The following is a 72089-nucleotide window of genomic DNA, read 5'->3' on the forward strand; positions in this document are numbered from 1 at the left end:
ATTAACTAAATTAACCAAATTAAAACTACATATAATTTATATTATTAATTATTAAGTTCGTTTAATTCGATTAATTACCCAATTTTGAACCGAATTAATCGATAATCGAACTTCTAAAAAATCATTAATCGACCTCCGGCTAAATTAGATCTGTTAACCAACTGGTTAATCGAATTAGATCGGTTGGGTCAGTTAAATTTGGTTTTAACCAAAATTTTAACACCCTTAGTTGGAACCACTCCCCGACAACAGTGCCAAAAATTGGTAGGCTATTGAGACCTCCAAAAATAAATCCTGCTAGAAACGAAAGAAAAAAAAACTTTTGTAGAGTGGTGAGCAAGGTCAAATCCACAGGAAGTGGGATTAGACTAATTCCTAGAAAATAAATGAGAAAATAAAATTGAGGGGGGTTTAATAGCTCAAACTAGAATAAAAACTAATAACAAATGATGTAGACAAAACAATAAGATTTAGGAAAATTTAAGGTTTGATAAATATTCAACCAAAGGGAAATCACTGTTTTTAATTCATGGATTGATCATTGACTTTGCAAATAATTTTCTAAATTTCTTGAGTAAATTGGTTATAGCTACTCGAGATGCTCTAATAGCCTACTATTTCCTTAGTTTCTCGGTAATTAAAGATACACTTGAATGATGACTTCTCTTGTTGATAAATAGTCCCACGAAGACGCTCTTAGGATTTAACATACTAACAGCTTTATGACTTAGAGGGACCCAATTCTAGCCAACCATTTCACACTAGCACAGATAATTTAAACTGGATTCTAACCTTTATAACCTAAGTTATTCACCACATAGGTTAAAACCTTCCCACAATTACGGATGAAAAGATTCTAACTGGTTGTATATTAAATTGAAAAATTAAAGAATGGCCAGTTTATACAATTCCCAAATCAATAACAGTATGAAGAACAAAAGATGTAAAAATATTCAAAAATCTAAAAGCATGAAGAACAGTAATCTCACAATTCAATGAACCAAAAACCTTGATAAAACCCTTGACTAGAATGAAGAAGTTAACAATCCATGAAGAGAAAAAAAAATTGCAGAAGAAAATGTGAAAGTCTTGTTCCTTATTTTTTCATGCCCAAAGCCTCTTTAAATACCCTCTAAGATCTTCTAGAAAAGAGTTCAAAATAAAGACTTAATTTATAATGTCCCATAAAATCCTAAGCAATCTCATAAAATCCCAAAAAATATTCTAATCAATCCCTGAAAATAGGACTTTGAAGAATCCCATCTTTTCTTCAAAAAGATAGAAGTTTATTAAAAACTGTAGAAAATTTGTATATCTTTGTTTCTCTAAGCATAAGCTGTGGGCACGCCTTATTCTCTAACTTTTTCTGCCCATCTTCTTAGTCCACAAAATACCTCAACTTCATTTTTTCCATAAAACCTCCATATGGTTTCCAAATGATTCCAACTCTCTTTTTATCTTACAAAATACAAATTTCAACCAAAAGATGAGTTAACAAGTGACCGGCTGCGTACGTACGCATTAAAACAACTAATTTATGAAACAATTTTTAAAGTCTAATTTTACTACAAGCATATAGGTCAGTTGTAATATTTATAGTGTTACAAAAACACCAAAGCATTCTAATGATCAAACCCAAAGGAAGAGAAAATTGAGCAGTAACTAGCATACACAGTAAATGCTAAGTGGCTACTAATACAATTTTATATTACAATGATTCATAAAAGATACGTTTGTAAGAAAATTAAATATTCTACTCTAGAGACTAAATTGCAAGAAATGTAAACTAGAGGGACTATCTAGCAAATGACTAATGGGGGTTGGTTGACTTTGATTTGGTTCACCAAATCTCAGACTACAGACATAAATCGTGTAAATTACTAAGTAGCTCCATTTTATCTTCCGGTCTCTATTTTATCGACTTAGACGGATTAGGTCTGGTTTATCTTCTAATATCGTCGGCTAATCTAGGACTAACAAATGGGTGCGCGATAAGATTACCTTCTGGTGTCACTTTATCTTAATATTCCCTTAGGGTTGTCACTACCTAAGTTCTTAATTCTATTAAAATTAGTCCAATTTGTTACAATTTAGTCTTTTGTCCAAATATTTTAGTTTATCCACATCTCCATCAACCAATCTCCTTAAGGATTTAGCTACACATGTTCAAAGTCAAGGAAATAAACGTAACAATAGAAAACAAAGCAACCATGAAAGTAAAGCTTTAAGAAAAATGTGAAAGTTGAGGTTTTTATGCAAGAAAACTTAAATAGAATGAAACCAAAAGCATTTAACAAAAAAATCTAAAGAAAGAAACATAAAAGGAATAAACTTTGACAAATTTAAAGTAATATAAATTGAAATGCATTAAACTAAAGGTTAGATAGTCTTGAAAGCAAAGTAAAAGGACTAGAAATGTAAATAAACCTTAGCTAGAGTGTTAACCAACTTAACTAACATAAAGAACAACAAGAATAAGAAGTAAATGTAGAAAAAAACTCTAATCTAAGGTAGAAGAAGAGAAAAATAAAAACCCTAGAAAAGTGTAAAGAAAAACTAAAGAAAACCAAGAAAAAACTAAACCTAAAACTAAGCTAAATGTGTTTCTCTCCTCTTCAACAATTTTTGGTTATTTTGAACGGTGTTCTGATGACTTTTTGATGTTAAAATTGCCCCTACATGGGCCTTGTGTGATTGGTGGGTCGGGTAGACAAAGGTTGCCCTTTTTGTCCAAGTTTGTCCCTATGTCGAAGGCAATATCATGTTACCCAGAAGAGGATATCGCGATATCTTGGGCAATATTGAACTTGGGGGTCTTTCTTGAGAGGTTGATATCGAGATACCTAAGGACGATGTCACAATATCATTGATGGATCTCCTTGGTCTTCTATGTTGCGAGAGGTATCGCGGTTCCAGGGGTTGGATATCGCAATACCCTTGCCCTAGATGCTATTTTTGCTCATTTTTTACTTTTGACACGTCCCTACATCACTCAAACACACGTTAGACCTCCCAATGGCACTATTGGGCAATTTGGGTAAAAAATAAACATAAATGAGAGATTTTCACTTCGTACCTGAAAAATATAAAAATAAAAAATAACGAAAAACTAAGCTAAAAACTCTATTTTTCCCGAGAAAAAGCTCCATAAGTGTGTCGAAAATGCCTAATTTGCCACACCGAACTATAGCAGATCAACAAGCACATTAGGTCATCAAAACGCATGGGAAACTTCTCATAATATAAGTAAAATTACACTCTAACAACCTTATACACAATCATGCATATGACCCTATTGGCATGCCAACTGCATTCTAACCTTTTACTAAGTTCACATCGACATCAACCATTCATATATCATAATCTTATTTCATTTCATCATCAAATCATATACATATATGTAAATATTCAATATCATATAGCATAATTCATATCACATATTATATGTCAATAATATCACACTTTTTTATACTATATACAATTCAACCCAAATTTTTTTATATTTAATATCATTCAATATTGTCAACATAAATCAAATCATATTGCTTATTATTATCAAAATCACATCATCACATATTCAGCACCATTGTTCCATACCATTTATATCATCAATTCATAGAGATTATCAATTTACATCTTACTTATTTCTATTTTATTCAATTCAATCCAATTTCACAATATTCAGTTTCACCAATCACGAATCAAGTCATAAGATAATTAATCATCTTACCTCAATAGCTAATATTCCACAATATGCATGTATGTATATTACTCAAATCACAAAAGTACAAACTGAATCCTCTCCTTACTCCTTTCCCTCTCGATAGTCTAGCGTCATCTTTGGATACTTCGATAATTTAATGAATAAAACCATATCAAATTTCATTCAATTTACATTAAAATACAAATTTAAACATATTTTTAATTTATTCAATTTATTCCCTATACTCAAGATAGACATATTTTTTGATATCTAGCTTCGGATCAAGATCCAATTTTACATTCATTTATTAGGGACCCTAATGCAATCTCGCCTCGGTGATGATTTGAGTCGTTTGTTACCTAATCGTTAAAATGGAGAAGTATCATTCCTGAATAGAGTAATGGTTGAATTCGGCTAAGTAAGACTTTAAACAAAGGTTGGCTAGATGGTTCAGAGGTTATGAATGTGTTGGGGATGGTTTGGTTAAGTAGAATGATGATGATGGAAAAATGGTTAAATGAATGAGTATTATAGGAATTCGGCTAATCAAAGAAACAAGATAAATAAGTTGATAGATGTGGATGGGAAAACGATCTTAAGGATAAGAAAGAACCAACACTATATCAAAGTGCTGACCCAAGACTTATACGTCACTGAAGGTGGACTTTAACCCGCTACCTTGGAAGTTAGGAACCAAAGGTATATTTTGGAGAATGCCACACTCAGAATGAGTGATAAGGTCGAAAGAAACAGAATGACGCCACTAGAAAGCTAGATAAGTCACGCTGAGTCTAAAACAAAATAAGAGAGTTGAAAACCTCACAAAATGTTATAAAAATTAATCAAAGGAGCAAAAAGTTCCTACAAAGTGATTTGAACTACATATTTATGGCCTTTTACATGGGATAGTCGAATAGGCTATTAAAGGTGCTGAATGGACAATAAATTACACATTAATTTGGCAGCTCAAGACACATTAAAATCAAGCTTAAACTAAGACATAATTATAACACATATTTAAGCTAAGTTACTAATTAATTTCAACTGTAGCTAGACATATTTAAAACATGTGATAAATTAAGGCACATTTAAATTCAGCTAAAACATATTAAAATTATGTATGAACTAACACTTAATTAAAACAACCAGAATTTAGACACATTTATTTAAACTAAACTATATTAACTAACTTAATTAAATAGCTAGCAGTTTTAGAACGCATGGACTAATTGAGCTAAACCAAATTAACTAATTTAGCTAAGCAAGTAATTATTCCAACAACTAAAACGAAATAAATTAAAATTAATCTCAAAAGAAGCAAACAAGCTTATTGAGCTGGAAATTAGCTGAATTGAGCTCAACGAGCTGAGATTAAGCTTTATTTTGCACTTGGGCCCCTCGAGCTTAGGCCACTCTCGATGACGTCGAGTTGTGTCGAAACATGATGCAACTAGGTTCGCATCATTCCCTCCCTCTTTAAGACGATTTGTCCTCAAATCGGGCCATTTGCTCGAAAAAAATTTTCAAGATCACAAACCTTTTTGCTCATGATCCAAACAAAATCATTTTCAACATTCTGAGAGTCACAAATGGCTCAGAAAGAAAGAAGTTTATTTGCATGCCCTCCCTATTTAGGAGGGTACCACCTCACATCTTCACCTACAAAAGAATAAAACAAATTAGTGACACAATGAAGGTTAAACACAAAGGAACTTTTCGAGATTTTATTCACAATTTGAAAAAATAAACTAATGCTGGGATCAAAAATAGAAATCAGTCTTACCTTTTTCTTCGATGGAAACAAACCAAATTCACAAAGTATTCGAAGGCTATATTCTCAGAAATTAAAATTCCATGGTCCAAATCCCTTGAACAATGATATGGAACAACATTCTCCAGGATCAAAGACAAAGTCTTTGATCTCCATTTCGATTTGACTAGAAAAATTCATGGCTAGAAACTTATGAAGAACATGAAGCACATTAAAGTTAAAATCATGCAACAATGTTTGAATCTGTTAAGCAACAATATAGAACAACCTCCAGAATCAAAGATTTGATTTTGACTTGGCAAGCCAACAAGATTCACAGGCTTTGTTTTCGAATAAAAAGATAAATCATCAATCAAGCAAAGATTGTTCACATAGAATTTACGATGCTCAATTTTTCCTAATAACAACCCAGAATATTGGACTCTAGGTTTGAACACACGAGTTTGATTACTCGATCCAAAAGGCAGAAATAGTCACTTTATCACCAATAATTTACACAAATTAAACAACGAGGGTTTTAGCATACTCATACTCAAACAAGCAAACCCTTTAAATTTCATTCGAACAGATTCACGCAAACATGGGAATTTCACACTACAAATTAGAGAATTCACATGATCAACACAAGCAAAAAGATGAGATGTCAACTTTTTATCATACAAGTCCAAATTTTGTTTGTGTTGTTTTAATCTTGCTTCATCATCGAACTTGCCAACACCATACAAATCATGAGAAAAATTTCATCCTAATAAAATTCATCATCAATTAGAAATTGATACTTAGACAAATCAAGATGGGAAGTTCTTTTACTAACTAAGTCTTTGGCAAACTCACCATTAACATGCACGTGAATTTGTTGAGACTCGACTAACATAGAACCCTTACCGTGCTTACCTTTAATCATTGGTGGACTAGGGTCATTTTCGTTCTTACCTTTCTTGATCAATCAAAATCGCCTCTCATCAGAAAGGTATTGAAGCTGGAACTTATCAATTGATTCCTTGGGAACCTAGAAAGAAAAAAATTTACACGGCAAACTTGCAAATGGAATAGTTAGGACATTCCTCGCTTTTGCTCGATTACTTTCTCCCTTTTCACTCATCTCTTTCTCAAACTCTTTTTCAAATCCTCTCTCTTTTTCCACAATACTCGTTTCTTTTGCACTCTCATTTTTAAACTCTCGTTCTTTTTCCACAGTGTCTTTTATTTTTGAAAACTCGATAACACTCACTTCTCGCTCATTTTCTTTTCTTTCTCCAAACTCACTTTCTTTTTCAATTTTCTTTTCTTTCTCACATTCTTTTTCGCTCTCAATCTCTTTTTTCTTTCTTTCGTTCTTTTTTTCTTTTTCAATTTCTTTTTCTTTTTCACATGCTTTTTTGATTTCATTACAATAGAAAGAATACAAGAAGGAACCAAAATCTGAAACTTTTCATTAAGAATAAGAGGAGGGGTCTTCATACAGACGACGATCATCTCTTCGAGATTGATTCTTCATGGATGAATAACTTGGTGTATACGAAGAACGACTTGTGCTTTCTTGTTTGCCACCATAATAAGCTTCAAACTCGAAACTTGTTTGATTTCATCTCAAATTCCTTGATGAATAAAAACCACGATATAAGTCTCTTCCCAAATAGTCATTGGACGATTATTTTCTTGATAGTCTTGACTCTGTCCCTCGACTTGGTGAAATTTGCTTCCGCCGGGCTCTTTCCTCCACTCGGTCCAATTGTTTTTTGTAATGGTTCTAGTTTTCTATCAAGCAATCGGTCTATCTCTTGCATCACATATTGAAATTTTGATTCTGAAAGCTCTTCTCGAAACATGATTTATTGCTGAAAAGAAAAGTGATTAAAACAAAATAGAAAGTAAATACCTTACCACAAAACCTCATGTTTCACTTACAAAGAAAATTGGATGGCACTCACACTTGTGTTTGCACTCGTTAAATGGCTTTTTCTACACTCAAATGCTCTCTCAACACTCGTGCCTTTTACCACTCGCTTTGTCTCTCGAACTTTATAATCGACTCATTTAGACTTACATGTGAATCTAAGGGTCAGCTTCAAGTGGGTTTGTACGATATTGATGAATAGGTGCAAGGTTGGCTGAAAGAAATAATTTGGTGATGGTGTGTGGCGTATTAGTGTTTCATGACGATAGAAAAGGATTTTGATGGATCGAGAATTCAAAGGAAATAAATACACATTTCAACACTTCTTCCTTTTTCAAGATGAGTATATTCAAAAACAATTGTACAATCACTTATACACGAAATAATAATATTTTTTTCGAATTTTTTTTCAAATACATACTTCAAAAGTTCATGAACGTCCATACTCCACGATTTTAGCTTGCTTTGATACCAAAATGATGCAATCTCGCCTCGGTGATGATTTTAGTCGTTTGTTACCCAATCGTTAAAATCGAGAAGTATCATTCCTGAATAGAGTAATGGTTGAATTCGGCTAAGTAAGACTTTAAACAAAGGTTGGCTAGATGGTTCAGAGGTTATGAATGTGTTGAGGATGGTTTGATTAAGTAGAATGATGATGATGGAAAAATGGTTAAATGAATGAGGATTATGGGAATTCGACTAATCCAAGAAACAAGATAAATAAGTTGATAGATGTGGATGGAAAAACGACCTTAAGGACAAGAAAGAACCAACGCTATATCAAAGTGCTGACCTGAGACTTATACGTCACTTAAGGTGGACCTTGACCCGCTAACTAGGAAGTTAGGAACCAAAGGTATATTTTGGAGAACGCCACACTCGAAATGAGTGATAAGTTCGAAAGAAACAGAATGACGCCACTAGCAAGCTAGATAAGTTAGTTGAGTCTAAAACAAAATAAGAGAGTTGAAAAACTCACAAAATGTTATAAACATTAATCAAAGGAGCAAAAAGTTCCTACAAAGTGATTTGAACTACATATTTATAGCCTTTTACATGGGATAGCCGAATAGGCTATTAAGGGTGTTGAATGGACAGCAAATTAAAGCTAAAATGGGTGGAAATTTCCTTGAAGCTTCTTGAACATCCTTGGTAGCTTCCTTGAAGTTTCCTAGAATTGGAGACACCAATGGACAACATCTAGGAGGTGATCATTCAGCTGTACATTAATGAAAATAAGTAGGGGCTGAAATGAGCTGAATTGAGTGGGTAGATTCGGCCTAGGTGCTTAAATGGCTTTAATTGAAACTCCCTTGTTCAGGTGAATGGTTTAGGAGCTTTAATTGGTAGCTCGAGTATTGTAATGGTCACCCAAGTATGAAATCGGATGCAAATAGCCTTGTGTGTGTGGAAGCAAAAATTCGGACAGCCTTGTAATGTGAACAGAATGTGCATCTAGTGTGAAAGCTTTCAAGGTAGCTTTGGGAAGCTAACCGGCCACTTTGGGAAGAATAACCATCAGCTGATATTTGGCCATTCAAGTCCAGGAAGAGGTGCTTTGAAGAGCTGAACCATCAACTCACTTATTGTCGTCCCAAGCAATGTACTTGCAGTAAATTAATTCAGCAAATTAACTCACCTTAAGAAACATTAATTTGACAGCTCAAGACACATTAAAATCAAGCTTAAACTAAGACATAATTATAACACATATTTAAGCTAAGTTACTAATTAATTTCAATTGTAGATAGACATATTTAAAACATGTAAGAGGTTGGACATATTAAAAACATGTGGTAAATTAAGGCACATTTAAATTCAGCTGAAACATATTAAAATTATTTATGAACTAACACTTAATTAAAACAACCAGAATTGAGACACATTTATTTAGACTAAACTATATTAACTAACTTAATTAAATAGCTAGTAGTTTTAGAACGCGTGGACTAATTGAGCTGAACCAAATTAACTAATTTAGCGAAGTAAGTAATTATTCCAGCAACTAAAACAAAATAAATTAAAATTAAACTCAAAATGAGGAAACAAGCTCATTGAGTTGGAAATGAGCTGAATTGAGCTCAACGAGCTGAGATTAAGCTTCATTTTACACTTGGGCCCCTCGAGCTTAGGCCACTCTCGATGACGTCGAGTTGTGTCGAAACATGATGCGACAAAGTTCGCATCAAATCCCATACTTCCTATTCATGGCATAGTTTGATGATAGATTTTCAATTTATTCAATTTAGTCCCTAATACTACAAAGTTAATGAACCAACTTATTTAACTTTACAATTTAGTCCATATCATGAACTAAGCTTAATATCTATCAAATTCAAGCTTAATTAATCAATTTCTCAACATTGGAAACTTGCTAAAAACTTAACAATTGAACAAATTGATACATGGGCTAGCTAAATCAAGCTCCCATGATCATCGAGTTTAAGTTACAAGGTGTTACATTTGTTGTCGGAGCAACTATGATCAATCATAGTCAATTCATATTGTCAAATGATTAATTTTCAACTCAATTATTCATACAATACAATATACAATAATTTTTGGGTCTTATACAAGCCTACGGAAGCTATAAAGTTAACCTAAGGTCGAAAAGGACCAATTTGTAACAATTTCAAAACATCAAGTTGATGTCACGATGCAACATGCTATCTAGCCTCATCGCAACGACCAAAGTCCAACGTCACATCGTGCCATGGCATTTAGATCTTATACCGAAGACGTTCGAACGATGTCACGACGTCACATATGTTTCTGCAATTTTTCCATTCAACCCACATACACAACTATCTTACCTAACAAATTAACATGTCTAGTCCTTAATCAACATTTGATGAGCTACAATACTAATACCTTAACATACCAAAGCCATATTACATAATAGTTAATTTCATAACATAATTCAGTTAATTCCTAAACACACATACAACTATTTATCAATACTATTCACATTTTCAGCATTAAACACATTTCAAACCATTGATTTACTTATGTACATGTAGCATTCAAGTAACCAACCCACACACATATCAACTTCTACTCAAAAGTTCACATTTACATAAGATTATACCAAGTGACTTAACTAGGTACATTCCATATAACTAACGAAAGAAATTCAAAAAAATTGTTGAGTCTAGGATCTTTCACTGGATGCTGAACTCGATGCTCAGGATCTCGAATTAGACCTAACTTGCGCATGAAAAACAAACCGTACGCTAAGCGATAAAGCTCAATGGTATTTCTATATTTCAAATCAATATAACATATGAAATAGTCAATAGCATACAATTTACGTGCTAATACTATCAATCAATACAAATGGACAATATAAACAATCTCACTCAATACATCTATATATGCAAATATCACCATTATGTCAATACTTAATATGAATTATCTAAACATTTCATGAACTAGTAATCTATATAAATATTTCATACCATTTTTACAATGCTAGTTAATTTTGTATACTTGCTCAACATGTACATATAATCATGCTTCATTACATTACCAAGTCAAATGATTCATTCCTTATCTTACCGAATCGGCTCTCTGGCTCATTAATTGGCTCGTGTGATCTTTTACATATTTTCGACATTTAATGTCATATATGAGTGTCTAATTCAAACTTTTTAATTTATTCAATTTCAATTATCATTCAACAAATTCATATATTATATCATCTATTAACACGACTCAAACTCGAACAGATACATAGATCCAACCAACACACCAGTTCGGCACCCGATGCCTCATCAGAACGTCTAAAATAAGTAAATTGCGCCTAGCGCTTATCGGTTTAACCGAAGTAGTAATTTTGCCCAGCATTCATTAGAATGTCCGAAGGAAAAATGCGCATGCGCTCATCGACATATTGTCAAATTAACCCACACTTGATTTATCCTATGGCATGTCAACTATATCCGACTCTGCCCGAATGGTTAATATGGTAACCAACACATTCTATCAATCTCAAATCATCAATTCATCAACTCATATATCATGTTTTAGCTCAATTTCATACATAATATCATAAATCATAAGTTATACTACTTTTCATTCTATTAAATTTAGTTCGATAATCCATCCAATTCATATAAATTCATTTCAATTAACTATTTTCAACACATCTCAGTATCATACCAAGAAAAACATCATGAATATGAAATAAATATATTTATTCGAATCATAGAAATACAAATCAAAATTTCGAACTATGCATTGTCGGCTCTTGCCTTTTCTTTCCCTCTCGACATTCTCGCGTCGTCTTTGGCTACAAATAATAATTCGAAAATACACAATATCAAATTCTATGTCAAATCACATTCAATTACCAGGTCACGCATATTTTGAAATTTATTCAATATAGTCCCTAAAATCGAGATTAGCATAACTTTCAATTTAAAGTCTTGGATTAAAATCTGATTTCACCAAAACTCATTAGAGACCTTTTATTTTCTATCCTAACCAATAATTCATGAAAATTTTTCATTTTATTCAATTTGGCCTTTAATATATGAAACTAAAAATTAGGCTTTACAATTTAGTCTTTTCATATATTAAGCTTAATTTCTAACAATTTCACATTGAATTCTTCAAGAAATCAACAATGACAACTTTATAAAACTTTAATAGTTTTAAAAATTGATACATGGTCTAGCTAAACCAAGCTTTCATGATCTCAAATCTATAAAAATTACAAGAAAAGAACCTAATTTCACTTACCTATATATGGTTGAATGTTATAAGGAAAAGGCTGAAGCTTTGCTAAATATTGACTATGAAGGACGAAACAATTGAAAGAAAAATGGTGAACATCCACTTTAACTTTTCCTATTTATAGTTTAAGTAACTTTTAATTAGTTTAATTTAATTAAGCTTTAGTATTAATAATTCTTTATGAATTAAACTAATGAAACTTAAGATCATAATCATCCTCTCCCTTTTAAAAATGGTCTAATAACCACTTTGGCCCTTTGGTTAATTGCTAATTAAATCCTCAAGCCATTTTCTAATTAAAAATCTATTGTGATTGGAATTTTACGATTTAGTACAGAGGAACAATTAGTCACTAATTCAACTAATTAACTTACTAAAAATTAAATTCATACATATACTAGCTCCATAAATATTCATATTTAATATTTGCAGGCTCGATTTACAGAAACAAGGTCCCAAAATTGTATTTCTCAATACCAATGAAAATTAGATCATTACAAGTTTAATGATTTTAAATAACATATATATACATAATTTAATTATAATTTAAACTAAGTGGGACAACCATCATCATCCATTATCTACAATTTAATATTGGTTTATTTACCATTTTGGTCCTTTGGATAATTATTATTTACCATATCGACCTTGGATAGATTGAAAATATTTCCAACCTATTCGAAAATAAAGTTATCACTATTATATCCCGATAACAGGGTAGGCACTGTTTGGGTACGTGTTCGTTTGGGAATTCTTGGTGGCATTTTAACCAAATTCTTTATCTTTCAATCACAACCAAGTAGTACTCTAACACTAACCAACTAACCCATAGTTACCAAGAATAACACACAAGCAACAAAAATTGAAACTAATCAAAAAAGTGTAAAGAAAATAAATTAGAAGAAAGTTTAAACCATATGGAATTATTATTGGTACCACGGAATGAATCGATAAAGCGTTGTTCTAAAGCAAGGAGTTGTAAACCAGAAAAACAAAGACAAAGAAAGAAAAATAATATAACAAAAGAAAGAAACAAATAGAAATAGATCGAAAGAAAGAAGAAAATTTTAGAGAAGAGATGAAGAGGTGGAAGATTAGGGGTGGCTAGGGCTTAGAATGATAGATTTGGAGATTTTTAGGGTGTTTTAAGGGTTAAAACCTTGAAAGACACATGAACCGTGATTCATGGACCCGTATTTGGCGAGACCCGACTTGGATATCATGGTACCCAAGGGTGGATATCACGATATCCTGAAAATTTTTCAATCCCCCCATTTTGAATCTATTGACGGTATCGTGATATCCAGTGGTGGATATCGTGATACCACTATGCTTCCCACAAAATATAATTTTTGAAATGTTAAGAGATATCGCGGTACCAAGGTTGGGTATCGCAATATCTATAAGGTTTTTGGCCCATTTGTAGAAACTGTTGGAGGTATCATGATATCCCCCTTTGGATGTTGCGATACCACTAAATGAAGCATAAAAAATTTTGAAGAACTTTATCTTTTACCCCTAAACATGCAAAATGAAATCTACAGGTCTAAAAATGAAAAACGCACGAATTTTAACCTAATCAAATGGAGAAAAATAAATGTAGTCCACGCTCAAATCGATTTAATTATTTACAAAGCAAGTTCGAATTTAAAGTCATTCTTTGACGATATATCATGTCCCCAAAGTGGAACTTTCACGAAGTTCTAGATAGTTTGGCCCTTCTCTTGTTCATCATCGTGTTGATCTGGGCCTCCTTCAAAAAATGAACATAACTAACTCGCCTTGACTTAGGCCATTTCGATATGTACGTTTTGAGCCAATTCTCATTGAAACCGAATCCACTCATTGCACCTTCCAAGGGATCGTTAATGTCAAGATCACAAACTCAAGTTGTTTTGAGCTCTCCACCTTTATTTGTATATACCTCTGTTGGAGACTTCCTCGAATAGTTTTTTTTTTTGTGAGGTTTCCTTTAAAACGTCTAAGAAGTGTGGCGGCTCCTCCACAATAACCTTACTAGGGTTAGAGATTTCCTTTTTACCACAAAAATCTTCATTTAATTCTCCGGATTCTATCTCTTGTCGACAATCAACCCTTGAGTCTTGTTGCTCAACTATTCCAAAGAGGGCCTCTTCCTCCACTTCAATAGTGTCTAACTCAACACACTCGTCCACTAGAGTAGTCTCCCTAACTTGGCATTTGATGACTTCTAACACGAGGTACAACTGATTCTGTATAGCTTTCATGTTTTCTTTGCATTCAGACATGCCATCCTTAAATGCGCTACCTCAAGTGGTTTGGTAGTAATCTTAATTAGGCTTTTCCCAATACGCACCCCCATCCTCGTAAGAACATGAGAAATATGGGTCGTACGGGTCGCATGTTGGGTGACTACCTTCCTATCCTTGGTTATCACTTTCCACCAGACATGCATAACTATACGAATCATAAAAAGGATCATATCCTTGCCTCTTATAAGGGCCGTAATCACCCCAGCCAAGTGTTGAAGTACCATACGCATCAAACACGATCGGACCTCCGGGCCACCTATAGTCATAATTAAACATAACTATCAATCAATTATTAGCAAGTCTAAATCAAGAAAATAATAAACATAAAAATAAAGTGCCATATCTATAAGCTTAACTTTCACTAATTATCTCCCTAACAAGCATGCAACAATAGATAAAAATCACTAAATCTAGCACTGACTCTTCAACAATGGCGCTAATAACTTGACCGCCTTTCTCTGTCCTCACAAACGAAGAGGGAAATCAACACTAAAATAAATATAACTATCACAGCTTACTACAAGTGTGACAAGTCAGTTGTAACATTTGTAGTGTTATAATGGAACACTAGAGTATTCCAAGGATCAAACCTAAGAGAGTCAATGATTTAGTGATTTCCATTCAAGAATGCATTTAAGAAAAATATAAGGAGAGTCTAGCTAGCTAGCTACTCACTAATTTCTATATTACAACAGAGCATAAACTGAAGTTGAATTAAACTAATTAATCACCTACAACAGAGAATGACTAAATTATAAATAGAGAAAAATATAAAACTACCAAATACTATAATGGGCAGTGGTTGTTTGATTTCCATGTTGTTAATTAACCTTCAAATTAGGGATCTAAATCGCTCACACTCCCAAATTGGCTCCATTTTACCTTTCGGTCTCAACTTTACTAACTTAGACAAATTAGTTTGGTTTATCTCTCGATCTCACCAGCTAAACCGAGACTAATGAATTGATGCTCAACAAGATCTCCTCTCAATCTCACTTACCTAGATGTTCCCTTAATGGCGCCAATCTTAATTTTTGAGGTTTATTCGATTTAGTCCAATCTATTTCAATTTGGTTCTTCATCCAAAAATTAACGAAACAAAATTTCCATCAACCACCCACCTAGGGTTTAGTTTCTTATTACCATATTAAAGCTAACAAACATGAAAGAAACAACTATGGAAGCCATTAACATAAAACTCAATAAAAAGATGAAAAATTGGATTTTTATTTGAGAAATGTAAATGCAAGTAAACTAAGAGCAATGTAAACAACAAAAAGTAACAAAGTTAAGATTTTTGGCAAATGGAAAGAAAGAAAACTAATGTAACATTAAACTAGAGATTAAATGGTGATTACAACTAAGTTTGAGGACCTTAACATGTATATAAAACTAAGCTACAATAAAAAACTAACTTAACTAACTATGAAAATAAAAGGAAAATAAAGAAACAAACAAAAAATTAAAGCCCTAAACTATGAAGAAGAAAACTACCCAAAATTTAAACTAAAAGATAGAGAAAAAACCTTAACTACAAAGCTTTCTAACCTAAAACTACAACTTTGCTTCTTTTCCTCATCCAAGACTGGCTCTTAATAGTTGATTTCTGACCCAAAAATGTTGCCTAAAGTGCCCTTAAACAATGGTTTTTAATTGGTGCTTTGGGTGGACAAACTCTGTCCCTGATGTCATTTTTTCCGCACACGACAGTGATATCGTGATACTTAGGGTAGGATATTGCGATGTCATCGACAGTCTCTAAAATGGGGTGCTTAGGTAGATGTCTTGATACTGAGGGTTGGGTATTGCGACATCAATGTAGATGGTCCTTTTTCTTCTTTAACTCGCGCCTGTCAGAGGTCTTGTGACTTTCATTCTTCGATGCCGCGATACACCTCTTCTAGGCGATGTTTTCTCTCATTTTTGGGCCTTTGATGGCTCCCTACAACACTCAATCAATTGTTAAGTTCTTGATGGCACATTTTGTCATCTTGGGTCTTAAAAGTAGCGTAAAACACGCCAAAACCATTTATTAATACAAAATTTGAAAATAACTAAAAAGTAAAGAAAAGACAGCTAAATTGATTACGAATAAACTCCCTAAGTGTAATTGTGAGCCTAATTTGACATATTAAATTACGATAGATCCGACAGTGATCCAAAAATAAATGTGGCAAATGTTTACTCAAAAACTCCTGAAACAGATTCCACCATCACGAATTTCCAACTACCCTATCAACTATTGTAACATATTCCAAGATAATGATTAATTCCTTCCATCTGGCGAGCCATAGAACCCAATAAAACGTCATTTAAATCCATCAACATCCTCCTCTACCAAAACATCAATGTCATTTGTTCAATAACCACAAATCCAAACAGAATAGTCCTCCTTCCAACCTATCGACAACCCACCTATAGACCCGAAAGGTGCTACATCAAACCCATGCTTATACCTACATCTCCTCTGAACACTAGCCATTCTTTTTTCATCAAGTTTTGTTTAAATAAAAACACCAACTGGGGATTGAAGTTTTTCAGTGCATGTTGAAGTCAACGAACAAACCACAAACTCCCCAACCCACAAATGTTCCAACTTAGTAGTTTGATTATGATCGGTGCCCCTGTATCAAAGGGTTCACCGAGAATGCATGTTGAACTTAAACCTATCATGTCATTGCTCTCGATGAATCATACGTAGAAAATTAAGGAACATGAGAAACCATTCGAGGGCACTTCTTACCAACTCTTGAACGAATAGGATTTTCTTTTGTATCAAAGCCCATTTCATCCAACCCAACATCCTGAGATTCAGCAATTTCATCATCAGAAGAAATACCCCTCAAATTAAACCCCAACTTAAGGGTTATATATTTCACAAAATTTGAATCCTGATAAATCCCCCATTACTCCCCTTTATCATGCATTATCTCCTCAAGTATAGGTGAAGAGACTTTATCTTCCTCACATAACCAGATACTTATGGGTGGGTTAGCCCACCGAGTTGTTACCCGTAGTGACACATCCTAGTCAAAGTCCACCTCTTTTCTCCCAATTGTGATTTGATAGGGATAGAAGCTCTCTCATTGGCCAAACTAGCCAAAAATGAACCAGAACAAGGTGAGTTTCTCGTAATAGAATCGGTCATAGACATGAACCCCCTTCAAAAGGGATATCTTCTTATTCCTCTTCAACGGAGAAAGAATATCAATATGAACCCTAAGTCGCATATAACCCTAAGCCCTTCTAGCAAAAGATTTCACATTATACTCTAGATAGTAATCAATAAAGTTCTCAAATTAAAGAGTTATGTATTTCGAAATTAGACCGTTGGGTAAATCATGGACTTGTACCCAAAAACCAGAAAAGAAAAGTGGCGTTCACAAAGGGTCCTCATTTCTCACCAGGCGATGAAAAACTAATTAATGGTTGTTAAGCGTCCATGGAGTCCCTACTATCACCCGGACAATATCCACTTCATACAAAAATTTGAACAGATATATATTTTCTCCCAAATCTGAAATTGCTACCCCCCAATAGATACCAAAGGTTTGCAAGTGTTTTTCACATCGTCTGGAATTGAACCACAATAGCAATAACAAACGAGCCCAACAAGTAAAGATCATTACTCTCACCCCCTACCCTCCTCAAAATTGACCTCTCAAGCCTCCTCCTTCCCATGAGCTATCTGCAAACCTGCCAAATATGCCTTTGTAATCTACCCCACACCAATCAAATCACTCGACAGAGAAACTAAAAAAATTAAAAAACACAAGTAAAGTACCAACCTAAACAACTAATAGCCAAAGACAAAGGAAAATTATACGGAACAAAACTAAATGTGCCACAAGAGCATATGAAAAACAACCTTAAATTTATAAGGCTTTTATACATACAAATATAACTTAATTACATACATATAAAGAAAATATAAAATATAAAATTATTAATTAAATTTATTAATTTAATGTAATAATTATATTATATTTTAAATTTCTTATTTATTATAATGTTTAAAGAAATATTCCCTTTTTTGTTTATTCTTGTTGGATTAGAAATGCTTTCTACATCATTCTTTATTGAACTAAAAAGATATTTCTAGTCCAAAAAAAATTTAATTTTCTTCTATTCTTGCATTATTAGTAATTGATGGGTACGCTGGTGAAATATTAGGTGAATTGTGGGGGCTTCCATTTGAGAGGAGTTTCCTCTTTGGTTCAGTCATGGCTCATGCCACTTCTAGGGATTGAGAGAGAGACCAAATACCTTTTTTTATTTGGGAATTGATTTCTTTTGGTTCTTATGCATCCTAGAGTGATGAATTATTGGAGGTTTTTTTTAGAATGATAACCCGTCATTTTCTTCTTGCAAGAAAATTTCATTCCATGATTTGATAGGTCTTGAAGACATTGTTGTTTTGGGGGAGGATTTAGTCTTTTTGGTTCTTTGTAAGCCATTTTGTTAATTTTTGTTCTTCTGATCTACTACAAATTGATGTGTCAAATTGGGCCCCGCTTGTTACTTAACAAGCTTGTTTTTAAGAGTTTTTAGTGATTTTTTAGTAGTTTTACGTGATTTTAGTTTTTACAAGTAGATTTGTGAAATCGTCTCTTTGTCTTCATTTTTTTATTCAAAATGGGAAATTGTGCCGTTGGGGACCCTAATGTGTGTTTGAGTGTTGTAGGGACATGTAGGCGACCCAAATGGAGTGGAATTCAAGCCTCAAGTAGTGGTATCGTGATACATGAGCTACAGTATCGCAAAACCAACAACAAATTCAAAATGGAAAAGATTTGGGACCAAGCTACAAGGGTATCGCGATACCCACCTCGTGACAACACCCCCTTCATATTTTGACTAGGGTATCACAATATCCTCACCTGGGTATCGTGATATCCCTACTGTGTGGGGAAAAAATGACATCAGAGGCAGAGTTTGTCCACCCGAAGCACCAATCAAAAGCCAATGTTCAAGTGCATTTTAAATAATATTTTTGGGATAGAAATCAACTATTAAAAGCCAGTCCTAACTGAGGAAAAATGGAGGTTGTAGTTTTAGGTTTAGAAAGCTCTTTACTTTAGGTTTTCTTTCACCATTTAGTTTATATTTAGAGTAGTTTTCTTTTCCATAGCTCAAGGTTTACTTTTCCTACACATTTTATTGTTTTTCTTAGTGTTAATAGTTAGTTAGGTTAGTTATTAATGTAGCCAGGTTTATTTGTAGCTTTAATCCTTTTCTCTTTCTTGTAATGATGTTTTCAGGTTTAATTTTGATGCATCTCAGTTTCTTTTATGTTTAATCAGTTAAAGGTTGTGCCTTTTATGTTCCTAGCATTAGATTTCACTTTTAGATGCTTCCATTTATCCTTCTTACAACTTTTAAAAAGTAAAAAATCCCAACTTTTATTTTTTCCTTAGGGCTTATTTTCATGGCTATTAAAGTTTTGATTTTTATGTTTGTTTACTCAGTTTTTAACATGGATAAATAAACTTCAAAGAGGATTGGTTAATAGGAATGTGGGTAAATTTATTTTTAGCTAAGGGACTAAATTGTAATAAATTGAATTAATTGATTGAACCTAAAAACTTAGGATTGACGACCCTAAGGGAACATTAGGCAAATGAAACCGATAAGAGATCTTTTTGGGCACCAATTCATTAGTCACAGGTTAACTGGTGAGATCGAGAGATAATCCGGATTAATTTGGCTAACTTGATAAAATTGAGAGCGAGAGGTAAAATCGAGCCATTTTGGGAGTTCAAGAAGTTTAGGACCTTAGTTCAAAGATTAATGAACCAACATCCGATTGTTAGTTATTTTTACAATTAGTACTTTTACAATATTTACAATTTAGTCCTTAGGATAGTTAATTTAGAAATTAGTTTTAAAATTCTCTGTTTATGCTTGTCGTACTGTAGAAATTAGTGAGTAGCTAGCTAGACTCCTTTCTTACATGCACTTTTGAATGGAAATCACTAAATCTTTATCTCCATTAGGTTCTATCCTTGGAATACTCTAGTATTCCATTGTAACATTACAAATATTACAACTGACCTATATGCTTACAGTAAAACCGCGCTTTAAAATTATTTTATAAAATCATTTATTTTATGCGCACGTGCAAACGTAGTCAAAGTTGTTGGTGCCACTACCAGGGAGTCGGGGTAAGATGTAGTGATTTTTTTTATTATTGCATACTTGTTAATGAGATAATTAGAAAAAAAATTAAATCTATAGATACGACATTTTTTATGGTTTTTTTTGTTTTTGTCTTGTTGATAGTCATGCTTAATGGCGATTATAGGCGGCCCGAAGGTCCGTTCATGTCTAATGCGAATGGTGTTTCAACACCTAGCTGGGATGATTACGACCCCTATGGGAGGTTAGGATATGTTCCTTCGTATGATTCGTATAGCTATGCATTCCTGGTGGATAGTGACAACCAAGGATGGGAAGGTGGTGACACAACTTATGACCCATATGACCCGTATTCATTGTATTCTTGCAAGGATGGGGGTGTCTATTGGGAAGAGCCTAATGAAGATCACTACCAAACCACTCGATGCAGGGCATTTGAGGATGGCATTTTTTAGTACCAAGAAAACACGAAAGCTCCTTATACCATTGTTGAACATGAAGGCTTGAAGGTTGATTTTCAACAAGAGATGGAGGACATAGAATTAAGTAAAAAGTTGAGCATTATTGAGGAAATCTCTGAACCTAGTGAGGAAAATGTGAAGGAGTTGCCACACTTCTTGGACATAGTAGAAGAAATCTTACACCACAAACCGACTGAGGATGTGCCCCAACAAAGGAATATTCAAATGGAGATGGAGAACTCAGAAGAAATTTAGTTTGTGATCCTGACATTGATGATCCCTCAGAAGATGTAATGGAGTGAATTTGGCTTCAGTAAGAATTGGCTCAAAATGTACATATCGACACGGCCTAAGTCAAGGTGTGCTCGATATGTTCATTTGCTAAAAAAGGCCCTTATTAGCCCGAAGATGAACAATAGAAGGGTCAAAGTCTCGAGGACTTCATGGAAGTTCCACTTCGAGGGCATGATGTATCACTAGAGAGAGAACTTATTTTGTAAATAATTAAACTTATTCGAGCTAAGACTCTATTTAGTTTTGCTTAGTTTAGATTTAAAATTTGTTGCATGTTAAACTTTAAGATTTTGTAGGTTTAATTTTTTTGTAGTTGGGAGTTTAGGCTGAAAAATTAAGAATTTTTTTTTGGATACATTATAGTGGTAACACGATACCCATAGGTTAATATTGCGATACCCAAGACAGTTTCAAAATTGGAGTTCTAAAAATTTTAGGGATATCGTAATACTAACTCTTGGTATCATGATACCTCTGTCAGGTTTCACAAAATACTTGTTTTTGGTATTGCAACCCATGTGCGTTCGCTTTATTTAACCCCAAAACTCAAATTATCTTAATCTTCAGTCCTAATCTCCCAAATACATTTTCTTTCGTGTGCTTATTTGTTTTCTATGTCAAGCCACCCATCCAAAGATTACACACCAACATTGAACTTAAATCTAACACCTTTAGCCCATCTCCATCGCCGAATTAGGGTTACAGAGCGTTACTGTACATAATAGAACCTTTAACATCAAACATAACAATAATACCATTAATTCCTAATACTCATTCCAATCATAACAAATATACATATTTGGGCCTTAAATCGAGCCTTTGGGCCCTAAAAACAATTTGGGAACAACTTGGGATCAATTTAAAACAAATCAGAAAGTTATGCAAAAACATGAAAAATTGGAAAACAGGGGCCACACAACTATGTCCCATGTGTCCGCTCGTGTATATATTCGAAATAAGGCCACACGACCGTGTCACAGGCCATGTGCCAGACTGTGCTTCAAACTGTTTTGGGAGACATGGTCGTGTCGTACATCGTGTCTCAGACCATGTGAATCCTGCACTTGAAGCAACAAAGATACACAGCCGTGTGATCAGGCCGTGTGTGACACACGAACGTGTGACAGCCCGTGTATACCAAAATGTGCCTTGGAAAACAAGTTTACCAAAAATGCTTTCTTGCATCGCTAACATACCATTTAGCAATCGTTTTATCTATTCAATACACACCTAAACAAGACCAAAACATGCCAAAATCACACATATACATCTCATTTACATCATTCAACCAATGTGCCCTCATTAGTATCACAAAGTACACATCTAAATGACTCAACTATATAACATGGTTTTATGCTTTCATCTTACACCAAACACTTTAAAACCATCCATATTAACCTCATATAATCATAGTTCAAAACATAAACTTATCATACACATTAAAGTGACTAAGTGATCCACACTTGATAAGCATTATAAGTCCAAACACTATGTACACAAAAGACATATCCAAGCCATGATCACCAAATGACATACACACTAACTTTCATTTATAAAAGCCCTATACATGCCATTTATAACCTTAACCAAAACAACCCAAAATCTACCAAAATGATTGTTGGATAGTGTGATAGGACTCCGAAAAAGTTCCAACCGATCGAGCTTTCGATGATCTACAAAACAAAGGAAAACAACCACATAAGCATTTAATGCTTAGTAAGTTCGTAAAAGGTAAACTTCAACTTACCGAACATCAATTAACAATCCATACAACCATGCCCAACAATAAACTTTCCTATGCACCATAATTCACATGGTTAGTAGAAATCATGAAAACATAACATCTATGCATCATCTCATATACTAAGAAATAAATTCCATGCCTTTCTTTTTCATCGGATAATAACTTCTCATTCATTACATTTCATAAATTCATACACATCTTACCTTTCCAAATAAACATTAGCAATAATAGGTTTTTATACATGTCTTTCCTTCATCCTTTACTTACCCATTGAATCGTACTGAATAACATTGGATACTCGGGAGCACCTTTTCATATAACCGTAACCTTTTTAATAGTGCTCACAAGAGCTGTAAAATGGGCCTGCTCACACGAGCTGTAGGTCAAAATGTTAGCTACACGATGTTGCTCACATGAGCTGTGAAAATCTGCTACAAATACAAGACCTCAGCCATTGGTAGGACATTCAGGAACAACACGTGAAACATATAATCCCTAATGACATGTCATTTGTATCCTAAGTATTCTCTAAGTTCAAACAGGACTTTTAAGTCATCAAGTACTCCATTATCATATTATTACTGAAATAAATATATCAAACATATCATTAATGAATAATCAAACAAAACAATACATAATAAGCATAAAGTTCATACGAACTTACCTCGATAACTATGGTCGCATAAATAGAGTTGAAGATTAATCCAAAGCTTTTGTTTTTCCTCGGTTTAAGTCCGGTTGTTGAGTATCTTTATCATGCACAAAAGTTGAGCTTGGCTGAATGCTTTAGGTGAAGAATTATGGAGAATCAGTTTCCAACATTCAAAATGAAGAAGATGATGACCTTTACTTACTAAATTTTATGTTTATTTACTATTTTACCAACTTACCCTTATTATTATTATTGAAAATTTCAACAAAACCTTACTTATAACTATCCACTAATATATAATATGGTTTAACTACCACTTAAGTCCATTATTTTTCCTTTCCATAGCCAATTAGCCCATTTAACTAATAGAATTCAACTTTTACACTTTTTCAATTTAGTCTTTTTCACCTATTTAACCTTTTAAACTTCAAAATTTATTAACAAAAATTTAATACGACCTTAAAATGACCTTATAAATATTAAATAAAAATTAAAATATTTACTTACTCGTCAGATTCGTGGTTCTGAATCCACTATTTCTAACACCACTAAAAACGGGTTATTACATTAAATGTAAAGGTGGACGACCCGAGCTAGCCGAATAACTCCTTCTAGGGAAGCCCAATAACCTCTTAATATTTTGTATTAGGCTACACATTGAATAGAATGTGTAATTTAAGTGTAGGGGATGCAAATTATTTTATTTTTCTTTATCTTTATGTGTGTTTTGCATGTTTTCAGTTTTTATGTCACTCTTCAAAAAAATTTCAAATTTTTTCAAAAAATATTTCTCTTTTATTTATTTGATTTTTTGTTATTGTGTGCATGGTGCTTGAACATGAAGTAATTGACATCGATGGATTGAGGCATGGTATTGTTTATTAAGTACTTTGGATGTATAGATTTTAATTGATGCTTGGTGGATTCTTTGTTTTGTGAATAAATTGTTTAGTTCAATTAATTACATTGTATAATAGGATAGAGGTAGTTGAAAATTTCTTTTTTTTAGCCAAATGATTAATAAGAATGAAGACAGGTGTATACATGCATGTTTTAGAAATTGTCATTATTTATGGAAATAAGTAGAAACTTGTTTTGGTTTTGTATTAGTTTAAATAATAAGGCATGACCTAAGGCATTGTTTATGTAGCCTAGAGACTAAAGGACCAACCTTAGATGCTACATTATCCCTAGTTCCTAAATTTGAGCCTTACATTGTCCTTCCTTGATGAGCTTTTATGTTTGAAACCTTGAGTGGAAATTGAGTTCGAAAATTAACCCTTCACAATCCCTAAACTTTGTATAGACTATTGAATGGATGTCATGCCATGAACATCGAGGCTTAAGTAAGAACATTACGGAGGTTTCTTACAAAATTTACTTGAGTGACTAGTGAAGAGAGGTTGATTTAGATCGTAATTAATTCTCACTAAAAATTGTGCATAAAAAGAAATAAAAATGTGAAAGAAAAAAATATACTAAGGATCAAAAGTATTACAAGAGAAAAGAACAAACGAATGAAAAATATGCTAAAAATAAGAAAAAGAAAAGAGCATAACATTAATGTCTTAAAATCATAGTGCACAGAACTGAGCTAAAATTGACCCATCTCTTCCACATTATTGGAGAGATAAGGAATGTGAGAATAGGAGAAATAAGGTGGTGAGATCATGTTGGAAAAAATCTGATTTGAAAACGGTTTTCTTGCCTTTGAAAACTAATCCGATTTGTGATATTTATAACAATAAACCTTAGACTGAAATCGTAATTGTGTTTTTGGATTTAGGAATCTTCGATGTTTTTAAGCTTTCAACCAAGTGATCTTCTCTGCTATTCTCATACCATGAACTGCTTCGAGTGTGGGCTCCAACCAATTAAATCAAAACATAAAATTAGAAAAAAAAATTCCTTTTAAGGTTAAAACACAAATTCTCTTCTATAATAGAAACCGGTGAAATTGTTATTCTGGAAAAATATATATAAAATTTAAGAATAAAATCTATCTATTCTTCGGCAGAATAACAATCTCTCAAAAGTTATGTCAATAGCTCTACCGATGCCATCTATTTATAAGAAGAGAAGGTAGAACACTTGTAGAGTTGTACAAGTTTATTTTAAATAGAAAAACAAGATCCTACTTAGAGTAGAAGAGATGTGAATGAATCACCCTTGTGGCCACCCCCTCATATTATATGAGAGGTTTTAGGCCTCTCTCCCATCGGGTCCTATTACAAGTACTTCCTAGGCCTTTTTAACCTAGTACTATGTAATATGATCCAACCCGATTCAATTTCTCTATTTTACAAAATAAAATTTGATATTTACATATTAAATAATTTTCTCATCCCAATTTTAACCAAGTAAAACTTTTGACAATTTTACCCACGATAAAATTTTGAGAAAATTCGTTCAATATTTCACAACTCAACATGTTCACTATGATCGAATGATTTATTTTCTTTTTTGGCATCAAAATAGTCCAAAAACATAAACTCATTCTTTCATCATTTTTTAAGTAATCCTATATAGGATTGCAAGTTTTCATTTCTATTTTTGGAAACCTACACTCATTTTTGAAATTATTTCATTTCTCCATTTCAGAGAAAACCGTAATAATTCCTGAATGTTTCGCATTTCTATTCAAACACACAGTTCATTACTAGTTTCAACAAGCTAGCGGAGGGATCGATTGGACATATGTAGTTGAAACTCAAATGGTTTATAATTAAGTTTCGGCTTTTCGCCTATTAATTATAAAATCATTTAGTCACGAAGTCATTCCACTACAGTACTATGACTGAGCTATCCCCAATGACATACCATTACGAAAGCAACTACTCAGTGCTTGTCCAATGACTTTATCATAAGTCTGTTACCCTTATAGCATACCCTTGATCTCTTTGGGATAATATCCGCTCTTCTAATATGATCCTATTTTATCTCATGGTAATCATTACATCTTTCTTCATGAAAAGTCAATCACTATCAAATAGTGATCAAGTCATCCATCACAAAGACGAACGACCCGTGGCCACAATTACTTTTCCTCAACCATGTAATGCCAATGAGAGGATATCATTTACCTATATTTTAGGCTATGAATTCCACTATTTTGAATGAAGTTACATACTATAGAAGTCGTACACCCAACGAACCAGCTTTCGGTTCCTTATCTATTTGAACTCAGTCTTTTACTTACATCAAAGTTTACGAGTCACGCATACATAATCCGTCATCCACTCAGGGTTTAGGTATGTCACACTATGAACTTCACAAATGAACAAATCCATAAACTTATTCAGGATCTATTATGCTTGGGTTTTTTCTGATGTACTGTCAGTTCAGTTAGTCACATTTGTGTCTTTATCTTCTGGGAGTCATCCACTTTGATGCCCAAGACAAGGCATCTCCCCAATTGGACTTGATCGACGACATATTAGTCTTTCAATTGGTTTTTTCATTTTCAATTAGACTAAGGACATGTTTAGGTTCGTCTACTAATACAAGATGTCTTTCCGTACTACGATAAGACCACGTAATACGCTTAGTATTAGTTAAAAATTAGACAACCAATGAGCAACATTTACTTCCATTTTTCTTTGTATGCACAAAACAAGTGAGGGTAATTATAAAAATTATATTAATGTAATCAATTAATTTTTTTATTAACAAATCTATTTGGAAAAATTACAAGCGTATATTGACAAAAATACTACACTTAGGGCACCAGATCCAACAATCTCCCATTTGCCCTAGTGAAGTAGATGAGTCATGTTTCGCATTTTTTTGCCCCTCTATATGTTTCCCAAAGATCTCTCTAGCTATATCTTGGCTAAGCAAATCCCCGAGGATTGTCTTCATATGCAATCTTTAACTATGTCTACCATTTCGTCAAACACTATTGTCTCCCTTATGTGTATTATATTCATGTTATTAATTCGATTTTAGTTATATTCATACTATTATAATGTCATAGTTTTTCCATACCTCATAGTCAGCCCTCCATAGTGAAGTTACTAGTGCAACCCTGCATGACACTTGTCCACACTATGGACCCACCATCTAGGAAAAAAAACATAGCTTGATGTCGATCTCCTCAAATCCCAACGATAGCAGTGAGATCTCCTCCAGAATACATAAGCATATAATCCATTATTCTCCATAAATACTTGAGTATATGCTTAACTGCTTGCCAATGTCTTAGACCTGGATTCGTCTGATATTGACTTTGTAACACCCCTTACCCGAGACCGTTTCCGGAGTCGAGCATCAGGCGTTACATGACTTAACTTAAAAGTTCGGGGGATAAAAATTTACTTTTAAAAGTTATTTCACTATTCATAATAAGGCTATCCACCTGCGCAGAAATTACTAAATTAATTATAACTCAAGCTACGACACTCAAAATTTAGATTTGTAAATTTTCCCTAAAACTAGACTCATATATCTTTTTACCATAAATTTTTCAGAATTTTTGGTTCAGCCAATTAGTACAGTTTATCAGTTAAAGTCTCCCCTATTTCACTAATCGACTATCCTGACCTCTCGTCACTAAAATTCAATTATCTCATTGTATAGACTTCATACAATGTTTAACTTATTTATAAAAAAAATAGACTCAATAAGGAATCTATAAATATAAATTAAAACTTAAAAATATTTTTTTACAATTTTTAATGATTTTCTGAATTCAGAATAGGGGATTCTGAAAACTACTTTGACCTTATCTAACTAAAATGCAAATATCTCAGAATACATAATTCCTTTCTCTACACCGTTATTTTTCTATGAACATAGACTCAATAAGATTTAATTCTATATCTCATCTACCCTCTAATTCATTTTCTATTATCCTTGGTGATTTTTCAAATTCACATCACTACTGCTGTCTCAAAACTAATTTGCTACCAATTTTTACTTTTTCATGATTTCTATGCATAATTTAGCACCTAGACTTTTATAACAACAAACACCTTCATACTTAGCCATTTTAATAACTATTCATCATCAAATATTTACATATCATCTTTTGGTCATAATTTAAGAATATAAAATTGAAATGACTAAGTCCCTATACATGCCATAGCTCGAAACATTTATCGTCTTAAAATACCGAGTTGTGGTGGTTGATAGTGTGAACGCACTCCGACATCTTCAAGATCCCGATTATGCTTGATAATACTATATGAAAGAAAAAGAAATAAAAGAAGTAAGCATAAAGCTTAGTAAGTTTACAAGTAAATAAATAACAACACTTATCATAAACCATCATACTCATAAATTTTCATCAAGCACTAGGATCTTTACTTTCTTCTTTACTTACTCACTTACTTGTTTACTTACTTGCTTGCTTAAATAACTCACGATTATAACTTACTCTTCACTTACTGAAATTCTTTTTCTCAACTGATAACTGAGATTTTTTCAATCATTTATAACTCACCTAAATCTAGATATCATGCTTTTGCTTGAACTTTCATGTAACTTAATTCATTTTCTAACCCGTTGAATCACTTGGAATACTAAGGATACTCGGGTCTCTTGTCTGAATATGACATGCCAAAGCTATGTCCCAGACATAGTCTTACATGGGATGTTTCCTATACTGCCAATTTCATATCCCAAATACGGTCTTACATGGGAGTTCTCATATCGGTGCCCATGCCATGTCCCTGACATGATCTTACGGGGGACCTCTCATCTCGGTGCCAATGCCATGCCCCAGACATGGTCTTACATGGGACCTCTTATCTCGATGCCAACGCCATGTCCCAGACACGGTCTTACATGGGACCTCTTATCTCGGTGCCAATGCCATATCCCAGACATGGTCTTACATGGGACCTCTTATCTCGGTGCCAACATGATGTCCCAGACATGGTCTTACATGGGACCTCTTTACCCAAATGTCATGACATTTGTATCCGATACATTCCTTATGTTTCAACGGGACTTTTTAACACTGATTCTCTGTCATCTCATACTTGAGTCAACATCAAATAAATTCATGAAATAAATATATAATTGCTGGAAAATAACAACATTAATAATAATTATTAAATTTTGTATTTATTTACCGTAAACTTATGTCAATACAAAAATGTGATCAAATCTAACACTTTAGTCCTCAATCTCTTTCTTTCCCCAGTCTAGCTCCGGATTTCGTTCTTCGTGATTTATAACTGCAAATTTAGCTTATTTAATACCCACATTCATCAAAACAGTCCTCGACTCTAACTTTGACAAAATTACAATTTTTCCCTTAAACTTTTACATAATTACACCTTTTCCCCAAAGCTCGAAAATTAAACTTTATCTCTTATTCTTATGTTTTATGACATGCTGAACATTTTATGACATGCTGAACATTTTTCCCTTCTATGACAACATCAAATTCCCACTCTAGCAAGTACTTATAAACATTAGGTATTTTTACTGATTATGTCGTTTTACTCATTTTCACATAAAATCGCTTAGCAAAAGTTGTTTAACATAATTTCAAGCTTCATATTCTACCATAAAACATCAAAATAAACACATTTCACCTATGGGTATTTTTCCAAATATAAACCCTAGGTTAAATTATTGCTAGAATAAGCTAAATCAAGTTACCGAGACTCTAAAAACGTAAAGAACATTAAAAACGGGGTTTGGAATCACTTACTATGGAGCTTGGAAGCTTGAAAACCCTAACTATGGCTTCCCCCTTGCTATTTTCATTCACCATGGAGAAGATGAGCACATTTTGCCATCTTTTTCCCTTTTTAATTCTTTTTATTACTAAATTACCAAATTGTCCCTAACTTAAAAATTTTCTATTTCACTTATCTCATGTCCATTTTGTCTACCAACTTAGCAAATGGTCTAATTACCATATAAGGACCTCCAATTTAAAGTTTCATAACAATTGGACACCTCAACATGTAGAACTCAACTTTTTCACTTTTTACAATTTAGTCCTTTTGACTAAATTGAGTGCCCAAACGTAGAAATTTTGGAATAAAATTTTCACGAAATCATTTTGTGAAATCGTAAACCATAAAAATATAATAAAATAATTTTTTTCCTCAACGGATTTATGGTCCTGAAACCACTGTTCCGACTAAGCCCAAAATCAGGAAGTTACAGACTTGCCAACCTCACTACAAAACAAATATTTGAGCATGTGCATAGCATAGCATACATGAGACTTCCTACTGCTAAATCATACGAAATATTTCTCATGTTTTCTCTTCCTTTCGCTATCTTAAGATAGTCCTCTGAATAGATATAAAATCCCGATACGGAAGGTTGATTTCCCTTCTTCGAATCGGTTATTGCATAACACTTCAATATCTTATATATATATGAAGTAAGAGACAGTAGTGCTATCACTTTGTTCTTTCGATCCCTTAGGATTCTAATACTTGGAACAAAATTAGCTTCTCCCAAGTCCTTCGTGCTAAATTGTTGTGTTAACCACAATTTAACTGATGACAATGTCCATACACCATTTCCAATTATAGAATATCATCGACATATAGAACAAGAAAAACCACATTTCCATCCCCTAAACGTTCATAAACACAAGCTTCATCTACGTTTTGATCAAATCTAAAAGTCTTGATCGCCTGATCAAATCTTTGATTCCATGAGCGGAATGCTTACTTAAGTCCATATATAGATCTAAGTAGTTTGCAAACTTTATGTTTGTTTCCTTAGCTATATATCCAGTGGGTTGCTTCATGTAGATACTCTCTTCAAGATAGTTGTTCAAAAATGTTCTCTTGACATCTATTTGTCAGATCTCGTAGTTGAGTGTCACCGCAATGGATAGTAATATGCAGATTGACTTGAGCATGACAACCACTGAGAAGGTTTCTTTGTAATCAATAGCTTCTTTCTGAGTAAAACTTTTCGCTACAAGTCTGGCCTTATAAGTTTCCACTTTTTCATTCGCATTTCTTTTCCTATTGTAGATCCACTTACACCCTATAGGTTTTATCCCTTCTGATAAGCTTACAAGTTCCCACACTACGTTAGAATACATAAAGTCTATCTCATCTTTCATAGCTATTTCCCAAAGCATGGAATCAGCACTCTGCATTACTTTATCATATGTAAGTGGGTCATTATCTTCTTTTTGGCAGGCTTAGTGTTAAGAACACTTTTGGTAGATTGGAAAAACTCAGGCCTACGAGAGACCCTCCCACTGCGACGAAGCTCCCTATGCTGCTGATTGTTTGCAAGTCTACTACTAGGATTTGGTTCTGGAACCATTTTTTTAGGGTTTTGTATATTTCCCGAAAGCTCCTCAAGTACATCTTTACTCCAAGGTTTAAAGTCATTCATGTAAGTTTCTTCAAGGAAAGTAGCATGATTTGAGACTATAATAGTTTGCTCTTTTGGGTTGTAAAACAAACCACCCTTTGGATATCCTACAAACACGCGCAATTATGTCTGTGAGTCCAACTTCCTCACATCTTTCTCCAATACGTTGGTTGGGCATCCCTAAATCCTAAAATGATTAAGATTTGGCCTCCTACCATGCTAAAATTTGTATCGAGTTTTTTATGCTACCTTAGTTGGAATATCATTCAGAATATAGAAAATCGTGTACAATGTATCCCCAAAAAGAGATTGGCAACTTCGAATAACTTAACATCGAACACACAATGTCTAACAATGTTTTATTTCTTTTATCTACTGGTGCGATTAACTGGGATAGAATCTCATTCATTATAAGGCACCCTAAGAACTCATCAAATAAATCTTCCTCACCTCAATCAGACCAAAGTGCCTTTATGGGTAAACCTAATTGTTTCTCCACTTCCGCATGAAACTATTTGAATTTATCAAAGATTTCACTCTTGTGGTGCATCAGATATACATACCCATATATGGAATAGTCACCAATAAAGATTACATAATACTCGTAACCACCTCTTGCACTAATGCTCATAGGGCCACATGCGTCAATTTGCACAAGTTTTAGGGGTTTTTCGACCCTCGTTCCTTTTGCATTAAAAGATCACTTAGCCATCTTACCTTCTAAGCAAGATTCACATTATGGAATATCAAATTTTTTAAGTGAACTTAAGATGTCATCTTTCACAAGTTTAGTGATTCTTTCTTGGTTAATATGACCAAGTATTAAATGCCAAAGGTACGCCGCATTAGAGTGAGAAGTTTTAAGTCTTTTATTCGATATTCTAGTCTCAAGCAATTTGTACATCTTTGTTTTGATAAAATAGAGATTATTTGATATTCATCAATTACAGATAAGATTGTGATTTCTAAATATTGCAATTCCATTATAAAAAGTCATGGTTAAGCTATCTTTACATAAATACACAACAAGAAATCTCCCACTGTTTCCACTGCTACACTTGTCTCGTTCCCAGTCTGCAACAATAAGCTCTCATCTCTAAGATATTTCATCTCCTCAAACCCGTGTAGAGAAACACAAACATGATTAGTGGCTCTCAAATCAATGACCTAGTGGTCTATTGGGTTTTCCACTAAACAAACTTTTATCATCAAGAGTTTCAAACATTTGCCTTTGGTAGCTAGGTGTTCCTTCCACTCTTTACAGTTTGCCTTTAAGTGCCCTTTCTTGCAGTAGAAAAAGCTTTTAGACTTAAATAAGTCTTTAGGCTTTCTGGTTCTCTTCATTTTCACTTGTGGCCTAGAGATCTTAGCCTTGCCTTTCTTAGTACATTTTCCCTTCCCTTTTGAGGAAGAAGCAACGACCATATTCCCTTCTACTTTTTTGACCGACTAACCGCCATTCAACATCAAATCATAAGATTGTAACTCCTTCATGAGTTGTGCAAGCGTCAGGTTTTTGTTACCAAGGTTATATGTGGCCCGAAAACCAGCAAAATCCTTTGACAAGCTTTTGAACACCATCTCAATTTGAGTGTTCTGGTCCAGATTTGCCTCTTTGTCTGCGGCCTCAGGAAATTAGTACACAAGAGTGATTATATGGTATTTGACTAAAGTGTCAGGCTTTTGCTAGGTATTCATCAAGCTAGTTATGGCAGATTATCGAGCCAAGGCAGATTGGCCTCCGAACATGTCTTCTAGCTTATCTAGAATCACTTTAGCAGTCTTACAGCACTCCAGTTGCTTATACAAAGTACTGGTGATGCTGGCCAGCATATAGCAATGAGCTATCTCATCAGACTCTTCCCAGTGTTTTCTAGCCTCAGCTTGAGTGGTCGAAAAACAGTTAGTATCAAGAACTATTTTCAATTTCTTACAACTCAGGACAATTATTAGGTTCCTTTTTCATTCCTTATAGTTACTTCAATTCAGTTTAGTTTCAATAAGTATGTTCAATAAGGGATTTGGTGTCATTTTCGAAGCGAAAATAAAACATTCATATATTAATATCTTTGTATTAAGCAAATGTTTGAAAACATTTTGCAACATTATGATATGCACTAAGATGATGCATGTGTCTTACATTAAACCTTGAAAACATTTCTAAGTCATTGCAAAGATAATTCCCACACCCATTAAATTAAGCCACCGTGGGCATTCTTTTCAAAGATTTCACTGTTAGATGCTTCCATTTATCTTTTTTTCAAGTTTTAAAAAGTAAAAATCCTAACTTTTATGTTTTCCTTAGGCTTTATGTTCATGGTTGTTAAAGTTTTGATTTTTATATTTGTTTACTCAGTTTTTAACATGGATAACTAAACTTCAAAGGGGGTTAGTTAATAAAGATGTGGGTAAGTTGATTTTTAGCTAAGGGACTAAATTGCAATAAATTGGATTAATTGAGTGAACCTAAAAACCTAGGATTGATTACCCTAAGGGAACATCTAGGCAAGTGAAACTGATAGGAGATCTTGTTGGCCACCGATTCATTAGTCCTAGGTTAACTAGTGAGATCAAGAGATAATCCGGATTAATTTGTCTAACTTGGTAAAATTGAGACTGAGAGGTAAAATGGAGCCATTTTGAGAGTTCAAGCAGTTTAGGACCTTAGTTCAAAAATTAATGAACCACATTGAAGTTAACCAACACCCAATTGTTAGTTATTTTTAAATTTTCAGTACTTTTACTATCTTTATAATTTAGCCCTTGGGATAGTTAACTTAGAAATTAGTTTTAAAATTCTCTTTTTATGCTTGTCCTACCATAGCAATTAGTGAGTAGCTAGTTAGAGCCCTTTCGTACATGCACTTCTAAATGGAAATCGCTAAATCGTCATCTCTTTTGGGTTCGATCTTTGGAATACTCTAATACTCTAGTATTCCATTGTAACACTACAAATATTACAATTGATCTGTACGCTTGCAGTAAAACAGTGCTTTAAAATTGTTTTATAAATTTATTTGTTTTATACGCACATGCCAACGTAGTCATCTTCTAACTGGCCAAAGGCATATTGAAAAGATTGATGTAATGTGTTTACTAAGTGTTGAGCTTGCATTGGGGTATTTAGGGCTACTAATTTGTACTTGTAACCTTCCAAACATCAAGTCTATTTTGGATTTCTTTTAAAAAAATCATTTTAGGATTTTTGGAAATATTTTGGTATTTCATATGGTGTAAATATTAGTTTTTTATAACTTTTTTTAGGTTTTTTTCCCTAATTCTTTCCTATTTGGTCAAATTTCTACCAAATTTTTAATATAATCTAATTGTTTTCCTATTATATGAAAGCTCAGATTTGTATAGTTCTGTGGCACTATCATTTTAATGTCTTTTGATGAGATTTTTTCGCCTACATCAAGAGCTCTCATTCATAAAAGGCTTGCTTTTATTCCAGTATTTTTATGAAGATATTGAACCTCCAGTATTTTTATTTGCTCTCATCTATTTGTTTGTCATTTAGTATTATTTTTAATCGTATACGACTCAAATATTATCTTGAGCAAAGTTTCTCCAAAAGTTTCTTAACTTTCAAAATTTTAAGTTTGTGTTTTCAAAAATTTAAAATTCAAAAAAAAAAATTAAGTTTTCAAAAATTTATATTTCAAATTTTTACTTACTTCCATCTCTCATTAGATTCTCGGGACTAATTTGGTATCAGAGCCAATGAAGAACAAGTAATTCTAAATTTTAAAAATTTTCAAATTTATTTTTAATATTTTCGAGTCCTGGTTTAACTATCTTTATTGATGGATTATTATTTTTACTAAGTAATGATACACAGTCCAGGTAACCATGGTTAGACGTGTTAAGGATAGAGTATTCTTGTAGGCAATATTAGTAATCCAAAAATTTGATAGTAGAACACTTGTAGGAAACGTGAACAAAAAATTGTTTCCTCTCTTTAGGAAACCAATTCTTTTGCAAGTTTTGCCTTCAATCAATCCTAATAACTTGACCAAACCTCCAACAACACTATCAATGAACAAGAAGAGAATTATGAAAATGTTACCCAAATATGTGTTAATTAGACTCTTTCGAAAGTTCCAACAAACCAAATTTATAAAACATTTGAAACTTTAAATGTGTTTTGTAGTTATGTTCTAAAAACAAAAGAAAAAAGTTTACCTATCCAAAAGGAATATGAAACTATTCAATTATTAGATAGAGTCGTCATCAATAAGCTTAAAGAACAAAATTATAAATACATCCAAAAATGCTTCAATTTTGATTATCTTAAGGGACTAAAGACACATAATGTTTAATGATTCCTTACTAGGAACAGTAGAAACAAGCTTATGCATAGGCCCAATACATTTTAATTTCTACCCATATTTTATGGTTTCATTAACTGATAAAAACATTTTAAAACCATTGACCCTTCAAATTCATACTTATAATTACAAAATGTACCATGGATTCGAAGTGCTAACATTAGTCTATTAGCTCCATTTCAAAGTCATGTATTCTGTAGTCAACACCAAAGCTTTACTCTAAATCCCAAAAAGAGAAACTCTTTTACTAGAAACAGACACCTCAAGATCTCATACCACAATTTCAAAAATAATACAATGGCATGAAATCAATCTACCTACCAAATGGAAGTTAGAAGTTGCTATAGATCTTGTTACACCAACCTTATTACAAACACTTCATTAAGTGAAATTTCCCAACACTAAGATTGCACAGTTGAATTAAATTCAATAGGCCACCCAGAATGCCCCAAGACATTCTTTTGAAATAGGAAGTACCAGTGCAACCTTTAGAAGGTTAAATATAAAGAAGAATCAAATCCCGAAACACAAAGAACAGATTTTAAGACTTTTAGAGCCTCTGTCTCTTCCATCCCAACAACATTTAGAATCAATTTACAAGAAATAGATAATTCCTCAAATATAGCCCAATCTATCTATACTAGATAGTAAAAGAGCCCCCAAAATTCACCTAATATGTCATCAACATACTCATTAATGGCTAGTAATGCAAGACTAGAAGAAAAATTTGTTTTCCAAAATAAATACAATGCTAACACTATTTATGAATGAAATATAGATGAAATGTCAGAATATAATATTCTTAGTTTATTACAACAAATGAAAATAGTTTTGAATGTTTATAAAACTCAAAACCAAAATGGATTGATTAGTGATCATGCTATAGTCAATCTTTTAGTTGTTGGATTTAGTAGCCAATTAAAAGGATGGTGCCACCATGCACTCACTAAAACCCAACAAGAAAATTTCTAAAAGCAATAAAAAAGGATAATCAAGGAAAAGTTATTTTAGATGAACAAGGAAGAGAAATCCAAGATGCGGTTGCAACTTTGATTTTCTCAATCTCTAAACACTTTATAGAAGATCCTTCTCATCTTAAAGATAGAAATTCAGAATTATTATCAAATTTAAAATGCAAAAAAATTAATAGATTTTAAATAGTATAAAGATGTCTTTATGATTAGGGTCCTGCAAAGATCTAATAACCAACAACCATTCTAGAAAGAAAATTTTCTAGTAGGACCTCCTACTTTATTAGAAAAAAAAGTTAAAAATCAAATTAGGGAGAATTACAAAGGTATGATTCCTTATATCCCCATGAAAAACTTACATATGGTGAACAAATTGCTTTCACCCAAAAGGAAGGACTAAAAATTTGTCAATATTTAAAATTACAAAAACCACTTAAGAAGGAAAGATATCAATATAAAAAAATTTAGGATAATTTTGCCGCCAATTTGACATTAGAAGTGAGCCTTCTTCCTTAAAAACATTTTGCCTTGTAAAACCAAAAAATAGGAAAAATAATATCTCAGAATATTATAAAAAAACCAAAATATAGGAAACATAAAAAAAAAGAAACAACAGAAATTAGAAAACAAAATAGATAAAAACAATAAAATGTTATAGATGTGAAAAACCATGACACATCTCAAAATACTGTAAGATCAAGAGAAAAACGAATAATTTGAATCTAGATGAAGAAATAGAACAAAAGATCAATGAAATTCTTCTAAAATCCACTACCTTTGAAAATGATACATCTATCAAATCAGATGAATTACATACAACATTCGAATCCTCTAATGAAAATGAACTTTCAATAAATATGTTAAGCAAATACCAAAATTCAAAATTCAAGACCTAGAACTTAAAAGATAATATCATTTAAAATTAAAATCCTCATTAAAAGAAAAATCAGAAAAAGAAAAAGAAATTATTCCTAATCAATCACAAATGTACAATATACAAGATATAATATTCAATAAATATGAAAAAATGAAACTAGACAAATCACAAATTCTGAATTACAATTGGAAATAAAACAAATTAAGTTAGAGCTTTCCTAGCTTAAAAATGAGCAACAAGAGATGAAGAAACAAATGCAAACTTTAAAACATGAAACCCTAGAAAATAGTTCTTCATAAATTGAAACTGAGCCAGAAATAATATATAAGAATATATTATGGTTTTTATTGAAGGAGCCATCCAAAGGTACTTGATAAATAAATAAATTATAAAAAATGAATTTCATTTGGAAACAATAGTTATTTTCGACACAAGAGTACATCAAAATTGTATTAAAGAAGACATAATTCTAACAAAATACTATGACAAAACATTATAATCTCTTAAAGCTGCAAAATGGTAAAAAAGAAAAAACTCAAAATTAACTAAAAAATTCCTAATGGTGAAATTTGTAATAAAGGTATCAAATATCAAACATGTTTTTTAATGGTAAAAGATATTACCCAAGATGTCATATTAAGAACCCCATTCGTATTTTTACTCAAACCTTATAAGGTAACAAATCATTCAATTTCCACCAAAGTTTTAAATATCAAGATAAAATTTCCTTTTGTGGAAAATCCCAAAATAAGAAATCTCAACCTATTAAAATCTTTGTCCATTCACAATGGACAAGTCATCAATTTGATTAATTATAAATAGAAGCAATTTTATTTTTTAAAAGAAGAAATAAATTTTAAAAAATTAATTTAACATTTAGGAAAAAGAGAAGTCCAAAAAAGAATAAACTAAATTATAGAAGAAATAGAATCAACAATATGTCCTAACATTCCTAATGCCTTTTGGAATAGGAAAAAACATGAAGTAACATTACCCTATGAAAATGATTTTGATGAAACAAAAATTTCAACAAAAGTAAAGCCAATACAGATGAACAAAGAAACGAAAGAATTTTATAGAAAAGAAATACAAGATCTTCTCAATAAAAAATTAATCAGAAAAAGTAACTCTCCTTAGAGTTCCTCTGCATTCTATGTGATAGAAAATGCAGAATTCGAAAGAGCAACGCCAAGATTAGTTATTAATTACAAACTTCTCAATCAAAATATAAAATGGATGAGATACTCAATCCCAAATAAAAATATTTATTTTAAAAACTTTGCAATGTCAATATTTTCTCAAAATTTGACATGAAATTAGGATTTTCGCAAATTCAAATAAAAGAAGAAGAAAGATACAAAACGATATTTACTATACCATTTGGGCCATACGAATGGAACATAATTGCCTTTTGGATTAAAAATACTCCATCTGAGTTCCAAAGAATTATGAATGATATTTTTTATCCATATTATCAATTTACAATAGTATACATTGATGATGTGTTAGTAATTTCCAAAAATCTAGAAAAAAAACTTCAAACACTAATCAATTTTTATCAAAGTTATAAACAATAATGGTTTAGTAGCATCTAAATCCAAGATTAGTTTATTCCAAACTTGAGTAAGGGTTTTAGGTCATTATGTTACTCAAGGGACCATTACTCCAATAGAAAGATTTATAGAATTTGCCAACAAATTTTCAAATCAAATCCTTCACAGAATCCAGTTACAAAGGTTCTTAGATAGCCTAAATTATATCATAGATTTTTATTCCGGTATTAGCAAATTATGTTAGCCCTTGTATGAAAGGCTCAAGAAGAATCCACAACCTTGGACAAACATTCACACCAATATAGTTACCCAAATCAAAAAGCAAATCACTAAACTTCCTTATTTACATTTAGCTGATCCAACCATCCGCTAAATAGTAGAAACAGATGCTTCTATGATAGGGTATGGTGGGATTTTGAAATAGATTAAGGGAGGAAAAGAGCAAATAGTTTAGTTTACATCTAGACACAAAATCCAACTCAGCAAAATTATAGTACAAGAAAAAAATTGTCAATTGTTTAATGTATTACAAAATTTCAAATTGATTTATTAAATCAAAAATTTCTTTTACAAATTGATTGTAAATCTGTAAAAAAAATTTACAAAAAGATGTTCAAAATATTGTCTAAAAATAGATTTTTGCAATATGACAAATTGAATGTATTAAAGGAGAAATTGATTCTTTACCTGATTTTCTAACCAGAGAATGCCTTTAAAAGTTCTCCCAAAACTCAGAGAAAAAAAGAAAAGGAAAAGTATAAGAGTCCTCAAAAACAACAATATCCTCAAAGCTCATCAAACCATAGTATGAAATTTGCCTACAAGAAGAAAATGAGGATCATCATCCTCATCAAAAACCTCTAATAATGCACCCCTCCAAGATGCACAAGACCCAAATGAAATCAATTCCCAAATTTTAAAAAAAAAGGATTGAGTATCTCTCTCAATCCCCAGAAGTGGCATTAGCCATAATTTAATCTAAAAATGAAACTCCTTTCAAATAAATTATTGTTAAAGTAGCTAAGATTTCAAAAAAATAGAGAGATTGTTTTATACAAACCAAAATATTTCAAAATGAACACTTTTTCAATATGTTTTTCCAAAAGAAGTAGCATCTTCACAAACTGTTACATAAAAATCCTAACAATATTTTACAAACAAATGTTTTGAAAAAGAATTCATTGTTGAGGAAGAATTTTCTGATAAACCTCCACATATTGTTACCAAAGATCTTTTCAAATGATGGCATTTTAAGTCATTAAACTCATAAAAAAACCAATAATATTATGAAAACATATTGGTTCAAACTAGATCAGTATTGTTCAAACATTACATTGATCTAAAAGACCCTAACTTTATTACTCATTCGACAGCTCAAATAATTAAAAATTCTTATACCAAGAGATTGGGGTGAAACTCAAACTTTCCAAACAAAGTCTCAACCAAATTTACCACCAAAACATACTACCACCCATATTTTACATATTGGATTATCAAAGAGGAAGCTTGGTACAACGCCTTCCTTATCAACAACCAACATATGAGACCTTCTTGGCTCATATATTTCAAGTATGGCACCAAATTCAAATTTCCAAATTGGTTTCAAGAATGGTGAAACTGGTACGAACCATCTTCTTTTGATATCTTACCAGCAAAAATCTAAAATTTATGGCCCAAGTTCTTTGACAAATTCCAGCTAGAACCAGACCAAAAGCACATATACAAAACAACCAATTTCTTTTTAAAGTTGCGAATTTTTTGGATTGTTTTCTAGAATTATGTTTATGGACAAAATCAATACATGAAAATCTCATTATTAGTTAGAAATTTCAAAACGAAATTGTGGGACAAATTCAATGATGAAAAATATGATTCCTAATATTTGGATGATTTTTTCAACAAAAACTCAAGATTATGCAAGTCTGTCGGTCCGAATGAAACTACTGCAAAGTTTATTCGAGCCAAATCGAATGCTAACGCGTTATTAGCTTAGGCCAAAACCAAAAGGAATACAAAAAGCTTATGATTAAGATGCTCAGCTCAATGTATTCCGACTCAAAAAATAAGAAATCCTCGACATTTTTAATAAAAAAGGTGGATCTTGTAGATGACACTACAACAATAACAATCACCAAAACCAAAAATAAATAAATAAATAATTTTAAAAAGTCTGCAACCTTCAAAGATTCCTTGAAACAAAAAAGATAGAGATGAACATAAATGATTCCCTACAAAGAACAGACGGAGATGAACAAGAGTGATTCTTTGTAAAGAAAAGACAAAGATGAATAGTAAAGCTTCTCTGCAAAGAAAAAACAGAAATGAACCGTAATAATTCTCTAACAAAATTCTCTCGAAAAGAAAAAACAAAAATACACTAGAAATTCTCTACAAAAAATATGTAATTCAGAGAATATATTCTCTGCAATTGTAATAATAATCTGAAAATATTAATTGTGTGAGATGAAGAAAATGCTTTATAATGTAAGAGATCAAATTCCCTAAAAAAAGACAGACAAATTCTCTATAAAAGGCTAGCATGATTCAATATACAACTCAAAAATTCTTTTAAGCAAAATTTCTCGAAAAAATTATTAACTTTCAAATTTTGAAGTTTTTTATTTCAAAAATTTAAATTTCAAAATTTTCCTTATTTCCATCCCTCCGACTAAAATATCGATTTATACGAACACCGGTACGTGCAAACTAATACCAACCCCAAACACATCGAAATTTTATCCGAAATAAACTAGACTCGGAGATTAATAGAAATATCTTTTGATTTTCTACTTTTTGCAGTCATGCACTTAACAATAACATTGGTGGGCACAAGAAATAAAAGGGCCTGTCAAGCAAAGCAGGGATCCAAATTCATATCAGTCAGCTTTTAAATACGACGAGATACAAGAACAAAACTTAATGCTTCTACTTCTACAATGGAATTTCAATATAGCTGAGCTAACTCTTAACTTGATCAGAACGAAGCCAAAACCTAAATGAGCTTCTTCAAGGGGTCCTCTCCATAAAACCATCCATAATAATCGTCAAGCAGTCTTATCCCCACTGCTCATGAAAACATGACACCCAGTTTCTTTGCAAAGTCATCACCATCTTCCTCCTCTATGTATTCCTCTTCCGGGTCCACGTTTTCATCCTCCTCATAGTTGTATTCCCCTTCGTCAACCTGCTCATAATAATACTCTCCATCCCTCTGGTCATCTGCCTCGACTTCGTGATCTTCTATTCTCTCATCTCCAATGATCCCATCCTCAGCATCTGCGTCAGCCTCGTGCTCGCTCATGTTGAGTGGTTGAGAAGATTCACCATGAGTGGCTTCCGTTATTCCGATATCTGTAGCTGCAACCTTCGATTCTTCATCTTTGTTCGCCTCTTTCACTGTCACCGATACTTCTTTGTTATTGGAGCCACTAATCAAGCTTCCCTTGCTTTGCTTCTGGTCAACATCTTCTTTATTTACAGATGCTATACCATCCCCAGAAGTGGCACCTTCAGATTGTCTCTTTCTCTTCAGAATCTCACTTAGAGGCATTGGCCCCTTGAATGAAAGATCACCTTCAATTTGTTGATGATCTCCAACACTCCTTCGCTTTCCAAGAGACTGATGCTGCTTATTATCACTGTTCTTCCCAACTTTCAGCTCTGCAAGACTTTTTGGACCTGCAAAATCAGCATTCCTCTCATCTGTTATTTCTCTTCTGATCCTCGGGCCACCAAAATTTCGACCTTCATTATTGTTGAAATCCCCTTCCACCTTTCCTTTTATTCTGTCACGGAGCCTCCCTTGGGAAGAGGTTTGAGGCTTTCCAGGTGAGTGTCGTCCCCAATTTCGCCCTCTTTCTATCTCCCTTTCAGAATGCAAATCAGATCCATTTACAGATCTCCCAGGAAGCTTTATTCTACCTTGAAGACGACTGCCAAGGGACCTCTCATTGGGAGGTAAACGGTGGGAATCCCTATGAGAACCAGCCCGGTAATTTCGTTCTCCTTCATAATTTTCTACGGCATTATCATGACTGACAACAGACTTCAGGCCATTAACCCTTCTGCGCTTAGACAAACGATGTCGAAGATCGGATTCCTCAACATGATCAGGACTATCAACTCTTGAGTAACCCCTTCTCTCCAGAGTAGATGACCCTAATGGTATCCTCTCAGATGAAGCCCTCTGCTGGTCCCAATCATAATTCCCTTGCACATTGTCAAATGAATCATAGCCTCGAGCATCATGAAACATTTCTTGGTCAACATCAACCATGGCATCAAAATTAGCAGGGCGACCAATGTCATATTCATTGACATTCCTTCCCTCATGTCCTCTTGTGCCTCCATATTGATCTTCACCATGGTAGAAATCAGAATCCCTGAGCTCATCATCCACAAGAACATCAAAACCAGGAGAAGACTCCCTCAAAAATTCTTCAGTGTCCTTAAGGCCATGAAAAGTTTGTTCATCTGAAGCATGGGGCTGATGCAACCAGCCAGAATGACCCATAGAGCCACCATTAACAACTGAAGTAGTTTTTGTTGCTTTGTGTCGAGGAAGTTCCTCATCCAAGCCTACTGGAGATGGCACGCTTTTCTCAGTTCCAGTACCACTCCTAGTGAAAGCGGCTTTAACTTTTGCAGAAGGTTTACTTTCAGGAGCTAGTCCAACAGTATTGGAAACATTAGTTGGGGGAAACTTCTGTGACTGAGATGCTTCAACTGCACCAAAAGTCTTCTTCAATGAATGAGGCTCACTAGCAGTGGTAGTTGCTGCTGGTTGTGTGGCTTTATTACTTGTAGTTGGACCATGCAAAAAAGCACATCTGTCACCTTTAATGCAAAGCCCTTTGAGGAAGAAAATACATGGAACTGCTTGTTTGCTGGAGCTGTAAGAAGCACCCTGGTTGTAAGGCATATGACTAGCAGGTGCTGTAGTTGCTGCTGTGTGCGAAGAAGGCTTGGAAGAACCAGTCGGAATTGTTGCTTGGGTTCCCAACAACCCATCAAGGGGCTGAAAAGACACCATCAGAATAACACAAAAATTATCATAACCAGTCCAAAGTACATCACAATATGATTGAAATAGCTCAATATGTAACTTGAACATTTAAATAGATATTAAAGAAATTATAGTTATCTTATTGAAATAGCTCAATATGTAACTTGAACATTTAAATAGATATTAAAGAAATTACAGTTATCTTAAAATGTAAAAGACATGTTGGAACAATTGTACATGAATGTTTTAGAAGAGAAAAGTAAGCATAGAGTAGATTCAAAAGTTATGGAACACCAGCTTTTAATGAAAAGTAAATAACAAATACGATCTTCTTAGTACAATGTTTTTCATTTTATGGTTTTTCCTGTCAAATCAACAAGTGACTTGGTAAAAATATTCAATTTTGATTACCGGCAATTTTTCAAACTTCACTTCTGAAAATCATAAGTGCAACAAGACTCCCTACAAAAGCCAGTAAGACTAGCATGGCACAAAGATTATACTACTGGTGCAAGAGAAGAGAAGAAACTTACAGGATGTCGAAATCCACATTTTGGGTTCAAGCAATTTCCATTCAACCAGTAATAACAATCCCTTGGGTTAACCCGGGCATATTCACTATGACGATACTCACATTCACTTCCCTATTGACATTGAGAAGGAAAATAAATATTAATTACAGAATCTAATGATTATCAATGTCAAAACGTGAATAGCAGCTCACTGAATATGCTCGCAGCATCTTACAATGTATCGTAATCATAAGACAACTTTATGCGATTTAAACAATCAGTTCTCATCTATAAACAACTAGATGGAGTTGATGAAGACATATTGTCAAAGGCAACTTCACAAATGGCAAAACATGCTTCTAGAAAAGAACTTCAAAACCAATGCAAACAGACAAAAATAGTTCCAAAAGGCTAAAAGTGAAACCGCAGTTAGACGACAATCGAAACTGTTCCGGAATAACGGTATTAGAGATGATGCATCAAAACATTCCATCATAAATAACAACATAAGTGCATCACAACATCACAATGGAAACAACAAATTCTAGAAATACTTTCTATTTTTGACAATTAGGAAGAGTTTTATAAGGAACATAAATGTTTCCATATCTTTTACACGAATAACTTGAAGTTGTAGCAGCGCCAGATCAAATACAAAATAGTACAAAACTAATGCACCAAAATTGACATAATTCATCAAATAAATACACATTTAACAGCCAACCCCAGGGGGAAAAGCCAAAATTTTTCTTTAAGATGTATAAAAGAAACATCAAGGGAAATATGTCATACATTCCCAGATGTATTCACTAGGGCTTTACCACTAAGAACCTAATATAGATTAGCAAGATCTAACATGTAAACAGCTCAAAAAACAAACAAACAAACAAATTTTCACATTTCCAATAAAATTTATTTACTTCCTATCATTTAAAGTTAAATAAATAACTAAAAAAAGAGCCATTGAAAAAGGGAAAACGAAAAGTAAATCTGAAACCCTAATTGAAGTATCGAAGCAAGATCCAAGAAACAACAAGATCTTGTTCCAAACCCTAAGGGTAAAAAAAGGGGACAACCTTTTTGCAGGTTAAAGGGGAAGCAAGAAAGTAAACGCAATCTGTATTCCTCTTCAAAGCCTCTTCTTCAGCCGATGGTTTTGTAGCCCCGGCCACCGTCACCGTTGTCGTCGCCACCGCCGCCTGCTTCTGCTGTTGCTGTTGTTGTTGTGGCGTAGCCGCTACCATGGCGGATTTTTCAAAAAAAGTAACAAAAGAAAAAGATCTTTCCTCAATTAGATCGAAATATTCAAACAATGAAAAAGATAAGATGATGCGAGAAGAGAAAAGAGGGAGGAGGAGCCGCCAGGAAAGAGATTGGGGGATTGTGGGGATGAAGGAAATATATAAGAAAACTGAAAGGCTGGCTAAGCTAAAAAAGAAAGAGAATATAAAGGAAAAAGAGAAAAATATAATAAAGAAAAGGTTAGAGATGGGAAAGGGAAGGAAAGAGAGAGAAGTTGTAATAAGATGAGTGGTGATGTGTTCCTTATGTCACATACACAACCAGAACTTTTAAGTGGACTTCATTCGTGTTGTTCTTGTTTTTCTTTTTCCATTTTTCCCTTTTATTTGATATATATTATAGACTAATTTACATCTTTATTTTTTTTTATTGTCTACTCACTAAAATTTATAGCTTTAAAATTACCAGTGTTAAAGGTATATTCTACCTCTAAAATTAATATTATAAGGTTAGATAATTATGAATTTTTAAAAAAAATTAATTTTTATTAATCGTGAAATGAGAGTGAAACATATTTTCATCGTACTTAAAACAAAGGCTTAAGGGTGTAAAAAACTCTCAAACTTTTTTAAAAATTCAAAAAAAAAACAATTCACTCAATTGGATACTTGAACTTTCAAAATGCATTAAAAAGAGCCTCCAATTTAAAAAAAACAATTAAGCCTCTACTTTTATTAAAAATTAGAAAAAAATGATAAAATATAAAAAAAATTTTAGAAAAAATATTAAATTTTAATAAAAATATAAAAAATTAAAAAATTATTAAAATTAAATTTTTTATAAAAATCGTAAAAAATAAAAAATAGTAAAATTTTATAAAAATCATAAAAAATTAATGACCCCTAGTTTTTTTCAATTAAAGTTATCACGTATCGCAACATAACGTGACATGTGGCGAAAAATGATAAAAAAATAAAAATCAATAAAAGTTATAGAAAAATTATTAATGCTTCTTTTGGTATGATAATTTTTATAAAAAAAATTTACGAAATATATATTTCTTTACATTTTGTATAATTTTCTTACGACTTTATAAAATTTTATAATTTTTTTATATTTCTATATATTTTATAAATTTTACAATTTTTTATATATATTTTTACTATTTTTAATAAATTTTTAATATTTTAATTTTTTATTAAAATTTAATAATAGTTATAGATTTTATTGATTTGAATTTTTTATAATTTTTTTCTAATTTTTAATAAAAGCTGGGGCTTAATTGCTCTCTTTTTTTAAGTTTGAAGGTCTTTTTGATGCATTTTGAAAGTTCAAGTACCCAATTGAGTATAAAAAAAAGTAGGTGCTTAATTGTTTTTTTTAAGGTTTGAGGGCTTTTTTGATACATTTTGAAAGCTCAAGTACCCAAATGAGTGCAAAAAAAAAACTTAATTAGTGTTTTTTTTTTAAGTTTAAGGGTTTTTTACACCCTTAAACCTAAAACAAATTATTATTAGATTTTTTTTATGTTTGAGTTTTTTGTATTGTTTTATAACGTAAGCTTTTTGACCTAAATGTCACCAACATCTTAATTAAAATGATAAAATTGAGATCTAATAATCTAATATCTCAAATTCAAGTCTTGTCATCAATAAATACCTAAATACCATCAATTATTTTTTTCATTGATTTATTCTAAATAAAATCACACTATGAGCCAATCACATGTTCTTTTTAATTTTATTATTAGTCTTTGTAAAAGTTATAGATTTAGTCATCATATTTTTATTTTATCAATTTTAGTCTATATACTTTTCAAACTGAGAACATAAAGTTCTTGTATTTTTTAAATTTTGAAATTTTAGCCATGACTCAAAAGGTAGAAATTAAATACATTTGGTTAAATTAAATTACTAGTCATGTATTATGTGTACAATTGTAGATTTAGTATAACACTTATAACCCTTATCCGTCGTCGGAACAGGGTTTCGGAGCATTACCGGACTTTATAGATTAAATACAAACATTTCATAACATTTAATACACATATCAAAACACATATCAAAAATCAATCATAAAACACTCATATTAACCCTTGTATGAGCCCTCAAGGCTCAAAATACGCATTAAAAGTAAATCGGGACTAAACCGAAAACTCAGAGAATTTTTCCCAAATTTTCAAAATTTTCCTTAAGTGCAAGGGACACACGCCCGTGTGGCTCACACGGCCAAGAGACACGCTCATGTCTTAGGCCGTGTGGGCATTCGATGTGAGGCACACGGTCGTGTCCCAGCCAGTGTCCATACCCGTGTAACCTTCTAACTTAGGTCACACAACCAAGCCACACGCCCATGTGCTAGGCCGTGTGATATGAAATTAAGGTGTAGGGGTCACACGGCCAAACCACACGCCCGTGTGCTAGGCCATGTGCAAAAACCTGGACATTTTGTTTCTCAATTTTAAAGATGTAGGGGACACATGGCCAGACCACACACCCGTGTCTCTGACCATGTGGATGAAAATAGACCATTTTAAGGCCACATTTCTCACCTATTCTTGATTTCAACCTAAACACCTCAAATTTCATACCTATAGGCCATAACAATGCCTTCAAAACAACCAATCCCTAGCTCTAATATTGTCATATTTTCACATATATCCTAACATTCTAATTTACCATATTAATTAATTCACTTATATACCTATGAGTTATCCAATACCTAGCTATTCCAAACACATATCTCAAACATGATTAAATCATCTATACATAAGTTGATTGTGAGTATAAACAAAATGTAGTCTTAACATTTACACAAACCAATTCAACCCTATACATGCCATATAAACCATAATATGCGTTTGCAAAAACTATCGGAACAAGTTGAATAGTGTGGCTTGATGTGTTGATCCGATCTCTCGACCTCACGTTAATCTACAAGGACATTAAATAACACAAGTAAGCTTAATGAAGCTTAGTAAGTTCGATGGTTTTAAATATAAATGTTACCGAAGCTACTATAACACATCAATTTAAATAAATTCATTCAATGTACATTTCCTGTCAATCACAACTTCAATTGATGAATACACTTAGTTCATATCAATATTAATAATAACAATAAGTTTCCAATATTAATTTCATAATTTCACTTGCCAATCCTTACCAAATCGGAGAACGACTTATGGATATGAGTACATTGTATTCAGAAGCTCGAAGGCTGCACAGAAGCACATAAGTGCTAAACAGAAACCCATAAGGGTTGAACGAAAGCTCATAGGAGCTAAACGGAAAGTAAACACGAAAGTTTACAACAAATGTTGTACCTCAGTTTACTTGGGTAATTTGTCGTCAATTCTTCCTTTGCTATCTTTCACCACATTACAATCGTACTCAATCATGCGTTCCATTCATTTTGAACATTCAATTTAATTTCATAATTTTTAACAATAATTGTGTTTTCTACAATAGATATGAATAAATATCTAATACCATTCATCAATTTAATATATAAACATTAAAGTTTAAACATACGAACTTACCTGGTTTAAATTGTAAGATTTGTAGTAGTTTAGGGACTATTATGTTAATTTCCCTTTTTCACGAGTATCTACGGGCTCTTGATCTAAAATATAAATTTATCCCTTCATTATCATATATTTCAGTCTCAATTCACTGTACAATTAATACCCCTTAATCTTTGAAATTACACAATTACCCCAACTTTTACAATTTTTGTAATTTAATCCCTTATTAATTAGTCTATCAAATGAACTAATTTTTCTCAATTGACAATTTATCTACATATTCTAGGCTATCATACAGCCTTCGATAAACAAAAATTTGATACCAAACCCTAATATTTAGCCTTTTCACAATTCAGTCTTAAAATCAATATCTATTAAAATCACTTTATAAAATCATCATATAACAAAATTAAAGCTCTAAAACCATGTTATTTTATCAAAAAAATTCAGTATTCATCAATGGTAACTTTCAAAATTACCAATAAAATCAAAAATCAATGAAATAGTTAGTTGGACCTAATTGTAAAAGTATCAAAAACATAAAAATTTCAAGAAAAGGGCAAGAATTGGACTTACTTGAAGTAAAAATATGAAAAACCAACTTCAAGGTCCTCCTATGGCATTTTTTGGACTGAAAATTGATGAAGAATTGTCTAGAATTCAATTTGGTCATTTGTTTTATTTTTAATTTCAACTAAATTACCATTTTGCCCTTAGTTCACACTAATTTTGTTATTTCTTCTACCCTTATGCCGCCTCAGCCAAATCACTTAGGCTAAATTACTCCTTAAGCCTTCCCTATTTACCATTTAAGCCATTTAGTCACTATTCCTTTAATTAGCAAGTTTTATACCTTTTTCAATTTAATCTTTTTAATTAATTAACTATCAAAAAGTTAAAATTTTTAACAAAACTTTAATACTACCTTAGTGACACTCCGTAAATATTTATAAAAATGTTTACGACTCGGTTTATAATATCAAGATCTCGATACCTCGTTTTCTAAACCACTTAACCTAATAAATCCTTATTAAACACAAATTACCAATTCAAATTTTTTTCTAAATTCACATTTAACTTGTAAATACAAATTAATAAAATTTACGAGGTTACTCGTCAGATTTGGTGGTCTCGAACCACTATTTCTGACACCATTGAAAATCAGGTTGTTACATTTAGAGCCCCTTTGGATGGGCTCACCTGCAGTTAGTGTAAAAACAGTGGTGGCGATGAGATTAGATATTGTAGTGATATTATAGTGTAAAACAAAAAGAAAGCTAAATGCATTGCACTGGAGGTAAACGTCCATCCAAATGGGCCCTTAGTCTATATTCTCCAATTGGATCATTCTAAGACTCTATATTTTTCGAATTTTGAAATTTCAATATTGATGAAAATGACAAGCATTACTTCATTAACTGGATATTTAGTGAGTGATATATGAAAAAAACAAGCTGACATGATATTACACATATGAAATATGATTATCGCATCAAATTTTGAAAATATTATAACTTAATGAATTTAACAGTTACCGTTTGGTAAGGACTGAAATTTTAAATTTTGAAAAGTTTAAGGACTGAAATTGACCAAATTAAACTACCTGGACTAAATTCAAAACTTTTGCAAATTATAGGGACTAATAATAGAATTAACCTTTTTTTAACCAATCACTTTATCTATACTTACTATTACTAGTTTCTAATGTTACATACGTTGCACATAAATTTACACATTTAATTCTTAATTAGTTTTTAAATAAAGTATTTTTAATTATTTTTACTTCATTGATAATAATAATTTCTCTTAATTTTTAAATAATAAATAAATTTGAAACTATATAAAGTTACTAAAAAAAAGTAAAACAATATGTAGCAATTATAATAATAGTTCATGATAAAAAAGAAAGATATTTAAACTAAATTTTACTTTCTTTTCAAAACAAATCTACAAAATATTTTTCATCTGCACTAAACAAATTACAAATAAATAAATAAAATGTTTTAAGTGTGCTTGCTCTACATGGTATAAAATTTTAGAAAAATTTGAAAAATAATATCATAATGTGGGGTGTGCCTCGTATTTTTGGAGAAACAAATAGCGACACCAAGACGACGTGACGTCACGACAAGGCAAAAATGACATCACGACGTGTTTTCCTATTTGGCAGCCGCGTTTTAGACTTCAAGCAAGACTTCTTCTCCCAATTAGACTGTTATTCAGGGATATTTTAATATGATTAGAACTCTAATCTTAGCCTATTTAAAGGGTCATTGTATCCCTGTTTTGATATGCCAATCAGTAAGGGCTTTTTCTTGAGGGCGATAAGATGTAGTCGCATATGAGTTTTGGTGAGAGTTTCGTGGTAATTATGGAGAGTATTTTATACCCCTTTTATGAGTGTCTTATGAGATTTAGGGTTTTATTTATCAGTTTGCTCTTTAAATTTTTGAGCTTTATTTTCGAGGTTTTAGGTTATTGTACATTTAGTATATTTAGGTTTATTTCCTCCATATTGTACTCCAGTTTGTTTACTCATTTAGTGAAAAGTCGATACCTCTTTTGCCCTTAATTTTTCCTTTTTTGAGGGTTTTCCACGTAAAATATTTGTCTTCGTCCTTCTCTACTTTTAATACTTCATTGCATATACGGGTCGATCCTGAAGCCATGCTATTATATTACCTCATTATTAATCAAAACAATCTTCTATCACTCTTCAATTCCATTATTGTTCGAATATGGTATGAGATTACCTCTTCGAATTGATTTAATTTTCTTTTTTTTTATAATTCAAACTTATTAATGCTAAAAATCTCCAATTTTTTTATTACTTGATTGAATATACCTAATTATTGACTTTTATTTATAAATCTAAACTTAAACTTTAATTGGTATAAAATTCTAATATTAATTAAATGTTAATTAAGATTATTAGAGTTGAATTCAAATAATAACTCTGTTTTACATCAATATATTTAGCGCAATCTTATAAAAAAAAACTAAAACTACAATTATAATTATCACAATCTATATATTATACATTTTCAACTCCTTTTAGAGTTATTGGAGTTAATAAGGATACTCTTAATATCTCAAAAACATATTAATGATATTTTTTATATTCCAAATATATTAATTAAATTATGAAAATTATTATATCAGTAATTATTATTTAATTGTATTATATATTTTAATTAATATTATTTTATTATTAAGTAAATGAATTTTTTATATCAAATTAACTGTTTTTAATTCCCGAGAGTTATTTTTTTATTGTTAAGTAAATGATTTTCATTTATATCAATCTAATTGTTTTTAATTTTTGATAATTACATTTTAGTTTTTTTATTTCTTTTTAAGTTTGCAATCTCTTTATTTGGGTATATATAAATATCGAAAGGACTTGCTTATGCTTTTGCAAGAAAAATTATGAATTTTTGTAATTTCTTTGAATATTGGTGTATATATATAGTTTTTATTTGTCATGTCAAGATGAACAAGATTTTGTTGATAAATCAATATGTTTCAACTGTAATTGAGCTTTAATTATTTTTTATTAGGGTAAACTACTAAAATAGTCACTTTTGTTTGTCTTATGTTATATTTTAGTCATTTATATTTGAAATGTTACGTTGTAACACCTTAAAATTTAGAGGGTTAGATGGAGTGAATCATTAAGAAATGAGTTTTAGTTTAAGTGATAGAGAACTTAGTAAACTCCTTAAAGAGCCAAAGATCAAGCCCCACTCTTTCTATTTTTTTTCAGCAACTAAGGAACAAAAACCAAACTAGCAAATATAATAAATGTTTTAAAAAATAACTAAGATTGGGTAGTAGCCTAAGTGATAAGACTTTTTATTTCTTCCTTATCCCAAGGTTAAAGTCATGTTACTCTCTTTTATTTTTCCCCATTTTCGGCAATATGGGTATTTTACCATTTAGCCCGTTAAATTTTTGAAATCCTAACTATTTAATTCATTTTCATAATTACATGTGGATTTCTACTTCTTTTTCAACCCTAATTAGAATTTCTCTTCTCTTTTCTTTAAATACATCTTTTTCATTTATTCCATCTTTTCCTTTACATAAAAATATTCATATTCTTTTCCTAGAAATTTTATTTTGATCTCGAGATTGAAACTGAGCCCACTCAATCGGTTTTCTAATCGAATTAGTGTAATAAATTAGTTTCTAACGTATCAATATCGGTAAGCATTCTTGTCTTAATTTTGTAAAACCCTAGAATTCTTGAATAACATCATTCTTGACAATCTTTCGAATTGATTTCGAATCTTCTACGATTTTTCCCCAAAAATCTTGATAATTTTAATAAATCTTGAAAGTCGATATTAAATCTTGCGTATTTGTCAATCGAAAGACCTGTTGTAGGTATCCCAAACCAGAATTGGATGTGAGGATCATTGTGTAAAACCCCCATAAGTTAGGTGTGTGTTATTTTACGAGAAAATTGAGGTAAAACCAAACCTAGCTCAGATCAGACGACCTACCATATAAGCATGTGGGCCACCCATGTGGTTACACTATCCCATACACAACCATGCCACCACTAAAACTCTAGGATTACACTTCCTACACGACCTAGGACCCCTCATGCGACCTCCTACATGGTCATGTCTTCCTTGTAGGTTAAATTTTCAAATTACCACATGACCATAGTCTCTCACACAACCTATCCATACGACCGCGTACCCTATCCACATGGTCCAGGGCTTCTGACACAGTCTAGTCACACGGTTGTGTGTCCCCTGTAACTTAGAAACTATAGTTTTGACCCAAAATTTTATGTTTTGATCAGATTAGTCCCTAAATAGGTTCTGAGCTAATTTTAGTAAATTAAATTATGCAAATAGGTATTGAAGATATGGGATATGCTAGAATCCATGATTGATCGATTTTATGTGGTATGTATTTATATTTATAAATATTTGCATGAACTATGAATAGCATATGTTACATTTGAATTTCTATACTTGTGACCGTACGAATGACATGCCCTATATTTTATCAATACTGAATACATGAAAAGCTTGAATTGCTACTGGTTGGCCATGTGTTATGTAACGTCCAAAAAATGTGAATGTCTGACTATTAAATTTCATCATAATAAAGTTTCTGTATTTGTGGCTAAGTGCTCTATTTGTGTGATTGAGGTCAGGGGTTTGAGTCGCATCTTTGGAAAATTTTGCTATTTTATTATAAGTTAACCTCTATCCTTGAACCATCAAAATAAGTTTAATTCTGTGTGAATCGGTGTTAAGAATGAGCTTGCTGGTTCACTGGTTAATCATCTGTATACCTGTTAGTTCGAGTTGCTGTGTATCCATTAAAGGAACATTTTTATGTAACCGGAGAAAGTGTTAGTTTTCGGGTTAATTTTAAAACCTTTGTACGTTCTTCTTTTTCTTTCTTCTTTCCATACAGTATTTTTCTTTTCTTTTTTACTCTTCTTTTCTTTTTCCTTTTTGTTTGCCTCGTAAATTGTTATTCAGTTGAATTGGAAGTTCTACTTTATCATTGCGTCATCTGGAAAGTAAATTTGTAAGTTCTGTTCTTGAATTTTGTTAACATTTGTTATTTTTTGTCCCTGTCGAAAGTGTGGGTTATTTGATTATCTCGCTCGAATTCTTTATTTGTGTACGATTGGCGTTCTCTAAGAGAAGGCCTCGAGGATGACGATTCGCCAACTGTCTTAGGTCCGTAAATTTTTTAGTCGTGCGCAGGTAATCGCCATTTTAAGTTTGGAGAGTTTTGGTGTTGAAGTTGTCGACTTAATTCGGTCTCTAAGAGATTATTCTAGCATTACGCAGGGGAATGTTTGTTTAGTTGGTCTCTGATTTACCATTTTAGGCTTTGGAATAATTCTTGTTGCTTTTACATCGAATCCATACCAAGTGCGTATCGAATACCTATGTTTTTACGAAGTTCGAACGCCAAAAAATATGGCTGTCGATGCCACATGGCCGTGTGTCAGGCCGTGTGGTAGGTCGTGTAACTCATTGTCTACCAAGTAAGAGCCACATGGGCAAGGGACACGGACATGTGTCTATACCGTGTGTGGCCATGTTAGTGCTACATTCACACGGGCCAAGGACACGGGCGTGTGTCCAGGCTATGTAACTCATTGATTATAGGAGAAGGATCACACGGGCCAAGGACACAGATGTGTGTCTAGGCTGTGTAATCCACTGATTAGAAAATAAAGATCGCACAGGCGGAGGACATGGCCATTTGTTATGTTGTGTAAGACACACGGGAAAGCACACGAGATTTTGCCATATATCGAGCATCGCTCGAACTAAATACAAGCCTTCTGTGAGACCGTTTGAACTAAATTTGACTGCATAAACTGATATTCTGTGATCTAGAATTGGAATACTGGTTATCAATGTGCGTATTATGTTTGACTAAAATTACTAGAATTGATTTACTATATACGAGTATAAGTTATATTTGAATATCCGCATAGAACTCTGTATTAAATATTATGTGATGGGAATTGAATCAAGAGGAAGTATTCTATTTTAAACCAGTGGTTAAATCCTTGGCATCGGTATGCTTATTTGGTAGCTAGTCTATAATCTTTGAAACGTGTCAGATCGACACTGAGTGGTGTGTAGGGTTGGATGGGTAATGAATACCCTTTTTGGTGTGTTGGATTGGTCAGATATGGTGTAACAGCCCAAAATAGGGCCTAGTCAGAACAGTGGTTTCGAGACCACAAAGTCGAAGTAGAAATATTTAATTTATGATTGTTTTAGAGTCTATGATATGTTTGGGTGATGGTGTGCAAATTTTGTTAAGTAATTTTTATTGACAAAGTGCCCAATTTTATTATTGGGATTAAATTGTATTAATTGCAAAATATGAGTTCTAGAACATAAGTACTTGTTTTAAATGGGGGTTTAAATTAGAGGTCATTAAATGACAAATAAACCACCATATTTTGTTACGGACAAAACTAGTCATGGAAGGGTAAAAATTGAAGGTTTAGTAAAAAGGGCATTTTTGTCATTTGGGTGTTTTAAGGCATAAAAGACAACATTGAAACCCAAAAATCTACTCATTCCCTTCTCCATGCTGCCGAAATTTTCAAAAAGCCATGGCTAGGGTTTCAAGCTCTTTCAAAGTTCAATTGTAAGTGCATTTGAGTACCGTTTTTAATGTTCTTCGTATTTTTGAGATCCTAGAAGCTTAACCTTTCTATTTTTACCATTTATTTGCATGAAAAAATGAAGTTTAAAAATTGACCCATGCTAGATATTTGTGCATTTTGATGTTTAATGGTAGAATAAGAGTGCACGAGGTTAGGAGAATGATTTTTGCTAAGTGATTTTCGTTGAAAATGGTTAAAACGAGTTAATTAGTAAAAGTTGTAAATGCTCCTAAAAGTGTGAAATAATAAGAAATTGAGGTTGCTTTAGAAGAGAAAAAGGTTCTGCTGACCTTGAATGTTATGGAATTTGAATAAAAATCATATTATGAGCCTAGGGACAAAATTGTAATTATGAGAAAGTTTAAGGGCAAAATTGTAAATTTTCCGTAGTATGATTTTTGTATTAAAATGAGTAATGTGAGTGATAATTAAGTGAAATGTGACATTTTTTTATCAAAGAATCAAGATTTGGACCAAGTACGGGGAAATGTCAATCAAAATTATCGATTCGCGTTGAAGTAAGCTCATATGGTTAGTCTATAGTGATCGATTATTAAATTTGAATTGAGATGATGTATTATTTTATATATATGTTATCTAATCATGACTTTATGCAAGTACGAGATTAGATTGAAGGATCAATCGTGAGAAATGCAGGGTCAAGTACATTCGTACTACAACTCGTGATGAATTGACAAAAAAGACCATGGTTGGACCATGGCAATGAGTGTGCCAGTGTAAGATCATGTCTGGGACATGGCATCGGCACAGACTGATGAGTGCTAGTGTAAGACCATGTTTGGGACATGGCATCGGCACGGACAGAGGGGAGTCAGTGTAAGACCATGTTTGGGACATGGCATCGGCTCGAGATGAGTGCCAGTGTAAGACCATGTCTGGGACATGGCATCGGCACAGACCGAGGAGTGCTAGTGTAAGACCATGTCTGGGACATGGCCTCGGCATGGACAGAGGAGAGTCAGTGTAAGACCATGTTTGGGACATGGCATCGGTTTGAGATGAGTGCCATTGTAAGACCATGTCTGGGACATGGCATCGACACAGACGGAGGAGTGCTAGTGTAAGACCATGTCTGGGACATGGCATCGGCACAGACAGAGGGGAGTTAGTGTAAAACCATGTCTGGGACATGGCATCAGCTCGAGATAAGTGCTAGTGTAAGACCATGTCTGGGACATGGCATCAGCTCGAGATGAGTGCTAGTGTAAGACCATGTCTGGGACATGGCATCGACACAGACCGAGGAGTGCTAGTGTAAGACCATGTCTAGGACATGGCATCTGCACGGACAGAGGAGAGTCAGTGTAAGACCATGTCTGGGACATGGCATCGGCACCTATATGCGATCCCAAGTAAGACCATATCTGGGATATGACATTGGTGTCCTACAAGATGTATGAGATATCCCGAACATCCCTAATATTACAAGTAGTTCAACGGGAAATTTAAGGAGTATGCTCAAGATAAGTAAGAGTAGGATATATGAGTATTATGACTAGGCATAGGTATGTATATGAGACTCATAAATAATGTGCTCATATTATGATGCATTATTGATAAGGATGCAAACGAGTAAGATGTGTCTATGATCACTTGATTGTTATGTACCAAGATATAATATGCTTTGGTGTAAGTGTGTATAAATGAAAGTGAACACAAAGAATTAATGAATGAGTGAAATTGACATTAAAACAGTTGTGGGTAGCAGCATTAGATAACTTTGAAAAATCACCAAAAATGGTGGAAATTGAATTAAAGGCTGGATGAAATATGAAATTAAAGCCTAATGAGTCTGTTTTTTCATAAAAGAAACAAAGTAAGCAAAAGAAGTGTGAATTATGAGATATTTGAATTTTAGTGAGATAGGGTCAGAATGAGTTTCAGAATCCCATATTCCAACTTTGAAAAATCAGTAAAAATTGTAAAAAAATGATTATGGAGTATAATTAATAGGCTTGAAATACTTAATAAGTCTATTTTAAAGTAAAAAAATGAGAGCATCATATGATTTTTTTATGAGGAGAAAATTGATTCTTAGTGAAGAAGTGTCAGAATTGTTGGACAACGAATTAGGGGTAAATTTAATGAATAAACTATACTAATTGGCTAGACCAAAAATTCTGAATTTTCTATGGTAAGAAATTATATGAGTCTAGTTTCAGGGAAAATTAACGGTTCTTCATTTGAAGCTCTGTAGCTCAAGAAATAAATAATTTAGTGACAGTGACTCAAGTGGACAGATTAATCTGAACATTAGTAATAATGTGTAAGCATGTGATATAATGATTATATCATCTTAAGAAACTATTATGAGGATTTGTCCACACAAGTTTACTAATTTCTTATTATTTGCATATGAACTTACTAAGCATTTATGCTTACTTCCCCTCTCTTTTCTTTTGCCTTGTAGTATCGCCAAGTTAGCTCGGGGATCGGTAGACGTCAGAGATTTGCTCACACTATCAATTGGAACACTTGGTATATCTGGATACATTAATTTTTGGGTTATGGCATGTATAGTAGGCTTGGTCATTTTTTCATATATGTCATATTTCTTATGGCCTAAAATGTTGGCCCTTATTTAATAAATGTTCTTTTTTATTAAGGCTATTTGGAGATGGCCAATATTGATGGTTGTTATACGCCTATGATGTGGTTATTCATGTATGTGATAATTGCATAATTGAGATGTTGTGGAGGTGGTTTACAAATGATTTCATGAATGACGATGTGTATGGGAATGTGTACGCAAAATTGGATATTCAGATGTCCAATTATAAGTATGATACATGTTGATGAAATGGATACAAGAGAGTTTGTGTTTTAGAGTGGGGAACTGGCTTGGAAAATAGCCAACTTCCAGACCATATGAACGTGTGACCCCTATTTTGACAAAAATTTTCTAATTTTTTCCAAAAGTTTCCAAAGTTCTCGGTTTAGTCCCAAACCATCCTAAATGATGTTTTGGGCTTTATAAGCCCATATAAGAGACAAAATGCATGTGTTAGAAAAGTTTTAAATTTGACAAAATTTTAAGTTCAGTAACGCCTCGTACCCTGTTTCGATGTTGGGTAAGGGTAAGGGGTGTTACAGATGGTGTGTAGCGGTTCGTATCAAGTAATTGCATCTATTTTGTTCTACATCTAATTATAGCTTGATCTGTTATCCATCTGTATGAATCTGATCTGTAACTAAATGAATTGTTTCTTGATTCTAAATCAACATATTGGATATCTTGGTTTTAGTGATAATCTATTGAATATGTAAATAATTGGGTAATTTATCAGACTTTAAAGGTGTGTTATTATAAATTGCAAAATATGTTTTGATTATTTTTTGTTGTAACTCTCCATGGTTGGCCTTGTCGTCTAGGCCAGGTATGGGGTGTTACATGTCAGATTATTTAATATGCCTTAATACATTGCATGAGTTGGGTTGTTTTGAACAGAGGAAGATCAAGCGGTATATCTGTAAGAAAAATGGAAATTGTAGGGCATAACCATGCGGCAATTCTTAACTGCAAAGTGTATTCACAACAAAATGGCAGATTCCATCTGTGGGTAATGCTGTGAATTCACAGGCAAAGGCTGATTCCAACGGCAGGTTTATGTAGTAGAATCTATAGCCAAAAAATAGGTTTTATTTACAAGACTTTTGCTGTGAACCCACAGCCATGATTCGGGGTCCCAAAATTTGACGGTTGGGGATGATGCACTATTCCAGGCCATGATTCAGGCATTGGAAAAGGTCGTTAAGACCCATTCTAGATCTAGAGGCCAAGGGTCAGTTACTGAGCGACTCCATTCGAATGGTGTTGAGTTGTTTAGAGGCATCATTGGAGTCTCCTTTATAGCTATTGAGTATTGGTTAGAGGCTGCTGAGTGTATTATGATTGATATTGATTGCAATCTCGCTCAGAAGTTAAAGGGTGTTGTATCTCTACTCCGGAATGAAGCTTATCAGTGGTGGTTGAAGGTTTAGCAAGGTGCTCGGCCTGAACAGGTTACTTGGGATTATTTCAAGAGGGCCTTCCAAAGTAAGTATGTAGGGGTGAGTTACGTGGTGGCTCACTGACGTGAGTTTATGAGTCTGGTCCAGGACGATCGATCTGTGGCTGAGTTTTTGAAAATTAGTAGGTATGCTTGTGCTTTGGTAGCATCTAACTATGATAAATGTGTAAGGTTTGAGGAAGGGTTGCATTATGATCTACGGGTTCTGATAGCTCCTCAGAGGGATCGGGTTTTTGCAATCTTAGTTGATAAGGCTAAGATAACGGAAGAGATAAAGTGCAATGAGCGGAAGAGATGAGATCGAGAGAGAGTCTAGTGTAAAGTCAAGAGGGATTCTAGTCCCTTTAGTTTTGGCAGTGCCCTAAGAAATGGGTAAGGTTTGACGAGCCTCCGAAGATTGAGGCACCAGCTGCAGCGACTGAAACTCAGCTTTGTAGCAACTGCGGAAGGTGCGATCCGGGCGAGTGCTAAAGGAATACTAGCGCTTGTTTCTGTTGTGGGTCGATATAGCACTGAGTTAGAGATTCTCCTCGTCGACCAGATCAGGTGCCAGCTACAGCATAAACCCCAGCTTCGGGTTCTACTCAGCCTCCGAGAGTGGTTCAGTAACCACCTAGAGGTCATGGTACTGTCAGAGGAGGTAATTGTTTTGGTAGAGATCAGATAGCACTGGGTAGAGGTGTGGGTCAGACTGAGGCACAATAGCCTGCACTGGTTTACGCGGCAAGACGCCGTGAGGATAGTGACGACGCCGATGTCATAATGGGTTCATTCTTTATTTAGTCTATTCCGTACTTCGCTCTCATTAACATTGGGTCTACTCACTCATATATAGCTAGTATTGTGTTTATAAATCTGGGTATATTTGTTGAAAATACTACTAAGGAGTTTTCTATAAGTAGTCCTTTAGGTCAATCGGTTCGTGTTGATAAGGTATACAGACAAGTACCCTTAGAGATTCAAGGTATGGTATTTTCAGCTGACCTAATGGAGTTGCCTTTTGATGAGTTTGATCTGATTTTTGGAATGGATTGGCTCGTAGAATATCGGGTCAGTCTAAATTGTGCTTCTAAGAGAGTTACTCTGAAGACGGATAAGAATAGTGAGGTTGTTATGATTGGTGAGCATTGAGATTACCTCTCCAATGTAATCTCTGCCCTTATAGCTGATAAGCTAGTCTGAAAAGGGTGTAACACCCCCTAACCCGTATTCATCACCGGAATAGGGTTACAGAGCATTACCATACAAATATAACAGTAAACCAATCAATTCATACATCAATGCAAACATAATTTAATTACATTCAATTACATTCATAATGTCCCTTAATCGAGCCCTCAAAGCCTTAAAAATACTATAGAAACAATCCGGGACTAAATTGGAAACATTTGGAAATTTTAAGAAAAAGTTAGAAAATTTGAATTGCAGGGGTCACACGGCCGTGTGCCTTACACAGTTGAGACACATGCCCGTGTCTCAGGTCATGTAACCTTCGAAATAGGGACATACGGTCGTGTCCCAGCTTGTGTCCTCGCCCGTGTAACTCTCTGAGTTGGGTCACACGACCAAGCTAGGTTGTGTAACACTCGAAATAGCAACACACACTCGTGTGCCAGGCCGTGTGTTAGGCCGTGTAACTGCATGGCTTGTGAGCCTTAAACCTAAAGGGGGCACATAGCTCTGTCGCATTAATCAAGCTTACTTGGGTCCTAATTAAACCATTTACCAACCAAAACACCTATTCAAAGTGACATTAATCAAGCTGAAAACATACCAAATCAACCTATTACTTAACTAATGTACCCTCATTGGTACCATAAGCATATACAATTTTATATCCAAACAAATCTTCAAACACAAGTTATCACTTACTCAAACCTAACATCTAATTCAATAACATCTCAAACATACCATATCTTAGCTATACCATAATCAATTCATACTAATTTTCCCACTCTTACATGCATCACATAGCCACTTTAACACATATTATTAAGGCATCAAAAGTACCAAAAAGGTATCAATCAAAACAACTTATACAACCAAGTTCATACTTAACTATTTACATATCCAAAACATTAATATCATCATTCAAACCTATTACATGCCATATAATCTGGAATAAACGTTCCAAAAACTACCGAGTTATGCTGGATAGTGTGACTTGAGTGCTGATCCGATCGTCCAACCTTCCAAGTATCTACAAGAATATTAAATAACACAAGTAAGCTCAATGAAGCTTAGTAAGTTTGACATATCTAAACGATAAATCTTACCAAAATAAATACAACAATTCAAACAATATCAATTCAACTACAAAGGTTCCCTGTAATCCATAATCTCAATCGATAAATCATATACATTCAATTTAATACTCAAATGTATAGCAAATCCATCAAATTTATTAAACAAATTATCTTACCAAGATTTCCAATTCAAAGAACGACTTACAGATAGGAGCACATCGTCAGTCCAACCATAACACGCCAAATGCTCATACGAGCCAATCCCTCCAAAACACACCAAATGCTCACAAGAGCTAGTCCAACCGAAACACGCCAATACTCATAAGAGCTAGTACAACTGAAACACGCCAGTGCTTATAAGAGCTAGTCCAACCAAAACACGCCAAACAGAGAGTATAACACAAGAGTTCGCAACAAATGCTGAATCTCGGTTTACTTGGGAAATAAATACATACATCTCTCCAAAGTTCTCTCCATTCTAATCTCTCCACAACACACCATATCACGATTGTACTCTATCCCATGTTCAATCTAATCCGAACATCAAATTCAATAACAATCTCAAATAGTCATTCATTATCAACAATTGATTATATATTGTACCATGTTATACTATTCAACAAATCATATAGATGTTCAATTTTAAACCATACGAACTTACTTGGACTGAATTATAGTAGTTGCATAAGTTCAGGGACTATTCTACTATTTTTCCTTTTCCACGAGTATATATTGGATCTTGATCTAAAATGTAAACTTTCTCAACTATCAGCATATATTTCACATTCCAATCCATTTTATAATTAATACCCTTTTATTTTTTAAATTTATACAATTACCTCAAAATTTTAAAATTTTTACAATTTAGTCCCTTAACCCGAAATTCATCAAATTAACCATTTTTCTCAAGTCAATATATCATCCCAATATACTAGGCCTTTAAAAAGTCCCTAATTAATATTAAATTCACTATCAAACCCTAAAATTTTGACATTTTCACAATTTAATCTTAAAATCAAAATCTAACAAAAAATCACTTTACAAAATCATCAAGCAACACAATCAAAGCTCCAAATACATGGTATTCATCAATAGAAACTTCAATTTTTTTTAAAAAAATCAAAAGCGAAGGTACGGGCTAGCTGGACCTAGTTGCAATGATATCAAAAACATAAAAATTACAAGAAATAAAATCAAAATGGACTTACATGCAAAGAAATAAACAAACTGAAGCTTTTTCCTCACACTAGCTATGGCTTTCAACCATTTGAAGAAGAAAATGAAAATGATTTTGCTTATTCATTCTTTAATTTTATTTAATTTTAACTAAACTTTCATTAATTTACATAATTGCCATCCATTTCACATTATTCTATCATTTTCCACTAATTTGTTGTCCAACACTAACTATTAAGGACTAATTGTTATATTGGTCCCTCCTCATTATTCATTTAATTAAACCAATTACTAACTTTTGCACCTTTTTCAATTTAGTTCTTTTTCCTAAATTAACTATCTAAACGTTAAAGTTTCTTAAACAAATTTTAATACGATTCTAATAACTCTATAAATATTCTAAAAATAATATTTATGAGTTGATACAATGGAAATTTATGGTCCCGAACCACTGTTCTGTCACCATTGAAAATCGGGATGTTACAAAGGGTGCAATGCATACCTTGCCTTTGTATCTGATTCGGTTCCTGCAAAGCTTTTTGTAGGAGATATTCATACTATGAGGGACTTCCCGAATGTCTTTCCTGATGAATTGCTCGTAATACTTGTCACACCCCCTAGCCCCGAACCGTCACCGGAACAGGGTTGCGAAGCATTACCAAACATATCAGACAACTTACGAATAATTCATAAATAAAAAAAAATTCGGAATATAATTTAATAACAAAATCCATATAATGGACTCTCAAACCCCAAAACATATATAAAAAAACTGGAACTTGTTCGAATATTCCAAATTTTTTTATAATTTTTGAAAAAATTTCGACAGCATTTCTGCTTATTTTTACATAACACCCCCTACAAATAAAACCATAGCATTTCCAAACATAACCAATTCAACCAATTCATTTCACATTCTCATTTTCTATTCTAAATACCTTCTAATCAAACTCAATCAACTTAATATCAATTTAAATTTATCAATGTACTAATTAAATTGAAATGGATAAACTTTTTTTCATTATAATTCTTAGACTTATAATACTAACATTTTTAATTATTTATATTCAAAACATAATAACATTTATACACATCCTATGTACATGCCAAATTACCAAAAGAAAATATACATCACCAAAATTTGTTGAAGTCGGGTCTGGTTTTGGATGCTGGTTCAATACTTGAATTCTATAACCTGCGCATGGAAACAACCGTAAGCTGAGTATTTCATACTCAGTGGTATTACTATTAATTAAACTATTTAATAATAAAATTTCGAACATCGACCGTAAGCTTTATAAATCACTTCAACTAAATATACATATTTATATATCACTTCATAAATCTTAAATCCATATATATATTTTACATACTAATTCAATCCATAATTTAACTCATACATTCTTTCTCGTACTTTTCAATAGTGCCAAATCAATCAATTTTCATTTTCAAATTTTCATTTCAATTATTTACCCTATTAACAAGGCTCGGATTCTGACAGATACATGGATTCTACCCAAACACACCAGAATATCCATCCTAATCACACCCGGAATAATATAAATCCTCCATAACACACCAGTATATCATATCCTTCCGAACACACCAATAAGGCATTAGATGCCTCTTCGGATAACCCGAAGCATATAATAACACTATCATCTTCTCGGCCGAACTACAAATCTTTTCATCATATCACAAATCCTATGGCATGCCATTTGTATCCAATCTAGTCCAATAAGTTAATAGGGTATTATTTTACTTTTCCAATTTCGAATTCATTTCCACAACAATTTCAAATATTCAAACAATTCAAAACATCTATTATTTCAATTCACATATAATTCAATATTCACACATATTCTTACTTAATTTCAAATGTTATTACTTACCTTACTTTAATTGTCCCATGAATACAGTTTCAATATAGCATTTATTAAATAGATTAAGTTATAGTAATACAAACCTAAAATACGCGTTTACTCCTCAACGATCTTTTCTTTTCCTTTGGATGCTGATGCCTCGTTTTCCTTGTTAGCTACGAAAATAATAATTATTTTCACTATTAATTACAACATTAAAAAATAATTAAATTTTATTCAATTCCTACTTATTCCCAATTTAATTCTAACTAAGCTTACTTACTTTTCTAACTTAATTCATACTTCTTTTCTACTTAATTTCTTGCCATATTTAACTCAACTATTCAATATTCATAATTAAACCCTAATTTAAGGCTTTTTATAACTTAATCCCAACTATGTAAAACTTATAACTTAGTTTACAATTCAATCTTTTTATCTATTCTAACTAGAAATTCTATAAACTAAACCCCTAATTTAACAACTTGTTCAAAATGAATAATGTTCAAAAACCTATGAACTTCCACAATCTCCACTTACTTTCAACAAAACTTTGTTTTAAAGCTTCTAAAACATCAAAATTAAGAGAAAAGGGCTAAAGTTAGCTTACCAATTAAACTTGAAGCTTTAAAATCCCAATTTTCTCCTTTTCTTTTCTTTCCCTTTTTCTTCCCTTGTTTTCGTCTCTTTCTCTGTTTCTGTTCTATTCTTCTTTTGTTTCTTTATCTTTTTATTTTACTTACTTTACTTTATTTCTTTTATTTTAACTAATAATATTAATAATAATATATTATATAAAAAAATCTTTCACTTATTATTTAAGCATATATTTATTTTTATTAGAAGTGTACCATATAATTATTACTATTACACTTGTCTTTAATCTTTATTTGTCATCTATTTAGTTATATAATATAACATAATATAATATAATATAATATAATATAATATAATATAATATAATATAATATAATATAATATAATATAATATAATATAATTAATATATTATATTATATTATATTATATTATATTATATTATATTATATAATAAAATAATATATATAAAACATAAAAATCTAAGATTTTTATCACTTATGCTACCTCATTTCTTGTTAATGGCTTAATTGCCATTTTAATCCTTTTTATTTTCTATTAATCTATAATTCAACTCTTACCCCTAACTCAATTTAATCCTTTTTCCTCATTTCTCTTAATTAAACTAAACTCACCCAATTAATACCTAATTAAGCACTCAACTAAACTCATAATTATTTCAAATAATTTTTTTATGACTCAGTTTACTAAGACGAAGGCCCGATAATGTACTTTTTCGATGCTTGTGAATTTTGGGTCATTACATTTCTCCCCCTTAATAAATTTCGTCCTCAAAATTTACCTGAGAAAAGATGCGGATACTGTATTCTCATCGTCTCTTCCGGTTCCCAAGTCGCTTCTTCTACACTATGACTTCTCCATAAAACTTTTACTAAGGGAACCTTTTTGTTTCTTAATTCTTTCACTTCTCGAGCTAATATCCAACCTGGCTCTTCTTCATAAGTCAAAGTAGATCGAATTTCAACATCTTCAGTGGGAATAACATGAGAAGGATCCGATCTATATCTCTGAAGCATTGAAACATGAAAAACATTGTGAATCTTTTGTAATTCCGGAGGTAAAGCCAACCGATAGGCAACCGGTCCGATTCTTTTAACTATTTCATATGGCCCAATAAAACGTGGACTCAATTTACCTTTTCGACCAAATCTTAAAATTTTCTTCCAAGGAGATACTTTGAGGAATACTTTATCACCAACTGAATATTCAATGTCTCGTCGTTTCAAATCTGCATAAGATTTTTGTCTATCGAATGCGGCTTTCAGTCTATCTTTAATCTTTTTAACTGTTTTCTCTGTCTCTTGAATCAATTCCGGCCCTATTACTTTTCTTTCTTTCAATTCCATCCAACATATCGGTGATCGACACCTTCGACCATATAGTGCTTCATATGGAGCCATCTGAATACTAGATTGAAAACTATTATTATAAACAAATTCTGCCAGTGGCAAATATCGTTCCCAACCTGACTCAAATTCAAAGATACAAGCTCTTAACATATCTTACAGAATCTGAATTACCTACTCGGATTGTCCATCAGTTTGTGGATGAAACGCAGTACTAAAGTTGAGCCGAGTTCTCAGTGAATCATGTAATTGCTTGCAAAATCTCGATGTAAACCGAGGGTCCCGATCTGAAATTATCGATATCGGAATACCATAGACTTCGGCAAGCTTCTGTAGTGACCAATCGGTTCTGACTGCTATAAAGTGAGCAGACTTGGTAAGCCTATCAACTATCACCCAAATAGCATTCTTTTTGCTTGCTGACAACGATAATCTCGTAACAAAGTCCATAGTAATGCAATCCCATTTCCACTCGGGGATACTAATAGGCTGAAGTAAACCTGTCAGTACCTGATGTTCTGCTTTTACTCGCTGACAAGTCAGACATTTACCAACATATTCAACTATATTTTTCTTCATTCCTGGCCACCAATGCAATTCTCGTAGATCACGATACATCTTCGTTCTACCAGGGTGCAAAGAAAAAATACTATCATGTGCTTCCCAGAGAATCAACTCTTTAATCTTAGAAGTAGTTGGGATACAAATTCGATTCTGAAACCTCAAACAGTCATGCTCGTCAATACTAAAATTTTCCACTTTACCATGTTGTACCACTTCTCTTTTCTTCATTAACTTTTCATCTTCTAACTGTGCCGCTCTGATTTGATCAAACATCACTGGCTTAACTTTTAATTCAGCTAACAAACTTCCATCATCATTAATACTAAGCCGAGCAAACATTGACCTTAATTCAACCGCTGCTTTTCTACTCAGTGCATCTGCTACCACATTTACCTTCCTTGGATGATAATCTATAATACAATCATAATCTTTCAGAAGTTCTATCCATCGTCTCTGTCTCAGATTCAACTCCTTTTGTGACAAAAGATATTTAAGACTTTTATGATCAGTGTAAATATAGCATTTCTCACCATACAGGTAATGTCTCCAAATCTTTAATGTAAAGATTACAGCAGCTAACTCTAAATCGTGTGTAGGGTAGTTGCGTTCATGTGGCTTCAACTGTCGAGATGCATAAGCTATTACCTTTCCGTTCTGCATTAATACACAACCCAAACCATTCAAAGAAGCATCACTGTACACTATGAAATCCTTCCCCGATTCTGGTAAAGTTAGAACTAGTGCCTCATCAACATTTGTTTCAATGTCTCAAAAATCCTTTGACACTGATCATCCTAGATAAATGGAACATTTTTTGTAGTAGTTTGGTCATCGGTAAAGCTATTTTCGAGAATCCGCTAACGAACCTTCAGTAGTACTCGGCTAAACCCAAAAAACTGCAGACCTCAGATACATTCTTTGGTGCTTTCCATTGAACAATTGCCTCGATCTTCTTCGGATCAACTCTAATCCCATCAACAGATACTACATGTCCCAAGAATACTACCTCTGATAACTAAAATTCACATTTGCTCAGTTTCTTGTACAACTATTTTTCCCGCAAAATATGTAGCACTGTTCTGAGATGTTGATCATGTTCTCCCTCAGTCTTCAAATAAACCAATATATCATCAATGAAAATCACCACGAACTGATCTAAATACGACTGGAAAATACGGTTCATCAAATCCATGAAAGTAGCTGGAGCATTAGTCAACCCGAACAACATCACCAAAAATTCATAATAACCATACCTCGTACTAAAACTGTCTTCGGCACATCACTTTCTTTTACTTTCAGCTGATAATACCCAAATCTCAAGTCAATCTTCGAAACTACCGAAACTCCTTTTAACTGATCAAATAAATCATCTATACGAGGCAACGGATACCGGTTCTTGATTGTCACTTTGTTCAACTGCCGATAATCAATACAAAGCCGTATTGATTCATCTTTCTTTTTAACAAATAACACTGGAGCTCCCCAAGGTGAAATGCTCGGTCTAAAAAATACACGATCTAGTAAGTCCTGTAACTGCACCTTCAACTCTTTTAATTCAGTGGACGACATTCAGTACGGAGGTATAGAGATTGGTGCTGTACCTGGATACACTTCTATAGGAAATTCAACTTCTCCATCAGGTGGTACACCCGGTAGTTCTTCAGGGAATACATCTAGGAACTCACATACAGTTCTGATCTGACTACATTGACTTCCAACTGAATCAGAATTAATAACATAAGCTAAATATGCTGTACAACCCTGCTGAAACAATTTATTAGCCTTGATTGCTGAAATGATATGTGTCGTGCCACTAGCACGGATGCCATTCACCTCAATTCTGTCTCCATCCTCTGTCTGAATACTGAACCTCTTTTTGTAGCAATCCAAAATTACCCTGTATTCGGATAACCAATCCATACCCAATATTATATCAAAATCACCGAAAGGCATAATCAATAAATCAACAGAAAACATTTTATCATGTATCATCAACGGGCATCTCCAGCATACTCTATCTATAGACACAGTTTGTCCCAAAGGGCTAGACACTTCTATTAAAACTCTAGACATTTCAGTTTTTAACCTTCCCGACTCAATTAGTTTTGAATTAATATATGAATGCGACGACCCTGGATCAATTAAAGCATAAATAGACTCAGAGTGCAATAAGAATATACCTGTCACAACATCATGGGCATCACCTTCTTCCCGAGTCCGAACTACATAGGCCCTGGCTGGTGCTCTTGCCTCTGACTGTTGTGTAATTACATCACTACTCCTATGAACACCTCCACCTCTAGATACTGAACTACCTCTACCCGACCCTCTGCCTCTAGTAGTAAGCATTGATCTCTGAGATGCTGTAGGTATAGCACCTTCACTTTTTGGACAATCTTGGATGAAATGATCTGTAGACCTGCATCGAAAACATCGTCGAGTTAACTTTCAACATTCACCAAAGTGCTTCTTTCCACAGTGTTCACAGTCGGGGATATCAATATTTCGTGAAAGTCCCTTTACACTACCAGTAGAAACAGTAGTCTATTTTACTCAATTTTTATGACTTCAATCCAATCTGAAACTTGACCTCCAACTGCCTCTGAATTCTTGGGATCGTTTTGGTAGAGGATATGAAATAGTAATACCAGCTCGTTTTCCAGTCGATTTAATCATTTCAGGCTTTTTGTCTAGCCCCAAAACTTATTCTACCATTTTCACTCTCTCAATCAAATCCACAAATTCTGTAATTCGCTGTGACACCAGCTGTACTCTGATTTCATCTCTCAATCCTCTTGGAAATCTCTTGCAGCTATCAGCTTCTGTTGGAATGAACTCAGTACCATATCAGCTCAATCGAGAAAATTCTCTTTCATAATCCTGTTTTTTATCTTCAATATATAGCTCTCCAACATACTTCTTCTGAAATTCCTTTTGAAATAATTCCCATGTTACCTGTTCTGCTGGAAAATGTCATATTACAGATTCTCACCACAGATAAGCCTCACCCTGAAGTAATGAAATGGCACAGATTAAGCATTCTCGGGGGTAGATTC

The 72089-nt window shown here is 33.0% G+C and overlaps 1 protein-coding gene across 1 annotated transcript; it reads right to left on the reverse strand.

The window, feature by feature from the left end:
- Positions 1–42581: 42581 nt before the first annotated feature.
- LOC107922054 (zinc finger CCCH domain-containing protein 17) lies at positions 42582–46864 on the reverse strand. The gene is made up of 3 exons (XM_016851884.2): positions 46327–46864; positions 45272–45382; positions 42582–44750 (listed from the first exon to the last, which is right to left on the reverse strand). The coding sequence occupies exons 1-3, from the start codon at positions 46492–46494 to the stop codon at positions 42801–42803; spliced, it is 2229 nt and encodes a 742-aa protein (XP_016707373.1). The 5' UTR covers positions 46495–46864; the 3' UTR covers positions 42582–42800.
- Between the last annotated feature and the right edge of the window lie 25225 nt (positions 46865–72089).

This window comes from Gossypium hirsutum, chromosome D01, assembly GCF_007990345.1.
Source record: "Gossypium hirsutum isolate 1008001.06 chromosome D01, Gossypium_hirsutum_v2.1, whole genome shotgun sequence".
NCBI classification, from domain to species: domain Eukaryota; kingdom Viridiplantae; phylum Streptophyta; class Magnoliopsida; order Malvales; family Malvaceae; genus Gossypium; species Gossypium hirsutum.

Excerpts from the sequence above, each read along its gene's own strand:
- LOC107922054 (XM_016851884.2), bottom strand. The coding sequence starts at position 46,494 with ATGGTAGCGGCTACGCCACAACAACAACAGCAACAGCAGAAGCAGGCG. Across the intron at positions 45,383-46,326 it reads CCCCTTTAACCTGCAAAAAG|GGAAGTGAATGTGAGTATCG; the intron begins GTTGTCCCCTTT and ends CAATGTCAATAG. Across the intron at positions 44,751-45,271 it reads AATGTGGATTTCGACATCCT|CCCCTTGATGGGTTGTTGGG; the intron begins GTAAGTTTCTTC and ends GTGTCTTTTCAG.